The sequence below is a fragment of the Cavia porcellus genome, unplaced genomic scaffold, assembly GCF_034190915.1.
Source record: "Cavia porcellus strain 051 isolate PalLab524CR breed Dunkin Hartley unplaced genomic scaffold, mCavPor4.1 scaffold_2, whole genome shotgun sequence".
NCBI lineage: Eukaryota > Metazoa > Chordata > Mammalia > Rodentia > Caviidae > Cavia > Cavia porcellus.
The window spans coordinates 39,909,710-39,981,294 of record NW_026947485.1 but is presented as its reverse complement, the minus strand read 5'-3'; the positions used below and the strand labels follow the sequence as shown (position 1 = coordinate 39,981,294).

Here is a 71,585-nt window from a genome sequence, read left to right as displayed (position 1 = left end):
GGAGGACAGTTTGTCCAGAGGCAGCAGAGGAACTCAGAGCACGTGCTTCATCACTGCATTGCAGGCGGCCACTAAATTCTACAGGCACCAAAGATGACAATGGGGTATGACGAATTCTAGATGTGACAGCCCTTAAGTATGATGGACACTGAATGCCCTGGAACCTAAATACTGTGACTACTAAATACTACAAGTACTAAATATTACACACACCAAATACCACTGAAATTAAATAGTCTGGATATTAATATTATAGGCACTAAATACCACTGAAACTAGACAGATGAAATACTATAGATTAATGAAGTCTCTAATGAAATTTAGTAGACCACAGAGTACTAAGTCTGTAATGAAATACTATAGTCACTGAATTTAACAGCCACTAATACTATAGGAATTGAACCCTAAACCTCAGACATAAAATACTATTATTACTTCAATAGATGAAGCCTAAGGAAAATCAATATTTGTTAATAGGATAACAGTTTGGGGCTGCTGAATTTCATCTTTTGGGCACATTGTCTGGATAGCTAAACTAGAAAACCAGAAGCCTGGTGGGCAATAGGTGGTCAATATTGGGTGTGGAAAAGAGAAAATGTTTTGGAAAGAGATTTCTGGGCTGAGAACCCGTTGGAGAGAGGAAGAAGAAACTGGGCATTTTGAAGAGAAGGCAAGGAAGTGATTAATAGTATACAAGTGGCAAAAATTACACAGTTCCTGTGTTGGTGGGGCCTGATGTTTTGACATAGAGCAGCAGGCCAAGTTGGGTCAAGTAAGCGTGAGCCCAGTTAGGAAGAGCTCTCAGTATGTTGGAGGAAGCTGAGCCTTTACCCTGCAGTAGACTGTGAGCCATCATGAGGACACAAGCACAAGACAATGTGACAAGATTGTTAGGGTATGACACTGACTATAGGTGGAGTCTGAGATGGCCAGTGTGGACACCATTGTGCCTTTCCAAGGCAAGGAGGTCAAAGGTCTGTACAGATGGGTGGCGATAACAGGTGCATGGAGGACAGGCAGTCTCAGTATTCAGAAAGAAGAATTAGTGAGTGATATGGTATCAAGCAGGGGTCCACAATCCCTGGACCTGTACTGTATTTACAGAGGCTTCCCCAGCAGTCACACTAACACCTGCACTCTGCCTCTCATCAGGTCGGGGTTAGATTCTCATAGGGGCACAAATCCTACTGTGAACTGTGTGCAAGAGCTCTAGGTTGTGTGCTCTGTTCATCTTCCCACCTAGAAAACTGTCACTCTACCCCCACTCCAGTCCATAGATAAATTGTCTTCCATAAAAACTGGTGCCAGCAAGGTTGGGGACTGCTGAACCAGAAGTGAGAGTAAAGGAGAACCTCCTTCCAAACTTGTGGTATCTGGATTAGATGACCACATAGATTCTGGTGCCACAAACTGGGACCATGATCCAGGGAAAAGAATGAGCTGGAAAATGTTTTACTATTTCTACATTTAAACATTTTTTCCTAAAATGTGGTCTCATGATTCTGTGGGTCAAGAAATGGACAGGGCTCAGCTAGGTGGTTCTTCTCCACATGGCCTGGAGGGGAGGTGTCATTTACTCTGCTGCACCAAGTTATTAGCTGGGCTAGAAGGTTCATGTTTCATGTGCCTAACGTCTTGTGCTGCTTCTCGTGGGGCTAGCCCAGCCTCCCATGCAGCATGGTGATCTTAAAATTGCTGAACTTCTTCATTGTGATGGCCTGTGAGAATATGTATTCTTAGGATCAAAGGCAGATTCTGTATATATTTCAAGACCCAGTCTCAGCAATTACAACAAGTCACTTCTGCCACATTCTGTTAACTAAAAGTCATGGAACCAGCTCATATTTAAGAAAAGGTGAAACTAAAAAAACAAAAAGAAAAGGTAAAACTGATTCCATCTCTGCATGGAAAGAGTAGCAAAGAATTTGTGGCCACTGCTATTTGGAGAGCAGGTGTAATGAATACTGTGGTGTGGCTGCTACTGTCTGCATTAGGACAAAAGTATTTGTTTCTCACAGTGTGTGCTGGCTGCTCACACCTGGTTCCCGCTCCCAGAATTGTCTCCCTCTAAGTTAAAATCCCACTCTAAGGGCAGTCCATGTCTAAGGAGTGGTAGATATGAGGTTGTAGGGCCGTGACAGCTCTGGCACTCCCTGGGTTTGCTGAACTGCAGCAGTATCACAGTTCAGCTTCTTTAGCTTCTCCCACTGTTCTGTACAGACTGCCCCCAGGAGTCCTCACCAGTCACCATCTGCACTCAGATCTCTGCCTCTGAGCGTTGCCCAGCAACTGGTGCTCTGCCAAGGGACTGAGGTAGCATCAGAAAAGGAATCAGTCAGTTATGGAGATACATACCTATAATTCTAGCATTCTGGGAGGCAGGAGGATTGCAAGTTCCAGCCCAGCTGGGAAATTTAGCAACTGGGTCTCAAAATAAGAAATAAAAGTTTGGGGTATGTAGCACAGTGCAGAGGCCCCAAGTTCAATACCCAAAACCAAAAAGAAAAAGGAATCAGAGCTGTAGAGTTTGTGAGGCTGAAGTTCAAAGAAAGTGCCAGGAAGTGGAGGTAAAATCCAAGTGAACATTTACTTAACCAATCTGCCAATGTCAGTCATGTGGTTGTCTCCAATCTTCATCATTATAAATACAAGACATTGCAATCAAGCCTTGATAACTAAATTCTTTTAGCCACCATCCTGATCACTTATTCTAGGATAGAGTTTGAGCAGCAAAATTATGAATTAAAGAACATGACCACTCTTGAAGGTATCTGAATGTTCCAAGGCCCTGTTTTACACATTTACACAGGCTTCTCCATCAGCCAAATTCCCTCTATTTACAAGAGGCCTGATTTAGGTAAGGTCATTGATTCAGCAGGGGAGTTAATCATTCATTTGAATTGGTTTGTGCAAAAGGCTCCAGAGAGCCCACAAGAATAAATTGAAAAGCTATTAGAACTAACAGGCAAATTTAATAAAGTGGCTGGATACAAAATTCAATAGCTTCCTCATCAACTAGCAATAACCAATTAGAAAATGCAGTGGGGCCAAGTGGATGGAGGGGAAGAGATAGCAACAACAATGACAAAAGTACCTATTATTCACTGTCAACAAGTGAGAAACCAAAAATCTACATCTTAAGATTTGTAAACTTTTGAAAACCCATGAAATAATTAGGTAGAAAAGCATGAAGATGGAATGTGCTGCAGAGTTAACTGATAGATTGAACATGGTCCAATTATAAGAACAAGGTCTCTTTTGTTGCCATTAAGCTTGCCACTGTTATTCTAACATTTACTCAGGAAAAAAATACATCGGCAAAGGTAGCTAAGAAAGCAAATGGAAAGTGATGGGCATGTAACTAAGCGGCAGGGCACTTACCTAGAATGTAAATAAGGTTCTGGGGTCAATTCCCAGGAGCACCGAAAGAGAAAGGAGATATGGCATTATTTGATGAACAGTACAGAAAAGATGGGTTAACAATCGGGGGGAAATTGTATCTTCTCTCATATCACATATTCAAATAAATCTCAGGTGGGTAAAAAGAGTTAAATGTTGTTATGGGTTGGACTCTGCTCCCCACCCCCTCAAATATGTTAAAGTTCTAACCCAATGATTCAGACTGTGACCTTATTTGGAAATAGGTTTGTTGCAGATATAATTCACTGAACTAGGATGAGACCGTCCTAGAGCACTGTAGGCCCCTAACCCAAAATGACTAATGTCTTTGTAAGAAGATGGCATATAATTGTCCATTGCTAGAAGCCAGAAATGTCCTGGGCCACTAGAAGCTGAAAAAGGGAAGAAAGGATTCAGCCCCTACAAGCTTCAGAGGAAACTGACCCTAGGCTTTGGACCTTCAGAACTATGACACAGTAAATTACTGTTGTTCTTTTCTACCCTATCACTTAGCTAGAGCAGCCATGGCCTAATACAGATATACAGCTGTAGAACCATTTTAAAAATTCAAAGAAGATAAAGGTGAAAAATGCATATACTTTCAAAAGCAGTAAGGGTTTATAAGTATAAAAGTAATGGAAAAGTTCAACAGGAAAATCAATACTTTTATGTATAAAAATTGTTTAAATAGCTTTACTAAAACTAAAAAGAAACAGCAAACTTGGAAGTATAATTGCTTCAAATGACACAAGACCACTATTATTAATATATAAGCAGAAACCCAAAAAAATCAATAGAAACTGGGTAAAGAAAACATATATTCACAGAATATATATGACTATACATAAATATGAAAAGCATTCAACCTTGCCGGGCGTGGTGGCTCATGCCTGTAATCCCAGCACTCGGGAGACTGAGGCAGGAGGATCACTGTGAGTTCGAGACCAGCCTAGGCTACAAAGTGAGCTCAAGGCCAGCCTGAACTGTACAGCGAGACCCTGTCTCAAAAAGACCGAAAAAAAAAAAAAAAAGCATTCAGCCTCACTAATGATTTAACTTATATAAACAAAATATATATATATTTTTTACATAACAACATCTTTTTGTTTGTTTCTTGGTTTTTGAGACAGGGTCTTGCTTTGTAATTCAGGCTTCCCTTAAACTCACTTTGTAGGCCAGTTTGACATCAAACTCCTGGCAATTCTCCTGCCTTGGCCTCCTGAGTGTATATAACAATATTTTATATGATATTTCTAATTTGTGATAAAGGTACAGCAAAAATTGTACCTCCCCCACCCATGATACTGTTCAAAATGTAAACTTCTACATTTTTTAGGAATGCAGTATGGACAGTGCTCTGTATAAAAATATTTTAATAATCCATAGCCTTTATCTCAGGAGTTCTCCTTTTAAATATCTGTTTTTAAATATCTACCTTAAGGAAACAATTAGATATTTAGGCAAATGTTTATCTATAAAGATGTTTATTACTGCATTATTTATAATAATGAAAAATTGGAAACAACCTTAATATCCAATAATTGGGGACTGTCTATGATTAAAAGTAGTGAATGGCAAATATCTACAATAGAAATGTGAAATTAAAGAACGCTTGATTAGATGTATGTTATATATCAAATTTCATAAGACCTATATCTGCAGGGGAAGAAAGGGTTAAAATAAATAAAAATAATTTATCTTTTCCTTGGATACAGACAGTATTATTTTTTTCACTCTTATAAAGTACAATAACAAAATTTACCATTTTAAACATTTTAATTCAGTGGCATTGTACACATTCACATTATTTATAACCATAACCACAACTACTTTACATAATTATTTTAATCTGCCGGGTCTTTTTCATCTTCCTGTACTAAACTCTGTACCCATTAAATAGTAACTCCCCATTCCTGTTAACCTCAGTCCTGGTTACCTCTACTGTACTGTGGCTCTATGAATTTGCCTCTTGTAGGTGCTTGTATAAGTGGATTCATACAATATTTCCCTTTTGTCTCTGGCTTCTTTCGCTTAGCATAATGTTTTCAAGGTTCATCCATACTGTAGCACATATGAGAATTCATTCCATTTTGTGGCTGAATATTTCATTGCATGTAACTTCATAGCACATTTAACTAACTACTCATCTATTGATTAGGTTGTTTCTACCTTTTGGCAATTGCAAATGATGCTATGAACAGCAAACACCATATGTAAGTATATATTCCCTACTTTCAGTCCTTTGAGGGTAACATCAGGATATGCTGGATCATACAGTAATTCTAACTCTGTGTGTGTGTGTGTGTGTGTGTGTGTGTGTGTGTGTGCACTGAGGATTGAACACAGGGCTGCATGCGCATGAAGCAAGCACCCTGCCACTGAGACACAGCCAAGTCTTCCCCACCCCTTTTCTTTTGAGCCTGGGTCTCACTAAATTGCCCAGGCTAACCTCAAACTTGTGATCTTCCTGCCTTAGACTCCCAAGTAGCTGGGATTACAAGTATGAACCATCATGACCAGCTGTGTTGACATTTTGTAGAACAGTTGATTTTAAATTTTTCTTCTACATTTTTCAAATTTTCTCTATTCAGTGTATATTTTTATAATGGGGGAAAATGAACATATTTATTTTGAAATGCCTCCCATTGCTTTTCATTCTTCTTTCTACATATAAATGCACTGCTCCCTTAGAGCCAAGCAAACGGTCACTCATTATTTTCCCATTCACTGAGAGCAAGCAAGGCCACACATGCACAGGATAACTGTTTTAGCAAACTCTCAAAGGGCTAGGGATGTGGCTCAATGGTAGAGAACTTGCCTAGCTTGCACAAAGCTGGGCTCAATTCCCAGCACTGTGGAAAGAGAAGAAAGAAAGAAAAGAGAGAGGAAAAGAGAATTGAATGTCAAAACATATTCAGGGGACAGAGGATGTAGCTCAGCAGCATGGCACCTGCCTAGCAAACCCGAAGCCCTGAGTTCAACTTCCAAAACAGGAAAAACACCAAGGATTTGTTTTAATTAGTATGGTAAGAAGACAGATGCTGAGACAACCATGTCCCTTGAAAGAAGAGTTTATTACACACAGTCCTGAGAGGAGGGCAACAGGCCACACCACACAGTCACACAGGGAAGCATGAGGGTTGGCAGGGAGGCAGAAGGAGCAAGGGAACACAGGAGCCTGGCACTTTACTTCAGATTCCATCTGGAGGCAGGGCAAATCAGGGTCAGCGGACTGCAGATTGACAATTCCAGCAGGGTCTGGGCTAACTTGGGGGAGTCCCTGGTTGGCCAGTACCTAGCCCTGGGTGGTTCAGGGTGGGGAGAATATTGGTTTAGTGTGTGAGCATCAGATAAAGAAGGAAGTGAAAGTCTGGACTCTGCATTTATGAGGGTTTTTTAATCTGGAAAGATGTGCACACAGATAAGTTGCTTACTGGCTCTAGGAATTAGCTAGCCCTGGAAGGGCAGTCTCTCCAGGAGCAGCAAGGCCTCAAGATGTCAAAGTATCATAAATAAAACCAACCACACATGGTTAGTACAATGACATGTGTGCAAGGTTTTTCTTTACAATAGCTTGTAAAAGCAAAGATTGAAAATGGAAAAAAAGGGGCCGGGGATTTAGCTCAGCGGCATAAGCACCTGCCTTGCAAGCAGGCAGTTATGAGTTCAATCCCCGGTACCAATAAAAATGAAAAAGACCAAAAAAAAAAAAGATGGAATTTCTATCATATCAGGAGCTGACTAACTGATGGTTCATGGATAAAATGAAACATTATGTCACCACAGAAAAAAATGGCAGACTCAGAGCATCTCTATCACAGCTTCCTGCCAGTCGAGCCTGGGAAGGGAATTCAGTGGCTGAGGACCCAGGTGTGGAGGGAGATACTTAGTGTGTCCTCTCAATTTTGTACCATGTGAATATATTGCCTAGTACAGGAAGAATTATACTGCCACTGGACAGGGTCCAAGGAGATTAGGAACTCACCCAACCCAGCCATAGAACAGAATTGCAGGTTCTCCAACTCCTGTTGTAGAAAAAGAATTTCTAGGACAAGTAAGAGACTCAGGAAGAGTTTATTAGACAGAAATTTTAATACACACTCAAAGAAATAGAGCATGGGCCCTGGAGAAAGAGAGGCACACTATTTTCTCGAATGCTTCTTTTGAAGAGACAAAAACTCTGGGAAAAGGTGGTACTCGCCCATTGTTCAGGAATGGCCCAGTTTTGTTTTGTTTTTTCTAGATAGGTAGTGAATTTTTTGGATTCTTTCAACCTATCCCTTTATCTCAGGCCCAGGTCCCTGCTCTTTACTTTCTCACTTAAATCAATGTACGCACTTTCAGTATTCCTGAGGAATTCTGGGTATGATGGGTTTGGAAGGAAAGGAACCCAAATTTAATCAATGGAATCCTGATGTGGATCTCCTTGGATGACGTTCACTGGGTCACAGAAGTTTCTGGCTTCTTAAAAGTGTAACTTTTAGTTATGATATCCTTGTCTCTTTTCTACCTATCTTTTAATTCTTCTATCTTACCTCAACTTGAAAAGGAAAAATGTAAAGTACCAGAAATGCTATTATGAGTTGAATTGTGTTCCTCCAAAAGGATATGCTGAAGTCTTAACTTTTAGTAACTGTAAATGTGATCTTTACAGATGTAATCAATTTAAGAGGACATCATTACAATGTCCTTGATGACCTAAGAGGAACACCAGACATGGTGGGACATGCCTGGAAGATTGGTTTGGACCAGCATAGGCAACACAGGGGGACCTTATCAAAACCAAAACCAAAATTAGGCCCTGGGGGTATAGCTCAGTGGCCTAGTATACCATTTAGCACATGCAAGGCCCTAAGTCAATCCTCATCACTATTACAAAAACTTTTAAAGCTAACAAAACCCAGATATTAGAAGAAGCAAGGATTGTATGCTGCCTTACAACTCTTGGAAGGAACCAACCCTGCTGAAATCCTGACTGTGGATTTCTGACCTCCAGAATTGTGAGACAATAAGTCTTTTCAGCCACCTAATGATAGGATTATTTCCTAAAGATGAAAAGTATTTCCAAAAGATGAGAAGTATAAAACAAAAAGAGGCCTTTATTCTGAGAACATGGAGAGAGATGACCGGCACCCCCCACCGCTGGAGTCTGGCCATCTCTCTAGCAGACATGTGGTGTGGGGAGTATGTAAGTAGCCTCGGTTTGGGGTGGAACCTAAGGGGGCATCAGGGATGCACAGGTAGCCCATTGGTCCTAGCTTTCGTGCCATAGGCAAATTCCCAGGGGCAGGGAAGATGGCATCACAGGTAAATTCCTAGGTGTGGGGGAGATAGGGGCTTCCTGGTTCCAGTTACAGTGACCGGCCTGGGCCAAATATCCTGTCTTATGATTATTATTATGAAAAGGGGTGAAGATTTCTCCCTTTAACTACTTCCTGCTGGCAGAGGGTGCTGTACTGGAGCCTAGGGGAGTCAATGGGATGACGGTTGATGCCCAGGTAGACGCTGGTGCCAGGTGTTTTAGCCAGGACAACTTCACTGGTGAATGCACGTATGTTAGACTGGAAAAACAAAGAGACAAGATGTTATGAGGAGACATGGCATCGTCATATTTAAGGACCCAGGTGAGGTAGAAGGAAAGGTGCCTTTGATTTAGACATGTCATTATATCAGGATGACGTTGAGGTAGGAACATTTCCATGGTAAGGCAGAATTCTGGAAATTAAATGTGGGGTTAGGAGGAGTGAAGTTATGAGAGGTGATTACTCCCCCATCTGAAAGCATAAAAGTTAAGAGGTAGGTCGGTAAGGCTTGTCTCTGGTATGCATGACGTTGGAGTCTGTAGGCAATACTGTTAGAGTCCTGCTGTAAAAATGATCATTAATAGAATGTAAGGAATTAGGGACCAAAGTGGATAACAAAACATGACTTAGCCTGTTAACTGTGGCTGTGAGGCCTTTGTGAGACGGAGACGGGTGGGCGACAGAAGATGAGATGACCACTCAGAATGATCAGATTTAGGGCTGGAAGGGCACCTCTTAGCCTGAGTGATGTGAAGCCAGGATGGCAGTCCAGCAACTTTGACTGCTGTAGGGGTAGCCAAGTAGACCAGATGGGGGCCACTCCATCTTGGTTGTAGTCCTGTGGATTTAGAACATTTGAGATAAATTAGATCTCCTGGAGATATGGGAGGATCTGGTTTGTTTTCTCCAGAGGGTTGTGGAAGGCAGAGATCAGCATGTTGTCACAACAGGTGTCAGAGGAAGGAGAGGACTGGGACATAGTCAGCCAGGGGAGGGAGATTTTGGGGAGTTTAGGAAGATTGTGGAGTAAGAATGGCCTGCCATACATAAGTTCAAAAGGACTTAAGAAAGTAGGAGCCCGGGGAAGTGCCCTGAGCTTGGCTAAGGCTAAGGGCAACAGTGAGGCCAAGGTTGATGTAGTTCTAAAGTGAGTTTTTTAAGGTGTGTCTTTATGAGGCCATTTGCCTTTTCTACTTTTCCTGAGGATTGTGGATGGTATGGGATGTGTAGGTGCCAGGTGATGTGTAAGCTTGAGGATACCTGTTGAGTGATCTGAGAAATAAAGGCAGCACCGTTACCTGACTGAATATTCTGAGGTAGACCAAACCTTGGAATGATTTCTTGTAATATGACTTTGGTAACTACATCAACAGTTTCCCTGGTTGTGGGAAAGGCTTCTATCCATCCTGAAAAAGTACAAAGAAAGGTGAGAAGATATCTGAAAGTTTTGTGGTGGGGCATGTGTGTAACATCTATCTGCCAGTCCTGACCAGGAGTGTGTGTTGGGATTACTAGGAAGCTATGGGTAAAGGAACGAGTCTGGAATCTACATGGGATAGGCCCAGTCTGCAGAGGTTGACTCGGCTGGCTGTCAATGCCCACAACAGAAATCAAGGACTTACTACAAGGTCCTGAAAATTCAGGAAGTACACTATAAGTCACCCTCATATCCACAAGCAGAGGTATTATTTTGCCTGAGACCTCCAGTGAGACTCAGGGCTCCGACAAGGTTACCGGAGTGGGGGCTGTGAGCCCTGAACCCCATCAATCTTCCGCAGCAAGTCCGAGCAGGTCAGTCAGTGACAAATCTGGCATTGACGAAGTCTCCTGTGAGGGCAAGCGATTAGAGGATGGCCTAGCCACTCGCTGGTGGCTAGGACAATCGCTCTTCCAATGCCCTTTAATGTTGCAGTATGGGCAGGGCCCAAAAGGAATGCCAGAGTTAGGGCAGTCTTTTGCCCAGTGTCCTTGTTTGCTGCATTTGAAGCATGGTCCGGGCGGGACTCGGGCAGCCACACCTTGTTGTGGATGTTTTGTCTTGGGAGCTCCAAGTGCCACTGCTAAGAGGTCAGACTGATATTTAGCAAACTTTAATTTTTGAGCTTGCTTTTCTTCTTTTTGAATCTTATCTCTATTGTTGAAGATACAGAAGGCTAATTTAAGTAGATCCCCTTGTGGAGTTTGAGGGCCATGTTCAACCTTTTGTAATTTTGCACGAATATCAGGAGCGGACTGTGAAATAAAATAAGAGTTAACAACAATCATCCCTTCATGAGAGTCTGGGTTCACATTAGTGTACTTAATTAAGGTTTCCCAAAGCCGATTTAAGAATACAGCTGGGTTTTTAGTAGCCTCCTGGACCTGTTCTAGAAGCTTGTTGTAATTAGTGTGCTTGTGAGCAATAGTGTTAAGGCCCACAATCAGACATTCAATAATCTTATGTAATTTTGTTAAACCTTGTCCATTCTAATAGTCCAGTTAGGATCTTGGTCTGGCACGGCCACAGGCCCAGGGTCATTTTCAGTGGTGTTTGCTGTATGCCTGCAGTCAGCTTCGTCTCGAGCTGCTTGCCACAGCTGATTTCGCTCTTGTGAGCTAAGGGTGGTATTTAGAATCACATAAGCATCCTTAAAATGTAAATCATAACAATTAATAATAAATTCAAATTGCCTGATATAATTCTGTGGGTCAACAGAGAAGCTATCTAATTTATAGGTAATCTGGGATAGATCCGAAAGCGAAAAAGGTACATGAATATTGACCAGCCCCTTGGGGCCAGCTTGTTCTCGAAGCGGTAGCAGAGCCTGAGGAGAAGAATGTGGGGGAGAGAGCCATTGGGCAGCTATCCGCCCGGTAGATGCATGTGAGCAATTATCTATAGAGCGGCTATAGAATGGCTGCTGCTCACCCTGGGACGAGGAAACACAGGCAGATGGCGTCTCACTGTATGCCTTGCAGCGAGAGGCTTGCTGTCGGCAACCATCATGTGGACCGCAACAGGGCGGCTGTTGCTATTCACAAGAGGAGCCACGAGGGGGCGCCCATTGACCGTGAGACCCATCCGAACATGGCGGCGCCCATTGGCCATGTGACCTATCCGAACATGGTGGTGCCCTGTTACGTGGCAGAGGAACATGGCGACTGTTCCTGGCGCAAGCTGAAACAATCACGCGGCCTGCTGGAAGGACACAGCAACCAAGACCTAGTATGGTGGGCGGGCGGTGAGAATGCTATAGGGGATAGAGAATTCTCAGGAGAATAAGAAGTCAGAGACTTCGAGGAAGTGCTAACTGAGGGATTAGAGCTGCTGGGAGAGTGATGGGTCCCAGGAGACAAAGGGGAAGATGATCACACAGCGGGAGATAACTGTGACACAGAGGGATTAGAGCTTCTGGGAAAATTAGGGGTCCCGGGAGATGGAGGGGAAGACGATCGCACAGTGGGAGATAACGGCGAGGAACCATTTTGGGGGTAGAGAGACGGCTGCCGGGAAAACACCGGAGAACATTGTCAAGCGAATCCTGAGGGCAGGATGGAAAAGTTTGTGACGTGGTAGAGTTAGCTAAAAGTATCTGAGCGGGAGCATAAGACTTAATGAGAGATGGGCGTGTTCTCAGAATAAGAAAGGCCTGATTATAAGGGAGTTCTAATAACTTGTCACCGGTCTGACAGAAATCATACAAGTTTCTGAGAATGCAGGGGTCAAATGTTCCTTCCTTGGGTCAACGCTTGCCGCTAAGTAGGTAGGTTGGCCAGACCTCCCAGCAGTAAAAAGTTAATTGTTTAGTTTTTATGGTACTTTTAAGAGTATGTAAATTGGAAATTAGGCATTGTAAAGGCATCTTTTGGGAGTTAGAAAATACGTTTCCCATGACTGATTCAGGCAAGAAATAAGCCGTGGTCCAGAAAACAAGCCGTCACTTGTTTGTGGTACCACATGGTGGCTCAGGTTCCAAAAACTCATATATTCCAGTCGTCACTGAGAGATTTACGAGAGGAGCCCACGTGGGGTCAGTAACAGTTTTGCCTGTGAAAGCGTGAGGCTTTAAGGGAAGTGAGGGTCTTTCAGTGTGGGTGGTCCAAAAATCTCTGCTTTGGGCTATCTGAACCCAAAGAACGTGAAAGATTTTAGAGTGGGCACACAGGTTTTCCCAGAAAAAACCCTGCCCTGGGCTGTCCTAAGGACGTGAAAATGCACAGACCCACTCGAACGGGGAGAACAGTTGACAGTTGACTGGGGCTGCCCAGTGCAAGAGTTCCCTGGAGAGTGCTCATCTGAAATCAATCTGGCCGATGGTGAGTGCAGGTGGCTGGCAACAAGTCAAACGTCTCGGGAAAAGAAAAAGCACCGAATTAATCCAGGATGTTATCCGGTTTGTGAATCAGCTGGGAGACTCAACTGGGTGTGTCCCAGGAGTCAATCGCCTGCTGATCCAGTCATGGCACCAAATGATAGGATTATTTCCAAAAGATGAAAAGTATTTCCAAAAGATGAGAAGTATAAAACATAAATAGGCCTTTATTCTGAGAACACGGAGAGAGACAACTGGCATCCCCCACCACTAGAGTCCAGCGATCTCTCTAGCAGACACGTGGCGTGGGGGGTATGTAAGTAGCCTTGGTTTGGGGTGGAACCTAAGGAGGCATCAGGGATGCACAGGTAGCCCATTGGTTTCACGACATAGGCAAATTCCCAGGGGTGGGGAAGACGGCATCACAGGTAAATTCCTAGGGGCGGGGGAGATAGGTGCTTCCTGGTTCTGGTTACAGTGTCCGGCCTGGGCCAAAAGCCTTTCCCCTAATATGTGGAACTTTGTTACAGGGTATTAGGAAACAATGCAGGTGTTTTATTCTGCTTTCCTCAGAAACCCAGTTTTCCTTGTTAAATCGCTCCCAGAACCGTTTTTCACAATGAAGGTCTAGGTGGAGGCCCAGTTTTCGGAACACAAACCTTGAGGGCTCTGGGCAGAGCCAGATATTGGGGCAAGAAGCACCACAGACCCTGTGCTACAGCATAAGCACAGACCAAATATGCACGTGGTTGCTAGAACCTGCTCTGTAAGACCATGACAATTCTGTGCTCTCCGCAGCTCCTGGAGGAGCACTGTCCAAGTAAACAAAAGGCTCGCCTGCTTTGAACATTTTGAAAGTATCTTTTTTGGGGCTGAGGATTTAGCTCAGCAGCATAAGCACCTGCCTTGCAAGTGCAGCCATGAGTTTGATCCCTGGTACCGGTAAAAAAAAAAAAAAGAAAAAAAAAAGATATCTTTTTATTTTATAGTACTGGAGATGGAATCCAGGACCTCACACATGCAATGCAAATACTGTCCCACTAAGCCACAACCACAGCTGAGTCTGTCTTTTCTGATCATCCCGAGCACAGTAACAGCACCCACCTCCTGGTCTTGTAGTGAGGACTGTAAATGCTAACACCCTAAGATCCTCTCCACCACACCTGCAACCCAGCACAGCCTGCTGACAAGCAGTGGTTAATTCTGCATTCTCTTTTGCCAGAGAAGGCCGTTCCCTTACTGCAAATTGGCAAGTGGGCTTCATCTCACATGCCAACTCCGGCTGTGTTAAAAATCTGCCAAGGTCCAGGCTGGGAGTGTCGAGATCGATTAGCAAAGGTTGGAAGAAGGGCAGAGAGAGCCAGCTCCTCACAGCCCTTCACCTCAAGGGCCTGCTCACATGGCACAGCCAGCTCTTCACGGAGACAAGACATACTCTCCTCTCCCTGCATGGCTCTAGGCACAAAGCCTCACCCACTTGTGCTGTGTCCCTGCAGAGGCTGCAAGCAGGGCCAGCACAGCCGTGGACCATGCAGCCTTCCTAGGACCCTGGCTGTATGTCCCTAAGCAAGGGATCCCTCAGCATGGGGAAACGGGTGGAAATCAGCTTGATCCTGTAGGTGGAAAACCATCCTTTTCCTCTTTCCTGTGAAATCACTCAGGATATTGGGGCAAAAAGCACCAGAGACCCTTCTTCCCAAACTCCCCATTACTCTGCTCCCCAGCTATTTTTCAAGCTTTGTTACATTAGTTATTTCACTTAGTCCTTGCTACCAATTCTGCAAAGTGAGTTTTATCATCCCTCCCCAAGGTCGTCCCTGTAAAATGGGCAGAGGGTGAGGTTAGCTCCACAGGGAGCACAGCCAGCAGGCCTCTTCCCTGCTTGTCAGCACAGCTTTTCTTACAGTGCTGCTGAACTTAGGGCCCCCCTCCCCACCCCAGGGCCCCCCATGCCCCAACCCCACACCTCTGGTTTTGCCTGTTTGTCTGTCTCTCACCTTTCTGGAGCAGCTCAAAAATACTTACTGATCCCAAGGGAAAGGGTACAGATTCCTGTTAAGATCCATGCCACTAAGATGCTCAAAATCCAGAGGCTCCCTGGGATCCCATGTGAACCCTGCCCTGGCCAGATTATAAGCACTCCAGTGTCAAAATCCACACCTCCTAAAACAACCTTGGAGACCATTATTACTACTTTGATTTTAAGTACTAGCTCACTACCAAGTATGCACCCCCCACACACCAAAAAAAAGCTGAGCAGAGGGAAAGAAAGACCTCCTCCCCTCCTCCCCAAAAGGAGAAAGGTCAGGCTCAGTAACAGAGCCCTCCAAAGCTTTTGCTGAAGGTCTTTTTAGCCTATTGCCTGAATCCCTGTACATGTGTCGTGAAATGTAGAAAAATATGTGAGGTGCTCAGGCAGGGCAGGCAGTGAGTTTTCTATCATCAAAGGTCTGCAAACAGAAGGGAAGTGACCATCTGTCTTCCACACAGAGAATTCCTTTAGTGTTCTTCATCTAGCCTCTGGTCACAGGGCGACGGATGGGATAAGCATTTTGCTTAATGAGATAATCCTCGGCACATGCCAGCCACCCAGGAAGTAAGATAATTATTAGCTGATATTATTAATAATTATTTTAATTTAGTGTGCTCATTGCTGTGTGGTGAATGAAAGCAGAGAAAGCAAACGGTTCATCTAGGAACCTTCCCGGGGACTCGCGCCAGTGGCTGGTTGCCACAAGACCCCACAAAACCAGCCATGAGGCAAGAAAGTGGAGCTGCAACTGGCCAGTTCTGGGAGCTGATCCTGCAACTAGGACCAAGGATACGTGATTCCCTGAGTTAGCCACTCAATCCTAAAAGTCCCTTTAATAGCCCTTGTCACGTTGCCATGACTCTCCCCAGAGATTTTCATGACTATGAAAAACAGCCATTAGCTGACCCCCAGGGAATGGAGAGGTCTGCAGGGTTCCAGATTCTGGGGAAGGCAGTTATAGAGACAGCTTTTGTATATTAGCAGCTCAAAGTCAAGGTATGCAGCCAGGCTCTGGCCAAGAAAATCACAATGTAATCATATTCAGGGCTCAAACTCTTTTCGCCTATTGTACGTATATAAGTGTTTTTGGCTTTTGGTAACACAGGAGAAAAAAAAAATCTCAAAAATAAAAGTGACTGGTTATTTTTGTCCTGATGGTATTGGTGTGTTTGTGTGTGTGGGGGGGGGGTGTTAGACCAAGCAAAGGGCTTAATTTTTAAATCAGTAATTTGTCATAAAAACTGTGTTCTATAAATTACACCAAGCAAGTTTTAAAGGCATCATCATCCAAAATTATGAGAATGAAAATGCCCTTCCCTTTATTACCACTTATCTTGAAAAAAGAAAATTTTTTTAACCCTAAAAATATTTAGTAGCTAGGCATGGTGACACACTCCCGTAACCCCAGCACTTAGGAGGCTGAAACAGGAAGAGCACTGCAAGTTTGGAACCAGCCAGGGCTATAAAGTGAGCCCAAGTCCAGCCTGAACTGCATAGCAAGACCTTGTCTAAAAAAAGAGAAAAAATTTAGTGTACCAAAGCAAAGTGCTCTCAGATACCACAGATAATTACTTAAATTGCCCCTGAAGATGGCACTATGGGCCAGGTGGCAGCCATGCTCTGGTTCAATCTCAGACAGCAGAGGAACTCTGAAAAGGATCTGGATTTCCCAAATCCTTTCTCACTTGCCATAATGCAAGGAAGTCACACTTGCCCCCAGTGACATTTGTGAAGCTTGATAGGAAGCTCACCAAGACAGGACAAATGCAAAGGGTTTAAACCAGGCAGCTCTGACTGGGCAGTCTTCATTTAGCAGGAGCAATGTTCAAGCTCAGCATACATCACGATGACAACTCTGTAGAACTGGCTCTTTTCCTGCACCAGTTATAGCAGGCACCAACCTAAGATTGCACCAAGCCCCACTCACAAGCAGCTGTCCCAAGGTGTGGTTTGAAAGGGGCTCTAAACCCATTCTGGCTAAAAGTACCTTCCCACATCAAAGCCTATGTGGTCTGAACTTCCCACAACACTCATCACTTCAGAGGAACCTGTAAGAAAACACGACCAGGTCTCCACAGGTTATTATTTTACCTGGCAGAAGTAACTATCCTCTGAATACTCATGAAAATGCAGAGGCTAACTATGAAGGAAAGGCCAAGGCCTGATGCCAGGCTTCTAGGACTGACAAAGATTTATCCATAAGCAACCAAACACCTACTCCATTACAGTAACAGGGATGGAATCCAGGGCCTCATATATGCTAGCCAAGTACTGTAACCACCAAGCTATATCCCAAGTTCAACGAAACAGTCTTGAGGCAAAGGTTAAGAAAAAGTCAGCAGGCCAGGCATGATGGCACATGCTTGTAATCTGAGCATTCAAGAGGCTGAGGCAGAAGGATCACCAAGACAGCCAGGGTACGGTGGCGCATACCTATAATTTCAGTACTTGGGAGGCTGAAGCAGAAGGATTGTTGCAAGTTTGAGACTAGCCTGAGCTACAAAGTGAGCTCAAGGCCAGCCTGAACTGCACAATGAAACCCTGTCTCAAAACGACAAAAAAAAAAAAAAAAAAAAAAAAAGGGATCACCAAGAGTCTGAGGTCAAGCCTGGGCTACAGGAAGAGGGTGGGGCTTGAGTGGTCATAGTGCTTGCCTAATATACACAGACCTTGGGTCTGACTGTCAATACCACACAAAAGAAAAGAAAGGTGGAAGGTTAGAAACAACCATATTTGAGCAACTAAAACAGTAGAGATCCTTGCCAAGGTTATAGCTCAGCAGCGTAAGTGCCTGCCTGGCAAGTGTGAGGATCTGAGTTCAATTCCCAGCACCACAAAAAAAAAAAAGTGAGGATTCTCAATGCAGTGGACTTGGCACTCCCAGAGCCATGTGCACAGGAGACAAAAATGGTTTACGGCAGTGATGTGCTAGTAAATGCTGAAAATGAGAACTTGGAGGGAAAACAATGTCCGTGTATGTGTATATGTAAGTTTACTATAAGCCTTATCGACTAAAAAATGTGCAGCACATAATTCACAAATAAAATGTACAACAGTCTTTATAATTCCATATAATCCATTTTTCAGAATGCTTTTGTGGGTTAGTTTAGTTGCCAACTCATATCTGCAGGGAACCGGTCTGTAGTTGCAATCCAACCATGACTTAACACAATCAGACTATGAAGAAATGTCTGGTCACTCCTGGATTCAGCAGTCACTCAGGTGTTGAGTGGGTATGGGCGGCTGGCCAGTGCCGGATGGGTAAGATGGTTCAGGGCTAACTTGCCTTTTTTTTTTTTTTTTTTTTTATTGGTACCAGGGATCCAACTCATGACTGCGTACTTGCAAGGCAGGCGCTTATGGCGCTGAGCTAAATCCCCAGCCCCCTAACTTGTCTTCTGACAGGAAGCATCACAAGTTTCCATCCTGTTGGCAGGGTCAGGACTGAAGGCACCATCCAGGTTAAAGGATCTGATGCTCTAACTGTACCTCTCAGCTGCTACCCTGAGAAAGGTGGGATATGCATTTCCAGGAGTGCTGGCCAGCCCTGAGGGCTTTTCCTCTTGCTCATTTGGTGAGAGAGGCCATTTTTAGACTTTTAAGTGGGCAGTATTGGCATGGAAGGGGTCAAAACACTGTGCCCACAAGAGTTGTTCATTTTATTTGTGATACTACCCACCTCTGAAATAACATAAACCAACTTTTCTTCTCAAAGCCTGTTGCCAAGTGGTGCTACTCTTGATGGTTGGACAGCCTCATAATTAATGACTCTGATTATGCTGGAAGAGAAATGTTTGTCAGGTGCTTTTTTTGGTGGGGGAATGGGGATTGAATTCATGACTTCATGACCTCAGGCTTGCCAGGCAAGTACTTCTGCCAGTGAGCTAAATCCTCAGCCCAGATGCTTTTAAAAATATACTTTCCTAGGCCAGAGATATAGTGGCACAGCACCTGCCTCGCAAGCCTGACAGGTGCAAGGTCAATTCCTGGTACAAAAAAACCCCACAAAAAACATATATATTATCCTGCCAGGTGTGGTGGTAGATGCCTGTAATCCCAATACTCAGGAGGCTGAAGTAGAAAGACTGCTGTGAGTTCAAGGTCAGTCTGGGCTACAGAGCAAGACTCTGTCTCAAAAAAAAAAAAAAGATACACACACACACACACACACCTATAGATTCCTATTAGAAAGGTACACCTTAGCCAGGCATAGTGGTGCATACCTGTAATCCCAGCACTCAAAAGGCTGAGGCAGGAGAATCACTGCAAGTTCAAGAGTAGCCTGGGTTACAAAGTGAGTGCAAGGCCAGCCTGAACTACACTGCCAGACTCTTATCTCAAAAAAGACCAAAAAAAAAAAAAAAAGAAAAGAAAAAAGAAAAAAAAAAAAAGAAATAAAGAAAGGGATACCTTAATCTCACCCTCTATTAAAAATACCAATACCACAGGAGGCCAGGTATGGTGGCACACATCTGTAAACCCAGTACTCAAGAGGCTGAGGCAGGAGGATTGCTGCAAATTCGAGACCAGCCTGGACTACAAAGTGAGTTTAAGGCCAGCCTGCACTGCATAATGAAACCTTGTCTCAAAAAAAACAAAAACAAAAAACACATCCTGGACCTCTTCCTCCATCCCAGCTGCCAAGTACTATGATAAGGTCTTCCCCACCACAGGCCAGATTACAAAGACAGCATGTTTCCTGTAGTAGCATCCAAAGGAACAATGTCACCAAAGCATGGTGTCTGAGTCTCTTTTTGCTGAAAACTACATGCAATAGTGAAGCATCAGAGGAAAAGAAGGGATAGCTGGGAAGTAGGCTGAGAGGGGAATGTTGGAGTCAGTTTCTTACATCTGGAGTTTCCTGCATTCAACTTTTGCCGTCCAACTCTGTGCATAATGAATGGAATCCCTTGGGTGGCAGGGGGACAGTAATGGGAGGAACTTTGGCTATAAAACAGATTAAGCAACATCTGAGGAGAGTTGCTGGTAGATTGAGGCTTAGACAACAGTGCAGATGAGAAGAAAAATGGAGTAGAATCTGAGAGACACTGACATTGGTAAACCACTTAGTAAGAGGCATGAGCCTGAGAAAAAGAGAAAGTAGATACAATAAAATAAGGGCAGATTAGGGGAGAGATCACTGCAGCAGATGAGTGGGATGTCCTTCACCCTCCTCAGTAACTCATCATTAGCCAGGCATGGTGGCACACATCTGTTACTTCCAGCTACTCTGAAGGCTGAAGCAGGAAGATTAAAAGTTTGAGCCCAGCCTAGGTAACTTAGTTGAGACCTTGTTTCAAAATAAAAAAATACAAAGGATGGGGCATAGAGCTCAGGGCAGGCTCTGGGTTCAATCCCCAGTACTCATAAGAGAAAAAAATCACCAAGGCAAACAAACAGCTGCACACTATCTTAAATCTTTAGAAGTCTTATTGCTGAGTCAAGCGACTATTAAGCAAACAAAAATACAACTGAAACGTGATTATTTTGATGGATGGTCATCAGTCTTTGTCATTAACAAAAATGTTTCCTGTTGTTGTTAACTCAGTAGTCTGAAACTCAACTTTTATGTTAATTCAGAAAACCCCCATCTCCTGAAACATCAGGTTTTAAAGTACAATATGATAGAAGTGAGCACACTCTCATGGCAGTAATACTCCAAGGCAAGGGTTTAATGAGTTGCCCAATGAACCCATGGGAAGGTGTCCCAAAGGAGAATACCATATATGGAGTCTGGCTGTTGAGAAAGTAGTGGTTCATCTTCATATTACTCTTTTTAAAAACTGCAATAATAATTTTCCAAGTAACTGGCTGGTGTTTTAAGACACTGGGTTGCTACAGCTGTAAGAAGAAATATCTGGACCTAAGAGAATCTAGTAATAACTCTTTGAAAGAACACCAATTCTATTTTAAATATTAAGATATATTTTCAAATCTTATGGATTTGAATACTAGTGAAAAAGTAGTAAGCAGACATAGAGTTGGCCAAGTGCAAACAGATCAACTCATAAGCAAGTTGTAGCCATAGTGACACCCTTAACAAAGAACCTTCTTCCTCCCACAATGAGGAGAGATGAGTTGCTAGGCTCTTGTAAGAATATTTGAAACTTCTAGTCTCACCATCTCATGTCGACCTGAGTTGGGTAAGAAGTGTCTAGCAATTAGTAACACTCTGGGTGTTCTGCAGATAACTAACATGAGGGCTGTAAGTAAGGAAGGAGAGAGAGAGAGAGAGAGAGAGAGAAAGAGAGAGAGAGAGGGAGAGAGAGAGAGTGTGTAAGGAAGGAGAGAGAGAGAGAGAGAGAGAGAGAGAGAGAGAGAGAGAGAGTGTGTGTGTGTGTGTGTGTGTGTGTGTGTGTGTGTGTGTGTGACAGCCTGGGCAGAATGAAGAGAAACAAGCCTTCCCTTTTTTTCTTTTTTCTCCCGCCCTTTACTTGTTTAAAGGAGCTCTAGTCTTTACCACTACCTTTGGACATCATCTCCACTTCTTTTAGCCTTCCAACAGACCTGCGCTGACTCTGCAGTGAGCTCCAGGCCTTCACCTGACTGAAGTTTGGACTCTCCAACACACAGGTGGTCATCTGCATTCTTTCACTCCTGATACTGCAGGTGGCCATTGTATACCTACCTTGTAAATCCTTTACATAACCACACACGCATTTTTTACTGGGCATAGTGGTACTCTTATGTAATCCCAGCACTTGGGAGGCAGAGGCAGGAGGATCATGCAAGTTTGAGGCCAGCCTGGGTTATAAAGTGAGTGAGACCCTGTTTCAGATAAACAACAACAACAACAACAAAAGCCCCACATATACATTTTATATTAAATCTGTTCATCACTGGGCATAGTGGCAGATGCCAGTAATCCCAGTACTTGAGAGGCTGAGGCAAAAGGATTATCACAAATTCAATTCCAGCCTGGGCTACACAGTGAGTTCAAGGACAGCCTGAACTACAGTGAGTCCCTGACTTAAAAAAAAAAAAATCTGCTCCTCTAGTAAACCCTAAATAATATAATGATCCTAGAGATGGCACTTGTCCTTTGATCTCTCCAAAAGGTCTAAATATTTCCATGGCCTTTCCTTCATCCATTCCAAACCAATCAAGGGCATTTTGAAGAATCCACATTTCCCGAGACACTGCCATGAAACAGTCCCAATCTCTAATTCAGCAATGGCTCCATGTAGCACTGGGAGGAATTAAGCACTCTGGGCTATACTCCCAACATTTTCTCCTGTCTATTGAGTACTGGTTCTTGCTCTCCTATTTTTTTCAATCAATAAATATGTATTCCATACCTACTAGGTGACAGCTCAGTAGTAGGTCCTGTTTCCATAGAAGCAAACAAGGAAAAAACCTCTCTCCAAAGCAGGTATTTTACCTGGGGAGACAAATGATCTCAGACAGTGATTAGTGCTAGAAAGAAAACAAACAGTATTAAAATTCATAAGCAGTTGGACAGAAGGGAGGCAAAAGAAAAAGAAAAAAGCTCTGCTTCAAAAGTTAAGCATGTGCTCTAGAAGAAAGTGACAGCTCAGTGAAGACCTAAGATATACAAACATCCAGAGGAAAGCTCTCCAGAACCTCTATGTCCAGGAACAGACACAAAGGATCTGTGGTATCAGAGTCAAGAGAACTGAAGGCAGGCCTGTGAGCCCAAGAGTTAATGGAGAAGACAGTGGGTAAAGACAAGGTAGAAGAGATGCTTGTGCTGGAGACCAGCACAAGTGCTTTTGAGATTCTAGTCAAAGTGAGATAAGCAACTACTGGTGCTAACACTATCTCAAGAAGCACAGATAATGAGGATGGAGCGTATGAAGGATACTGCACAGATAAGGACAGCCATACAGTCTCCAGAAAGGGACCTCAAGAACTAAGGTGAAACATGAGGCATGTCTTCCGGTCATCTTGGGACCAAACATTAATGACCGAACCAAACCTGACCATCTCCTCTGGCATAATTCTGTGGCACTGGAGACCACCTACACCGGTATCATCACAGAAAAGGGCTTATACTTCTCTGACAACTACATTAAACAGCTTTTCCTCATTCTAAACCACACTGATTCCCTGTGGAATCTGTCTCCACACACCCTTCTGGACTCTCGAGTCCCCTTCTGGATTCTGCAGCCAATGAATTCCATTCCAAGGCAGGCCCATACGTTTTCCTTCAGCTACTCATCTAACTTTTTTAAAAAAATGTTTCTGATGGAAATTTTCAAACGCTCGTAGAAGCAGAGAGAACAGTGAAAATAACAAATTTTCACTTGCCTATGACCAGTTCACTGGTATTTTGGTCACTGCACTTGTCTTGCAGGTGCTGACCAGCAGAGAGTACAGCACCTCACTCAAGATTTCAAATGTCTACTGAGACAGCCTGAAAGCCCCATACACTAGAATGCTGCTTTGTAATGGGAATTCAATGACTCCAACTTTCCCTCCAAAGGTGTGCAGCTAGGTATTTGTGTTTGTCCCCAGTAATTTTCATCTTTCAAACTCTGCCCATTCTTCATGTCAGCAGGATCCTTGTGGACTTTGACTCCCTAATATTCACCTCCTACCCAGTTTTCTTCAGAAAAGATAAAGAATTTGAATATGGACAAGAATGAGCTTAGAAGATCTTAGAGCTAGGAAACAATGTTTATACTGCTTATTCTGTGGATAAGGAAACTAAGACCCAAGAGAATCCACAGAATGGCACCTAGACCAAAGCCTGGATTTCGTGTGCTCTGCTGTTTCCCATATCCATTACTTCTCAGGCCCCAGGAAGAAGTGCTGCATGAGAGAAATGCAGACATCACTGGGCAGGCAGGCATCTGTACCACTGCAAACCGATCTAGTCAACTACCAGCCACTCCCCTCTCATGTGGCAGATACTCAGGAAGTGCTGCTCTGCGCCAGGCCTATTATCCTCAACTGCTAACTCAGTGTGCCCCACCTGCAGACAGAGTAGGTCAGTACACATTTTTCTCTGTTCTTACTTAAGCAACTCCTAGAGTATACAGGACCAAATAACTGAATTAGTCAGGAATGTTCAAAACATCCCAAATAATAACAAATTTACATACATTAGAAATAAGATCCACTCTGTTATTCAAAAAGCCACACAGTATCTCATTTAGGCGGTACCTAACAAAATATACCTCTTAAAAATTCAGTACTCGAGAATGCTTTTTACAATTTTTTCCATTTGAGAATCAGAGATTTAAAAAATGGGGTAATAACCATAGACGCAACTTCACACAGTAATATAGACAATATGCAAGAAGCATCATGACTTTTCTAGGGTATTTGTGACTAACCACATTAGATGGGGACCACAGTTCAGAAGTGCAAAGCCAAGAAAGTCTTCCAACAGCAGGCTCTCCAGGAATCTTCCTTCCCTCAGGAAAGACATGAAAGGTGGACAAGTTCTGAGCTTCCCCAGAAAGTGCATACCCATCTTCTCACCCAGGCTACAGCTGCATCAACTATCAAACCATTTGCTCCTCTTTGCAAGAGGTGCACCTTTAGAAGGTCCCAACAGTTTTTGCTTATATTGTTCGACCAGCTGGTTGAAGTGAGCTTCTGTCTTGTTTCCCTTAGCCTTTTTCCTAAGAACCTAAAGAGGAAAAGAAAAGAGGTAGAAGATAATTATTTTCAAACCCTAAATAGCACCTTACCTTCAGGCCACCCAACACAGAAAATAAGTAAGTACAGATACCATGTCCATCAGAAGAGATGGGCTTTCACAGAGATCCTTGCAGAGAAGAGCTCAAACAGAATCACCCAATGGTTGGGATCAGACCAAGACTGCATGGCTGCAGGACTCAACCAAAGTGCTGGGTGGGTATTTCATGGCCTCTTCAACTCTAGCTCCCAAATGCTCACTTCAACCTCTTCATGACTCAGGATCTGGACATCCTCACCTGCCTCTACCCTCATGAAGAATACTACCATTTTATGGAATTTCAGAGATAGGTCCTAGAATATAGTATACAAAGTCACAAATTTCCAAGAGAGATTCTTGAATAGGATGCAAAGTTGATGCTTCTTTCACTCTTAAAGGAGAGAGACTAGAGAAGAAAAAATAAAGTTTGATCTCAAATTGTTAAGAACATAGGACTAAGTATTTTCCACTAAAAGGAATAAGACCCTAGAAAAATAGCTAATGCCTCCACTTTAGAAAAAGCACATAAGATCAGTCTGGGACATCCTGTACTAGAAAGCAAGAACACTGCCCAGAACAATAAGGTCACATCAGAACAGGAGCCAACCTAAAGAGGCTTGTGATAGCCTAAAACCAAAACAAAAATGACTACAATTGATTAAGACATATTGAGTATATAAAACTCAAGACTTCATAATACTAAAGAATTTCAGTCATTGGTAGGGCAATTACTTTGGAAACTTGATGCAGAAAGGAAAAAAGCAAGCATTTCCATATAAATGGTGGTAACCAAGATTCTTCTTTCTAGAATTCTATTAAAATATTTAAAAATAATTGCCTGAATTAGAAAATCATCATTCTGCAACCCATATGAAATAATGGTTTAAAATAACATTACTCAGGTTGGGGATTTAGCTCAGCGGCATAAGCACCTGCTTTGCAAGCTCAAGGTCGTGAATACAAAAAACAAATTACTCATTAGTTTTAAAAATTATATTACTCATTAGTTGTTAAAACTACTCAGGAAGCTGAGGTAGGAAGATCACTTTGAGTTTGAGGCCAACCTGAACTATAAAAAAGACTCTGTCTCAAAAAAAAAGGATACGGCTGGTCCGATGGCAGTGGGTTATTAGAACTTATTAACATTAGTGTCACTAAAGTTGGTATACCACCCCCCCACTGCTAAATTTGACTGGCTTTAAAAAAAAAAAAAAGGGTACAAGGAAATAAAAAGGTGTAAGAGTAGATAAGTACATAATAATAAAAATTTAAGAAAAATAAAGCACACGTTTAAGTGCAGACTTCAGAGACTTTTATAGGTAAATGGATGCAACTTGAGACTATACTTATTAGTGAAATAAATCAAGTCACATATGTGTAAATATCATATTATTTCATTAGTGTGAGAAGTTGAATGAAATGGCGTATGTATATATGTGTACATAAACTAATTAAGGTAGTTATACCTCTGATTTCTCTGAGTTCACTGAAGAGAAAGATTTGTGCTCATGTTGTTCAGAAAACTGAATGTAGATGTCTTGTGCTCTGGGTGAATGATTTGAGGATGACAATGAACGATGTATGTACCACTGTTGCCCTGACTGACATGTTTTGAACTTTTGTTTCAGTTTCTTTTTCTTTTGTTTTAGTTTGTTTTGTTTTTCTCCTTGAAATAAAATGGATTTTTAAAAAAAGTACTTCAGATTCTACCTGGTATTAACCAAGTATAAAAAAACATTTGGAGGCAACTAGGAGAATTTCAATGTGGGCTATGTGTTAGATGATATAAAGGGTTTTTACTCATTTCAGTAGATATGATAATGACACAATGTGCATGTGTGTGTGTCCTGACCAACTAGAGACACAATCTACAGTTTTTTTACACAGTCCATCTCTTGAGGCATATTTACATAGGAAGTGAGGTTTTCTTTCATTTACCCTAGTGAGGAAAAAGCAGGCATGGAAAATAGAACTACTGAAGCGAAGTGATAGATATAGAGGTTAATTTTACTTCCCTTTCCATTTTTATGACTTCCCTAACATCCCCTCAAAAGTACATAGCTGTAACCCAAGAAGCCTCACAGTTCTGTCAATTGCCACACAGCAAAGCCTCCACATACCATAGCCATGTGCCCTGCAGAACTCACCTGCTTGGATGAAGGCTGCTGTTTCTCTTGCTTCCACTGCTTTATCTGGGCCTTCGGCTTCTTAGGAGGGAGAGACTTCACTTTGCCTTTATCTCGCAACCTACAATAAGATGGCCAAATGTCATCCTAACTCCTTCTGAGTTCTCTCAGCCCAAGAGATAAATTCATTTTCTCTTTCTTTCTTTCTTTCTTTTTTTCATCGTTCTTTCTAAGCCCAGATAAGTTAAGTCACTCTAAAATGGGATCCTGCAACAGACTATTCTACATTGCGTACTTGCTGGGGTTTCTGTTTCTGCTTAAAACTTTACATAAATCATGAAAACTTTCATTACCGTAACAAATATTTCATAAAGATTCATTTTTGTACGCAACACTAAATTTGTTGTCTCAAACACAAATTACAGCTGAGCCTCAAGTTATGTGGTCTCAGCAGACAAAATTGGCCATCTGGACAGGAAGAAGCTTTTCAAAAGAGAAAAATGGCTTCAAAGCCTGCCCTAGATGGCTCCTCCGTGGCTCTCCACCATTTGATCCAAGAGTAACATCTCTGCTGGTGTAGAGTCTTATGTGTTAACACCTCCTCCCCAAGTGGGCCTGGCATATCACTAAGCATCTTATATCCAAAAGAATGCCACAAGATGAAAAGAGCTACATAAAAACAAAGAGCTTACAAGTCACCCGTTCTGTGCCGCCCTGCTGCATCTCACCTAATTTTGGGGCCTCGGTGAGAGGGAAGCGCCAGGACCTTTCTTCTTTTCTTTCCATCAGGCAGCTCCACCTGCTCTACTTCAGCCTTGGTCTGGAACCCTGCCCACGGGGTGGAGCCCACCTTCCCCTTCTGCGCTGGGGGGGTCTCACTTTGATCCTGTGTGTGATTTTGAGCTGCCTTCTGTTGCTTCTCCTTTACAGGCTCTTTCTTCTGCTTTTGAGGCTCACTGGTTCCAGGCTTCATTTTCATTTTTTGCTGCATAAAACAGAAATCGCTATTTGGCTTTTGGATGAGGTATGTTTGCTGTAAAAACTCACCAGAGGAGGAGCTTAATGTGAGTTTGGTGAAAAATTCTTCCCTCATATAGGTGGCGACTACAGAAAAGTAGAACTGGAACTGGAACTACACGCAGCCCAGAAGCCTTGCCGCTGTGACGGTTACTGGGCAGGGGACACAAATAACCATTCTCCTTTCCATAATTCACAAGTAGAGTACAGCATTCACCTAAGACTCAAAAGGCAGGAATGAGGGACAACAAAGATATAACACACATGGAAGGGAAATACCAGGAAAGGAAAGAAAGCAACCACCAGAAAAAATGAAGTAATAAAGGCTAAAAAGTCTAAAAAGTTTTTTTCAAACTCAATGATAATGCTAAACTATAGGACGAGGAGCTGAGACAAAAACAAAAAGATAAACACCAAAAAATCTACACATGGACATGTCAGAGTCAAATTATAGAATATCAAAAACAAATACCTTCAAAGAAGTCAGGGGAGTATCTTCCATATACAGAAACAAGGGTAAGATTATATTCATTTCTCTTCAGAAATCACAGAGCAAGAGGGACTGAGATATTTAAAGTTGTGGGGGGAAAAAATCAGCCCAGAATTCTGTATCCAAAAAAATTATCTTTCAAAAGTGAAGGAGAAATAAAGACCTTCTCAAATAATCAAGGGAACATGTTACCAGACGTACTTTGGAAAAAATGCTGAACTAATTTCTTCAGAGAGAAGGAAAATGATGTAAGTAAAAAACTCAGATAAGGCAAGGAAAAGCATTAGAGAAAGAATAAATGATAAGTACGAAAAGATGCTGTGATTTCAAACAAAAATGTATAAAAGAATTTTATATTTATCTGCACTAAAAGAGCAAGAAGGTTCAAAAGAAATTAATGTTAAATAAGTATCTATTACTTTACCCTCTCATCTTACAGATCTAGATAGGTACACTGACACAACCAACACTTACTATACACCTATTAAGTGCCAGACTGTTTCTAAGGAAACAGATATAAAATAAAGTGGCCTGGTGGAGAAAAGAGATGTATTCAGTAAAGTAAACTAAAGAAATAAAAATCCAAGAAATTACTTATCTGAGAGGTGGGAGAAGGCTACTTGTAAGAGACTCATCTGACCTGAATATGAAAAGTGAGAAGTATCTTTCTGAGTCAGGGAAAAGGGACATTTTTACACAGAAAGCATAGTACATGCAAGGATATAGGCAATAAATAATGCAGGTCACCTGAAGCAATAGCTAAAGGAAAGAGACAGGTGTTATTAGATGAGATAAAATGTTGATCTGAACAGGTTCTCTAACCCAGAGTCACTATATTAATCACCAAAATCACCCATTCATTGGTTATGTCCTCGGCTACAAAGACTACAAATGTTCAGTATATAGGCAAGTTAAGGTGTGAAACTGATGAGAGCTACAGCAGTTAGAGAATGCATAATAAACTGGTTCTATATGTTCTAGGGGAGGATGGGTAAGAGAATGAGTAATGACACTGTGCTGAACAGGTAGCAATGTAAGTGATAACAACTGTGTAATCCTCATCAGTTAAGTGAGGCAGATGTTGTTAAACTATTTTAGAAACGGGCTCAAGAAGTAATTTGCCAAGGAGCATGTAGCAAAAAAGATACAGAATCAGGGTTTGAACACAAGTATGCCTGTTTCTAAAGTCCCCACTATTCCCTCTCTACCACACAAGATTAGAAACAGTACTAAAACATAAAAATTTAAAAAAAAAAGAAAGAAAGAAAGAAAGAAACAGGACTAAAAGCACCAGGTATCACATTTCTAGATCTTTCAAAGAAGAAAAAAGAAACCTGGACAGCTAAAACCATTAGATGGCATAAAACCTTCACCTCAGCCATTAGGTTCACAACGGCTCACACAAAACACTGTATGGAAACTAATGTGCTTCTCCTCTGTCCTAACACACGATGGGCCAGCAAGGAGAAGATGGCCTGGAAAGTCCTAGTTTACCAGGAGTAAAGGGTGAAATAGCCTAAATGGACAGAGAACTATTCTAAGGGGGCAGCATCACAAACTAAACAAAATTAAAGTTTAATTATGCCCTTAAAAAAAATAAAAGACAAATTTAAGTTTTGTACCAGGCTGCGCTGGATCCTCATTTCCTTCATTTTAAGTTTCCTTCGATCTTCCAAAGAGAACTCCACTATTGGTCTCTGTGTCAGAGGAAGATAAAATATTATTTATTACTTCCCCACCCACTAGGGGGACTGAACCCAGGCCTCAGGAATTTAGACTTTAAGCACAAGAAGCTGATTGTCCCCCACTCCCAAACCTCCTTCTGCAAAACAGAGGCTGCTGCTCACTTCCTCTACTTTAAGGTAAAGTGCCAGTTCAACAAACAGCCTACCCAGTGAGGAGCTCCTTGTAACCAATCATCTTAGCACCTGCAACTGCCACTCATTCCCTCCCCGCTTGCCCACTTATTACTTGTTCCCACCACTCCCACATCAGAGGAAACAGGGTACAGACAAGACACGCCTTCTGCAGCTGCCCTCAGACCAGGTCATCCCAGGGGTAACACTAACCTTAAGAGGCCCAAAGATGTCTGGATTGTTGTTGATGTGGCGGAGGGCTCTCAGGGCATGCGCGTGCTCCTGGAACTCAGCAAAGGCGTAGCCCAGGGACTGCCCCTTCATGTTCCCATGAACTCCTTTAAGGTCTCGCATCACTCGACACTGTAAGTAGAATTAGAAAAAGACACAGTAATTACAAAATAAGCAGCCTTGCCTGACATGAAGAACTTTAACACAGTCAATAAGAAATTGTCTGATGGGCTGGGGGGTGTGGCTCAGTGGTACAGCACTTGCCTAGCATATATAAAGTACTAGATTTGATCTCCAATATCTTGGGACCAAAAAAAAGAAAGAAAGAAAAAGGAAAAAAGAAAAGGGATGGAGGAAAAGGAAATCAGTTTATATAAACAGAATCTTCACTTATGCCATCATAACAATCAAATATGCTGGAATAATTCCATCTAATTTAAATACACCTACTGAGAGCACAAACCAAATTAGATGCTTCTTAAGAATTCATAGACATCAACACAGACCTACACATAAGCACATAAATACAAGAAGACTTCCTGAGGAAAATTCCTGATAGCTAATTGTTCACAATACATACAAACTAAGAGGTACAGGGCTCTCAGTTACATAACAAATCCTCACTGAGTAGACAATTGTCCATAGCTCTCATTCCTGAAGAAAGCCCCCAGGAAGGAAACTAATAAAGAAGGGAAGAGGCCTCATGGTTGTAACTGAGAAAAACATTTCAAGCATAGGAAAAAGCTGCCCTAACATGCAGCCTCAAAAATACAAGAAATTTCAGCTTCCTTTCCTCGGTGTCAGGTGCTCTCTGAACAGATTTTTCCCTAAATCCTTAAGCAGGCTATAGCAGGCACTGGGGCAATGAGGTTTCATAAGCTATTTTGAGAAAACTGATTATTTACATAGGATTACCCCTGAGTTGCTGTTCTCGTGTAATGGAAAAGTCCAAGTACAGGGGAGACTTGGATGCTTCCCTTGGGTTATATCCAGGACCCACAACGAGCCTGCAATACTACTACTCTACACTGCAGGGGAATCAAGAAAAACACACAGTGAACGCCTGTTTTTAAGTCACTGTCTTGCTGAGAAACTATGCTATACCAAATGAAAGACTAAAGAGAAAATCAATATAATGTACACACAGAAATATCTCTAAATTACAATTAAATTTTAAATGTGCACATGCTATAACATGGTTATACTGTGGAAATCAGTGTGGAGGTTCCTCAAAAAACTAGGATTGGAGGTTCCATTCAACCCAGCTATTCCCCTTCTGGGTATCTTCCAAAAAGAATTAAATACATCATACTACAGCGATATAAGTGTACTCATATTTCCAGCAGCACAATTTGTAATGGCCAGATCTTGGAAAAATAACTTAAATGCCTACTGACTGAGGAATGAATGAACAAAAGATGTAGTATTTTAGTGCAGTAGAATACTACTCAGCCATAAAGGAGGATAAATTGGAGACTTTTATAGTAACTAGATAACAACTTGGAACCATACTCCTAAGTGAAATAAATAAGACACATGTATCATGTTGCCTCATTCCTGTGAAAAGCTGAAGGAAACAACATATATATATATGTGTATATGAATATAAAGAATAGTTAAGATAGTTATACTACAGATTTTTCTGAGTTCACTGAAGAGAAAGATTTGTGCTGGTATTATTTGGACAACTGAAGACAGATGCCTGGTGCCCTGGGTGAATGATCTGGGGATGAAAATGTGTCACATACAGTGCTGCTCCATGATGGATGTGTTTTGAAATTTAATTTTTTTTTCTTCTTTCTCTTGATTTGGAAAAAAATTAAAATAAAAAAAAATTTAAAAAAAGAAAGAATGACTATTATCAAGAAATCAAGCAATAACAAATGCTGGATGGGCTGTGGGGAAAAAAAACCCTTCTCCATTGTTGGTGGGAGTGTAGCCTGGTGCAACCACTGTGGAAATCAGCGTAGAGATTTCTAAAAAAACTAGGACTATAGTTCCCATTCAATCCAGCTAGTCCCCTTCTGGGTATCTTCCCAAGAATTAAACACATCATACCACAGTGATACATGTGCACCCATGTTTATAGCAGCACAATCTGTAATAGCTAGATCTTGGAAACAACCTAAATGTCTATCGACTGAGGAAGGGATGAAAAAAATATGGTAATTTTATACAATGGAGTACTACTCAGCCACAAAGGATAACCTGGAGATTTTTATAGGTAAATGGAAGCAAACTGAGACCATATTCATAAGTGAAACAAATCAGACATACATGTATAAATATTGTATTTTCTCATTAGTGTGAGAAGTTGAAAGAAACATATGTATATGGATATAGTTAGGATAGTTATACTACAGATTTCCCTGAGTTCACTGAAGAGAAAGATTTGTGCTAGTATTGTTCAGACCGTTGAATGCAGATGTCTTGTGCCCTGGGTAAATGATCTGGGGATGACAATGTGCCATGTATGTACCATTGTTGCCCCATGACTGATGTGTTTTGCAATTTTTTTTTTCTTTTTTCTCTTTGAAAGAAAATGGCCTTGGGAAAAAAATGCTCGTATGGTCTCTGCAATCACATTACAGCATCTACTGTAATACATGTTAGCTGGGTGTGGTGGCACAGGCTTGTGATCTCAATGCTCAGGAAGCTGAGGCAGGACGACTGCTGCAAATATAAGGCTGGTCTGAACTACATAGTAAGACCCTGTCTCAAAAAACCAAAACAGAGGCCAGGGATATAGCTCAGTGACAGAGTACCTGCCTGGCAAACACAAGATCCTGAGTTTGATTCTTGGTACCGAAAAAAGAAAAGAAAAGAAAAACCCCAAAATAAATACTTGTTAAATTAACTTTTTTATTATACTTTTTTTATTATACTTTTATCATACTTTCTCACATTCTGCTGTAATCTGGTCAGATGCAAAACAGTTCTAAGAAGAAAAAAACAAAACCAAGAAAACTGCCTAACTTAGCCTTGCATACAGACAACACATCCAGAAGAGAATCTGTTGACAAGCTGGCACCAAAGAAGTAAAACAAACACTCAGTCTAACCTAGGAGAACCAAAGTTCTGAATGGACAGGCAATGCTTACCTCTTTGATGCGCACTCCCTTCTCCCCTCTAGTGGCATTCAGCAGCAGCTTTCTGAGCTGTTTGTCATCCACAGCCTTTGGAAGATTATGCAGGCAAAGCCTGGTCTGGGAGACAAAGATATTCTGGTCCTTAAGTTTCTGATGCTTCAGTAGCTCAAACTGAAAAAATTTAAAACCAAAAAATTGTTAATAGTTTAATCCATCTTTAAAAAGACAGGTTCATAATCCTCTAAAAGGAAAGACCATTCCATCCATCCTATAAAACCACATACAGAAAAAGAGGGAGGTGCCCATCCCATAGCCTTATATTATCCAACATAGGAAAAGGAAGGTTCAAAAACAGGTGGTAAGATCATAGGCTCCAGCCTCAAATCTAAAATAGAAGGCCTTGCAAGGTTGAGACAGAAGGATCGTTATGAGTTTGCAATCAGCCTGGGCTACAAAGTGAGTACAATGCCAGCCCAAATTGCATAGCGTGACCCTGTCTCAAAAAGACATTAAAAAAAAAAAAACAAAGTAGAAGGCCAGGGGCTGGGGTTTAGCTCAGCAGCACAAGCACCTGCCTGACAAGCACAAGGTCATGAGTTCAAACCCCAGTACCAAATAAAATAAAATAAGATAAAATAAAGTAGAAGGCCATTGAACTGATGAAATCTTTTTGTTTTCATCTTTTCTAAGATGGGGTCTTACTACCTTGGCTTTAAACTTGCTATGTAGCCTAGGATGACCTCAAACTCACAATTCTCCTGCCTCAGCCTCTTGAGCGCTGAGATTAAGGTATATGCCACCACACCTAGCTGTCATATGAAATTTCAAAGATTTGATTTCTCATCTACAAAATGGAACTGCAGATCCAAATATATGAATCTCTCAGCACTGATGTGAGGCCAAAACAAGATTATAAAAGAAAAAAATTCCTAATTCAAAACATGATCCATAATAAATAATAAATAATACTGTAGTTAACATCTATTTCTGGTCCTCACCCATCCACTAACTTAAAATAATTATCTAGTGCCTCCTTCCAAAAGGAACTGGAATTTATTTGACAACACTTGACAGAATGGTGTCTTGTCTCAACTGTGCCACCTTGAGGCAAAGGCAGGTCCATAACCACAGAAGCATGTTCGTCCTTAATGCAGCTCCCTTCACACAGCTGCCACAAACACTAGCACCCTGCTGACCGAGCCACTCTGTGACAACTGCATGATCTGGCAGCACACTACTCAGCAAGAATTAGGGAAACTGGAATAAGGCCCAATTCATACAATGCCACGTAACACTGATTATTATATCTGGATATATATATATATACATGGCTAATGTATTTGCTACTTCACTGTGTTTTTTTCTAACAAGCTATAAATAAGGTAACTTACACTTGGCTCTTTGGTAAGCCAATACAACATTCAGTAATTGTTTTTGATTGACTTACAAACTATGGTGAGCCTAAAGGCTGGTGCCTAAGCCACTTACTCGTTCTCGTTTGGCCATATCAGCAGGACTCACACCCTCGGCAGCCTTCGTTCCAGCACGGATCACTGCAGAAAAAGGGAAAAAGGACAAGACATCACCAAGGAAATTTTCACTGAACAACAGGAGGAATGTGATTTGAATGATGCAAACTCTCTGGACAGGGCCCATAGGACTGTGTTGGCCAGGGCATAGTGGCATTTGGTTGGGTCCAAAAATAGGCTACAAGGCTAAGTTTTGAGTTTTCAGTACTCTGAAGGACTAAAATACTGAACATTTTGTGATTTTGTTGTTATTCTCCTTCTCTCCCTTCACATACATATGTGAAGATGAAATGGGCTGGAGGAAGTTCTGAAAATAAGTACAGTTAAGACATTTAGCATGCCAAATGCTCCACCTACAACCTGCCCCTGAAACTTAGCTGCTCTTCATGTACTTGAGGGCAAATCCCTCAGCAGTAAGATAAGCCAGCTTAGAGAACAGACCTACTGCCAGCGAGGCCTAAGACCAAAGGCTGATGCTCACATGACCAGTCACGATTGTGCAGCTGTGCAGGAGGAAGGCTGAGAAATACTATGTGACCTAGAAAAAGAGATTTTTTTTTAACTTCAAGCTAATTTCTGATTTTCCTGTGACATAAAGGAAGGGTGCTAGTTGCACATTTTAAATTTATGAATAATTCAAAAGAGAAATTTTAGTCACAATTTTCAATTCCTCCAGATGCAGCAAAGATAACCTGAGTTTTTCCTACATTTTGGCTTGCCAATCCTCTAATAAAAAGTCTAAATGCAACCAGGAAGAAAAGAGAACAAGACTGGTTAATCCTCAAAAATAGGTGAAAGCTGCCTAATAGAAAGCCATACTTACTAAAGTGGAATAACAATATAAGCCAGTAAAGGAAGAAATTTGGGTTCTTTAAAAATTTGAAACATGCCCCAAAACATGTAATTGCTAGCTTACTGTCACAGCACAAGGCCAGCTACTTAAAAGCCTGGTTCCCACCTTATTCCCCTACTCACAGCCTTCTCGGGCCAGATAGAGGTTTCGGGTTCCGGTAGGCTTCTTCACTTTTTTTGTCTGAAGTTTTGCAGCCTCATCACGGGTCACAGCCAAGTCAATCTTGAGCTGCCGGCCATCCAGTTTAAGCCCACCACCCTGTAACAGATTGTATTCCTCTCTTCAAATACATAGCAAGCAGAAACTAAACTCCTGACGAGGAACACTAACAAAAAGGACTCAGCAAACTACAGAACAATTATGCTATGAGTGCCACACCGTAGGATGTTTCAGCCTGGCTGGTTACAAGGGATCTCTGAGTCTCACAACACTTATTATAGCTGTGCAGAAGGCATACTGAGGGCAAGCTGGGCATGGTGCTACACACGCTATAATTCCAGCACTCAGGAGACTAGACAGGAGGACTGCTGCAAGTTCAAAGCCTGCCTGAAATATATATCAAGTGAGTTCAAGGTCATACTGAACCTTGAACCATATGGCAAGACTTTATTTAAAAAATAAAAAATAAAAAAGCGCTGGGTGTAGTGGTGCACACCTATAATCCCAGGGTTTGGAAGGTTGAGACAGGAGGGTCACCATGAGTTCAAAAGCTACATAGTGTGTTCAAGGCTGGTCTGAACTACATAGTGAGACTCTCTCAAAAAACAAACAACCAAACAAAAGACAAAGAAGACAATTTACTGAGGGTAACTGGGCACACACTTGTAACCCCAGCACTTGAGAAGCTGAAGCAGGAGGATGATTGTGAGTTCGAGATCAGCGTGGGCTACAAAGTAGGTTCAAGGCCAGCTCAAACTGCATAGTGAGACCCTGTCTTTAAAAGACGAAAAAGAAAATAGTACTAAGGGTAATCAGCAGTAAGGAATTTACTTTATGGAAGTTGATTAGAACTAAAGTAGACCTAAATTGAGAAAAATGATCTGTTAATAGATGATTTTTTAGTATTTTAAACAAAGTTAATGAAATGGTAGTATTAACTCTACTCAAGAAAACTTTAGAGATAAGACAATAAAGGATAACATCTCAAAACAATGTATATTTGGTTACAGAACACATAAAAAAATTTTAAATCATATATACTTTACCTCTTACACAATGTGCTCCACATCATTGCTTGGTTTTTTTGTTGATTTTTAAGACAGGGTCTTGCTATCAAGTTCAGACTGGCCTTGAACTCACAGCAATCCTCCTGCCTTAGCCTCCCGAGTGCTGGGACTATAGCCTTTATTGATTTCTTAATGCTTTCTTGTCCTAGTCTTTCATATTATCAGTCTAAAATAGAGGCTGACACCCACGCAGTAATCAATCTCAGACATTATTATATGTGTTTCCTAGCCTAAGAAATAGGGATTTTACCTACCTAATAGGACCAATACACTGATTAAATAAAGCAATGCATGTAAAGTTCAGTGCCTAACACACACCAAGTTCTCAGTATTAGCTTTATTATTAATAGAACTGTGTGAACACTGGATCTTACCTGTAGGAGCCACTGTCTCCTATCTTACAGGGCAGTAATATAAATCTTCTAGAGCTTCAACAATACAAACAGCCCACTGTGGCACACATGATATAGGTTCACCACCACTGTTATAGGGTAAAAGAAATACTTTTTTAAGCTGGGTATGGTGGGGCAAGCAAGGCTATAATCCCTATTCAAGAGGCTAAGGCAGGAGGATAACTGCAAGTTGAAGACCAGCCTAGCAAGACCCTCTTACATAGCAAGACCCTCTCTCAAAAAGAACTGAAAAGAAAAACAAAAGGCTTTCTCACCTCAGTCTCTGGAGAAGCAGCTGTGAGGCATTTCTGAGCAGCTTCTTGAGTCATGAACTGTGCAAATGCACAACCTACACAGAGGCACAAAATTAAGTTAATCTCAAAATCCAAGATCAACCAGGAAGCCAAAGACAGTACTATATATGACAAATAGCCACAACCTGACACAGAATCTAAAGGGTAAGAAACATCCTTTTATTAAGCACTATAAGACAGGCTCCATGTTAGGGAAAAAGGGTCAAAGGCAAATCTGATAGTATGCCTGTTCTCCATGAGAAATTTTATTATTTCTTTTATCGTCTCTAATGTATCATAGTACTGCAGCCTCTATGACTCTCTTCTTAATAAAACTCATACAAAGCAGTAGAAAAATACCAGCAGAACACTAAATTCAACATCATTTACTGAGTGCCTATTAAAGGACTAGTAGGTGAGGCAGGAACGACTTAACCCTAAAATTAATTACATTTCACTGTCTCAGAGTCACTTGGGAGGCATCAGATAATAGAAGATCTGCATCCTAGGGTAAAAAAGGCTGCTATCATATGAATACCATAGGAAATCAGAAAGCCATACACTCAATTCTTGGCTCATGCTTTAGAATCTTCACAAGGCCTTCATTGGTTAAATGTAGGGCCAAGCAGACCAACAAATTTCTGCTATTGACAATAAGCAGGTTTGTAAGCACAGGAAAAGAAAAATGTCTTACAAAAAAGAAATAAAAATTTCATATTATTTTGCTAGCAACCCTTTAAACTTTAAGTATGTTCTCATATATGAAAATACTACCATATCACCTAGAGCTAAGGGGGCATTATCTCCTGTAGGAATGAATGGCAGCCACCTAACTGAGAGACACATGTGGCAGACCAACCCCAGGATCACCATTTAGTGAGGCTATCTCTGCCTCCATCAGGTAGGGCTGAAGGCTCCTACTTCCATGTCTTTACCCCTTCCCATCTCTCACTCGCATATCTCTTATGTCACTGGGTAGGTTATATCTTCCCAAACAGAATGAATGCCTTAGAAATAAGAACCACTGACTCACAGCATATAGCGTTAACAGATATTCAACAGGAAGAGATGATTACAATTAACCTCCACTTCCATAGTTCTGCATTGGTGGATTCAACCAACCACAGAATGAAAAAAATGTGTCTATACTTACTATGTATAGACATTTTCTCTTAACACTACCTAAAATAATACAGTTGAACAGCTGTTCATATTTTATTAGGTACTTCAAGTAATCTAGAGATGACTTTTTAAAGTATGTGGAAGGATTTAAAGCATAGGTTATATGCAATTTTATAAAAGAAATCTTAACATTCACAGATTTTGGTGTCTGTTTTGGTCTTGGAACTAACGCCCCATTGGTACCGTAGGACAAGTATAATAAAAATATAGGGGAGCCAGGGATTTGGCTCAGCAGCATAAGTGCTCGCCTGGCAAATGCGAGGCTGTGTGTTCGATCCTCGGTACCAAAAAAAAAAAAAAAAAAAAAAAATTACAGGGGGAAATGTTTCTAATGGGTAGATTAGCCTACTTGTCTAATATGAAGAAAATGAGTGCTTTCTTGGTAGCTAAGAATTTATCACTGGAATGTCCAGGGTCAGTACTGAGTTCAATTCTAACATTTCCCTACAAGTCTACAGATAGTATTTAGCTGTTCTAGGTAGTGAAACAACATGCTCAGAGGGATATTATGAAAGGAAAACTGGGATGCATGAGTAGGCAGAAAAGATACCAGAAAAAAAATAAGCTAGGAAGACAATATATTAAGAAAAAAATTAAAATGTCTTTTTAAAATCATTAATTGTTCATACTAAACATAACACAAGTTGTTCACAAAAAGGACATCTAGCAAATCAATTAAGACTATATTCTGAAACTATCAACTCAATACACTACTGTACTCAAAAAGAGATAAAAGATACTAGATACCATCAAAGTAAAATAATATCATATCTGCACTGGGAACATTATAATGAGTTCTAGTTGCTCATTTTTAGAAAAACTGGATATGAAGAAGATCCAAGAAGTGTAACTATTAGAGCTTGAAGACATCTCAAGTCATTAGCGCTAGCTGAATCCATGCATTTTACATATAAGAAACTACAGTACGCAATAGTTAACTGCAAAAAATCAAGCAGCTAGACAGCGGCACAGCTGGGACTATGTACCTAATCTCTAGGAAGCTATTCAGTACTGCCTTATTTACATTTTTTTAGCTGAGAAAACACTGAAAAGCAAGTAATTTGAAGAAGGTTTAAGTTCAAACAAAGTGCGCGCATGCGCACACACACGCACACAAATAGGAGTATAGCCCAGTGGTACAGAGCACTTGCCCAGCATTCACAGGTCTTAGGTTTGATCCCTAGCACTGTGAGGAAAAGTTATTAACCCATGGATAAGCTCTAGAGAGCCCACAAACTCTCTGAAGTGGCATCTCCCTCCCCACAGAGGGAAGAGGCTTATAGCTCTTGGTAGACCTCAAAGGAACCAAGAATCAGAACTAAGAACTCAGTGCTTTAGAATGCACCAGCTCATAAAGTCAAAGATTATGAATGGGTTGAAAAGATGTTTCTGTAATAATAATGTAACTAGAATGTGGAGTAGTTAACTCTTCCAATACAAAATGCATAGCTTTATGGGGAAAAATTGATTCAAGTAGCATGCCTGCTACATAGTTTTTCTTCTGACTGTTGCCATGCAACAAAGTTCTCTGGCAGTTTCCATCTTTAACAAAAACAACAGAAAAAAAAAAAGATCCTAATAATTTCAAGCAATGCAGAATGATTAATACCCATGAGATGCTATCACATTTGAAATTCAAAGAACAGCAACAAACAGAATTCATTACCCAGAGTAAAAAAGCAAGAGCTTAAAATGCTTAGACAAAATGACAGCTGGCAACACCATTAAAGATGCTGAGTTTGACATTGTATTTCAGAAAGTCCTTGGGCTTCTATAGAAGCCAGTGGGCTGGAATGGACTGTAAGCCTTCTCAGAATAGCATCTTTTGCTCTCATGTAAGGTAGTCAGTGCCTCGAACAGTGACCAAAACACTTTCAGGTGAGGCTAACTGACAGCAATTACCTTTAGAATGCTCTGTGTCTGGATGCAAGACAATGCGGACATATTTAAGATCTCCAAACTGCTGGAGGAGCTCCCCAAGTTCTTCTTCCTCTGAGTCAAAGGACAGATTTCTATGGAATACAACCAAAAAGGTCATAAGGAAGGTCAGTGACAAAATGAGATCCTAATACCATCAAGTGTCCTTTCCTCATAACCACCCTCCTTTGCTCAAAAATAGGCCCAAAAGGCAGGGTGGCCCTCAGTCGCTAGGCTTCTGCTATATGACTCTGTCCCTTCATCCCAACTGGATGACCTCCAATATCTTCCCCAGGAATTTGAAACTTAAATAAACATATAGAAAGACAAGAAGTTGTAGGTGCAGAGTAAGTTCAAAGACGCACTAAGTTCAAAATAGCAGTGCTTCACCAGAAAGAGACTTCGGGGTACTATAAATATTGTGTATCATAACCTAGGTGGTGGCTACATGAATATATACATGTGAAAAATTTCACTAAGCTGTACACTTTGAGCAATTGACCTACACAGAATGTTACACCTTTAAAAAAAAAAAATAGTAGTGTCCTCAGAGAAAAGATCCATAGCCTCCTCCAGCAGTGGGGGTCCCAGATCTAGATTTTTATCCCCTTCTTGAGGTCTTCTCTTCAACAACTTTGCTTCTATGAGATATCCCAGTGTTCATCCAACAAATACTTTTTCACTTAATGTGGCCAAAATTAGTTACTCTTACTACAACCAAAAGATTCAGACACAACCTATGAAAATGCCAATCTATTGTAGCTGGAAGAGCAGAAAGAGCAGCTCGCAGTAAAATCTACTCCACCCCCAATCCCTGCCACCCCTTTTCCTGGACATAGGTGGCATACATCACTTTATTCTCAACTCTGCTTTAAAAATTCACCAAATCATTTGGGCAAAGTGGGTATCACCCCTGCACTCTCCCTAAATGTCCAGCACCAGAATTATTCAAACAGTTAAACACTTGATTTGCTCCAATAATGCCACTTCAAATATAAGAAATGACATCTCAGAGGATAAAACACCAAGACTGCTGCTACTACCCATCTTCTGTTTCACAGATCTGATTCTCCTAAATGTCTCATTGTTTGGTAAGTCTCATGGCATCTAACCTTCTGGATTAGGTAGAAAAACAGTGCCAAAGAAGGAACTGAGGAAGAGAGGCAGGGAGGGAGAGAAGGTAGGGAAAAAGGGAGAGAAGAGGGGAGAAAGGAGGAGAAAAGAGCAAAGATGCGGGGAGAAAGGAGGGGCGGGGGAAGGAGAAAGGAAGACAAAATAGAGAAGGGACTGGATGGGACAGGGCAGGACAAGATGGGGTGGGAGGAGAACTATGAAGACAATGCAAACCGGTTCTTGAGACAGGAGGCATACCTGATAAAAACAGTTTTCCCTTCATTCACATCAGAGGGTAATTTCCTCTTCTTTGTCTTTGAGATTTGCATACCTAAGGTAAGAAAAAAAATAAACTAACAAAGACTGGTGCAAATCATATGACACAGAGCTAACTTCTTAAATATGTAAAGATCTGCATAAATTAATTTTAAGAAAAATTTTAAATGGACAAAGGATAAACAACTAAACATGAAAACTCATCATTAAAGAAAAACAGCCAAGCTGGGTGTGGAAGCACTGGGTGAGTAATTCCAATACTCAAGAGGCTAAGAAGGCAGGAGGATCACTGCAAGTCTGAAGTCAGTTTTAACTATATAGTAAGACCCTGTCTGAAAAATATAGGAAAGAGAAACAGCCAAACACAGTGATGGTAATCACAGCTACTCATGAGGCTGAGGCTCAAGGATCTCAGATTCGAGGCCAGCCTCAGCAACTTAGTAAGTCCATCTCTAAATAAAAGGCTGAGGATTTGGCACAGTGATAGGACATTTGCCTGATATGCCGAGGCCCTGAGTTCAATCTCCAGTATGGCAGAAAAGAAAGAAAGAAAAGCAGCTAAGAAGCTGGAGGTATTGGGGGTAAAGCATATGCCATGCCCCAGGCTCAACCCTCAGCACGAAAAAAGAACGAAAAAAAGAAAAGGAAAAAAAAAAAGAATGAACGAAAGAAAAGGAAAATATAGTCCAAGAAAAGAGACACTATTTTTCACCTACAAATTAGCAAAACCAAAAAGACTAATGGAATACAATCTAGTGAAAAATGTGTAGTCACACAGAGTTGCACAAACCTGTAATTCCAGCCAGCATTCAAGAGGCTGAGACAAGAGGATTGCCAAGAGTTCAAGGCCACTATGAACTACATAGCAGGACCCAATCTCAAAAAACCAAAACAAAATTTATTTGTGAGAAAAAGATATTCTCATATACTGCTATGATAGGGTAAACTTTCTGAAAACATAATATGTAGAACTTTTGAGGACAAAATATACACATTCACATACATAAAAACATACATTTATATTGTGTGCATGTGTACATGTACGTGCTTTGCTTGTGATTGTGGTAAGACATTCTCTGGACACATAACAAACACTCACAGTGGTAGTCTCTCAGGATGTGTCCTATGAGCCTGAGGATCTGATTATTAAGGGATACTCACTGCATGTTCTGAAGAATAAGCATGTATGCTTACTTGCACACAGAACACTTCTGGAAGTTTACATGAGAAAAAAAAACAGCAGTTACTTGTGGGAATTGCTGGGCAGATTGGTGAGGAACTTTTAATTCCCTATTATAAGCTTCCTGCACTATGCCTTTTAACCTTCATTATTACAAACCAGTTCTTAAAAGTTTTTAGGAGAAAGAATAGTAAGAAACAGCTAATCTGGGGATCTCATAATGGTGTCATTGGAACAGCTTCCATTCTAAGGTAGCTACCATTATCTTCCCAGAAAAAGCATATTTCCTCAGATTTCTCATGTGATCAAGCCAACAAATCAGACTTACAGAAAAGGAAACAAAATAGCTGAACAAAAATATCTAATCAGACAAATCAAAAGATCACTAATTGGCCATTTCTCATTCTGTAATGTACTGCCTTCCTCACTAAATGAGTTTATTCTCAATAAAGGCAGCAGTGGGGATTGGTAATAGTTTTACAAAATGCTCCCACATGTCCTTGTTATGAACTGAACTGTGTTCCTCCAAAATTCATATACTGAAGTCCTAATACCCAAAGTGATTGTATCTGGAGACAGAGAACTAAGAGAGGTAATTAAGGTAAAGTAGGGTCATAAGTGTGGGGCTCTATCCAACAGGGGTGGTGTCCTTACAAGAGACCAGAGCTTGTTTTTATTTATTCTTTCTACCTCCGGAAGCACACAGGGAAAGCTATCTGAGGACACAGGCAGAAGGCAGCAGTTTGCAAGTCAGGAAGAAAGCTTCTCTAGGAACTGAATCAACCAGCACCTTGAGCTGAGACTTCCAGCTTCCAGAACTGTGGGAAGGTACATTTCTCTTGGTTAAGCTGCCAGTTTGTTGTGCTTTGTCATGGAAGCCTGAGTTCACTACCCAGTCCTTTATCCCTACCTCCACTCAAAAGAGTCATTTAAAATCTTTTTTGGTGTTAATATGTAATATATCCTATTTATCCAATATTCATTTAATATGGCCAGTCAAGAGAAAAAAAAGTAGTACCTCAGCAAAAAGTGAGGCTTTAAATTTCCTAAGAAAGACTCTTAATCCTCAAGCACCACTCCAAACTCATTTAAAAAACAAAACAATAAAACCAGCGTGCAAAATCATCTTAAAAGAAAAGAATATAAAAGCTTCTTTTTTAAGTATTTAAACAAAAGTTTGATAGAATTTAGGGTCCTACTTAAAAAGAGTCCTGAAGCCCAACACGGTGGTACATGCCCGAAATCTAAAAGCTCTGGAAGATACAAGCAGGAGGATCACAAGTTCAAACCCAGCATGCACTACGTAGCAACTTAGTGAGGTTCTGCCTCAAAATTAAAAATAACAGGCCAGGTATGGTGGCACACACCTGTAATTCCATCACTTAGGAGGCTGAGGCAGAAGTATCATTATAAGTTTGAGGCCAGCCTGGGCTACAAAGTGAGTTCAAGGCCAGCCTGAACTGCACAGTGAAATCCTGTCTCAAAAACACCAAAAAAATAAAAAATAAAATAAATTAAAAGAACAAGAGATGGGGATGTAGTCCAGTGTAAAGGCCCTCAGTTTGATCCAGAGTATGCCAAAAACAAAGAAGGGTGGGACTAGGCACAGAACCAATGTGCATTTCTCAGTAACACATTTAAAATGTAAGGCAAACCTTCATCCTCTTGTTCTTCAGCGCTGCTATCACTTGATACCAGTTCCTCGTCATCATCAGTGCTACCTCTTTCCTCCAGGTCACTGTCCTCGTGTGAATCATCTTCATCACTGCTTTCTACAGGGGCTGCTGTCTTGACTGCTCTGCAATGGCACAGTCTGAATTAAGGATGTGACACATCAGCCACTCACATTCACAACACATACTGACTCTGCAGAAGGGGGCCATGAAGACAGGAGGATTTCCTATCTCTGACAGGCTCAGCAGCTTACCTCTTCTCAACTTTCATACGCTTGGTCACCTCTGATTCTTTCTTCTCCTCCTCCTCTTCTTCATCCTCATCCTCCTCCTCATCATCAATATCAACCCCGACGTCTCCATCGTCATCTTCTTTCTCTTCCACTATGCCATTTTTTTTAATAGAACTCTGAGGCTTAGGTTCAAAGCACTTCTCCTTACCTATGGTACAAGATAATGAAAGTTGGCAAATTATTTAATATCCAAAACAAGGTTGTCTTAACAGAAGTAGTATTTCCAAGTTTCTACTTTCTTCAGTTTTGGAATTTCATGTATATTTTATTGTACAGTCAGCTGTCCATTATCTACCAGTTCTACATCCTCAAACTCAACTAAAGATCAAAATTATTTTTAAAAATCTGCACTAAACCAGCCTTTTTCTTTCTCAGCCTTTCTCTTTTTCTCTAACAAGAGAAAAACTTGTTATACCATTCATTATAACAAGTACACACTTATTACACTGTATTAGACACTACAAGTAATCTAGAGACACCATATGGAAGAAGGTACTCAGGTTCTACACAAACCTACATCATTTTATGTTAAGGAACTTGAGCACTCAAGGGTTTTGTATGTGAGGAGAGTCCGCAAACCAATCCCCAAATTTATATAAAAGAAAGTAGGAGAAAAAAAAAACCCTCATTGCCCAGATTCCTCTGAAATGTATTCCACTTATTAAAGGCCGGGGATTAACCTGCTCCACAATGAGAGAATTGAGCAATTGAGCCTCAGAAACAGCACACCACCTACATACCACAGCCAGCACAGTGCGCATCGTGGGGCCCTGCCACAAGCTCTGATCTCAGTGAGTTCTATTCTCCTTGTGGCTGAAAAGCCTATTGTTTTCTAAATAAAACTCAAGTTTTAAATTTCTCTATCTTACTGTTTCACCATCATGAATGGTGAAATAACTGGAAAAGCTGGAAGAGAGCAAGTAGAAGAAAAACGAACTCAGGCCTCTCCTCACTCACAGCCACATTTTAGGAGTAGGCTAGGACTCAAAAGATCGTATGTTTTGACACTACATTACTAGATGGTCCAGTGTACATTGACACGTAGCCCTGGGCCCATTCCTGAACCTGCATAAATTCAGTTTTTTCTTAATGCTCTATCTTGTTCTTTTGGCTAATTTTGTGATTTGGTATCTCTGGTCCAATACCTCCACTCTCTTACAAGCAAGTTCTCTTTTAACATAAATTCAAGTCTTGCTTCCATACTCTTACCTCTTACCCAACACTACCACACCTTACCTGAGGCAGAAACAGATTGTGTATCTTTGTATTTATCCTTTGCCACAGCCCAGTCCACTGCCACTATTCGCCCTGTCAAACAGAAAAGCAGCATCAGAAAGGCTTTCCATAGCAAGCGCAAGGTTTTAAGTTCGATCCCTGTATCAAAAAAAAATTTAAAAAAAGAAAAGAAAAGAAAGGCTTTCCTCCATTTACATTCCAACTTCCTGAGTGACTTCCTAACCATCAAAGACAGTAATGAAAGCAGCAGAGAAAAGAAATACCAATTCAGAGGTTGTTGGTCATTACACAAAGTTCTCAGTAGCCAACTTTTTTAAAATAGTACACAAGACTGCAGCCTTTCTACAAAGTCATATAAAATGAAGTAGGGGTACAAAGGGGGGTACAAGTGGCTTCTCAACCCAAGGTGAAGCCTCTCTCTCAGGAAGACCATCTGCCCCTGCAGGTACTCCAGTCCCACTGATGGCCAGATGCAACAGGAATCTTTCCAGCCACATCTGCCAGTTCTGAGGCTCTTAAATATACAAATATTTTTTCCACAAAAATATAAATAAACAAAAATAAAAATAAAAAGGGTTGAGGATGATGCTCAGCAGTACAGTGTTTGCCCATCATGCGCAAGGCCCTGGGTTCAATTCCCAGTACTAAAAATCAAAAAATAACAGACAAAAAAAAATCAAATTCTGGAATAATGAGAACCCTACTCAGAACTCAGAAAATCCCTAAGCTAATCCATTCTTTAGATACAATATCTGAAAATCAATACCACAAGTATTCTTTGTGTGTGTGTGTGTGTGTGTGTGTGTGTGTGCGCGTGTGTGGACCTGGGGATTGAACTCAGGACCTCGCACTTGCCAGGCAGATGCTTATGTCACTGACCTATATCCCCAGCCTACCACAAGTATTCTTAAACAGTTTATTAATAGCTCATAAGCACTAGGTATGTATCACAATCAAGAAAAAAGAACCTCAATACCAACCTCCATCTATCGTTGAGTATCTTCCAGACATTCATTATGAGGTTAAGCTGGGCGTGGTGGTGTACATCTGTACTCCCAGCACTCTGGGAGGCTAATGCAGGAAGACAGTAAGTCTAAGCCAAGTGTCACAGCTTGTGTTCAAGTGTCCCCTACAAAGCCTCATGCAGGGGACTGAGGATTTAGCTCACTGGCCTAAGTGCCTGCCTGGCAAGCATGAAGTTGTGAGTTTGATCCCTGGTACCAAAAAAAAAAATGGCTCACACAGTCATAGGCGGGCTTTTTCACAAGTGGCCAGATCTAGAGTGTGACTGATTCATGGTGCAAAGCTACGATTAAGGGCAATTACTAAATCATTCCAACGATTGGTTTGACATGGTCCTAATCATAGTAGCCTAAATATCATATAAAGAACATAAAGAGGCTTGTCTTGTTCCTTGTTGCTTTGTTACTTCTGTCTACCATGAACTGTTTTCCTCTGCAATCCCTATCTGTGGTGCCACCATGTACTGGAGCCAGCAGACTATGGACTGAAACCTCTACAAACTGTGATTAAATAAACCTTTTCCCATTTAACTCTGGGTGGGTGTCAGATATTTTGTTTCATCAGTGAGAGAAAAGTAACAAAGACACCCAGCCTGAGCAAGTTAGCAACTTAGCTAGACTCTTGTCTCAAAAAATAAAAAGGGCTGGAGATGTAGCTCAGTGCAAGGCCCTGGGTACAATCCCAGTATCTCTCTCTCTCTCTCTCTCTCTCTCTCTCTCTCTCTCTCTCTCTCTCACACACACACACACACACACAATTAAATAATAATAGTAAAAGTAAAAAAATTTAAAAGATATTCTCACCAAATAAAAGACCCTTGGCTTGGGTTCTCAAGTTTAGCCCTAAAACCAAGTACTAGAAATACAGTGGTACCTCGGTTCACAAACAATTCTTTCCACAATTTTGGTGGTAGAATTCCTTCCATGATTCTGGCTGCAACTAAATGGCAAGTTTGCAAAGGATTAAATTCATGAATGTGGTATCACTGTATTTCTAAATGCTCACATTTTAGCAGTGACCTCTCCACAGTGCAAATACCTTGAGAAAATATAAAAAATAGGTTACTGTGCTAATCCATCCAAACACCAGAAATATTTGGGTCAACAGTACAGATATAGAAAACTCACCTTTTATGTCTTTCATGTTCATGCCTTTCAGCGCTTTTCCAGCTTCTAGGAGATTTTTGAACTGAACAAAAGCAAAACCACGCATCTTTCCATCTGTTTATAAATGTACAAAGATGTTAGAAGCAGCAAGAGGGAGCTAACAGAACACTATAAAGAAAATTAAAGCAACTCAGGCTGGCAAGACAGCCTAAATGCTGCCAGCCAGTCATGAGGTCTATTCTCCAAAGCAATACCTTATACGCTAGTGATGGCGAACCTTTCAAAGACCAAGTACCCAAACTGCAACCCAAAACCCACTTACTTATCACAAAGTGCCAACACTGCAATTAAACCTGAATGCTAAGGTTTTACAAAAAAACAACTCATAAATGAACACGTTTGGTCTTAAAAGAAAAACAAATAATACCTATGCCATAAGTTTGGCACCACTATTATACAGTATGCTGTTGCTGAATGAACCCTGATTGAGGCTTAAGGAGAGGTAATATCAACAGTAACTAATCTTCTAAAATTAATTGTGATCTATCTAAAAATACCATCAAAGAAACAACACTATTATTTGAGCTATTTGTCACGCACTATGCCAGACATTTCCTAAACACCATATTATCAAGAGCTCGTGAAGAACATTACATAACTGCTGCACTTCTAATTCATGGCAATACAGGGAAAAAGACAAGTTAAATAGCCTTAAACTAATCCTAAAATGAAGGCATACTTGTTTGTACCTGGCTTCCTTGGAATGTTTACTTCCAAGACAGCTCCAAATTGAGTGAATACTGCTTTCAAGTCATCTTCTGAACACTGAAGCCAAAAGTGAAAAAAGAAAAATATCACAGCAAATAAACATGAAACAGTAGCTATTAAGTTCATTCTTTAGGAAGAGTTTGAACCTTTTTAGTCTTTTACTTTGGAGACCCAGACACCAAATGTTTCTAAATGGAGGACATCTTATTTTGTACCTCAGAGGGCAAAGAGCTTTTTTAACTCCTCTGTGCTAGCTTCCCGAAAAAGAGCCATCATCACACTTTGTGCCCTTACTAAATTCTTGTTTATATAAAGCTCTTTTCTTAACACAACAGGCTGAGGCTCACTCCATGATACCATTCTGGTGAAGGGTTTCAACTCTGAGCACGCCCTAAGATCTCTACAACATGCAGTGCTGCTTACTATTTACCTTAAAGCTCAGGTTTCGAATAATTAATCTGGCTTTTTTATCAGCTGTCTTGGCTTTCTTAGTCGTCAGCTTCTTCTTTGGAGACTCTGAATTTTCTTTAAAAAAAAAGAACATGGGATAAATGTGTGCTCTAAAACCAGTCACTTCTAGAACAGCCAGCAAAGAGAAAAGGCTGGTAACAAATGGTATTTACTACGGGGTTAAGCATAGCAGTATCCAGAAACACAACATTTTCCAGCCTGAGATGGAAGCAAAAGATTAAAATGAGCATTCGAATATGCCAGACGACTTGGACACTGAAAAGAAATGCAGGAAAGCTAAGTTCTAAATGCCACTCTGCCTAGCTCTTTCACTTTCACACCACTCTTCAACCTGCAGGAACACTCTCTTTACCTATTAGAAACTCACCATTTTTCCTCTTTTCTTTGGACTTGTTCCTCAGTTTTTTCTTGGCAATGGTGATGTTGATCTTACAACCTTCAAAAGTAGTGATCTCCTTACGGGCCCTCTGAACGTCTTCCAGCATGGAGAAAGTGACATAGCCAAACCCTCGACATGCCTTACTCCCTGGAACAAGGCAAGAAGGAAGGTAGTAGGGGTGAAAAAGAACAGAGAATCAGAAGCCAGGAGCACTAAACCAGGAAATCCTCAAAGCCTAAGCTAGCAGACATCCTGTGAAGTCATCCTGTGATCAGCTTACTACAAGTCCCAGGAGGGAAAGAAAAAGGCCGGCCGGTATCAGTGGCTCCTTCCCTACTTTGTTCAGAAACTGTTAGGTTTCCTCTCCTTTCCTAATTTAGTGTCTTGCTCCTAGTTCTTCTTCTTTCCTTCTCAAGAATATGGAAGACCCATACCCTAGTTAACACTAGGGTAACACTAGGCCCCAAAGAACTCAACATCAGATAGAAGGAAAGATCCCCAGGGAAAGTAAGAAAAGTAAGTATGATAGCTTCGAAAATCAGAATGCAATAATACAGACCTTCCTTAGAATAGATCATCAAAAAATGCCTGAAAATATGAAAAAAGAACCCCAAAAATTAAACACTGTTTCAGGAGTCTGCAGATATTCCTAAAGCCTTAGTGATTCAATATCAAATTAAACCTTTCCAAAGTAGCTGTAAGTGTCTCTATTTTTTTTTTTTTTTTAATCTTTTTGAGTCAGGGTCTCACTATGTAGTTAAGGTTGGCCTTAAACTCACTTTGTAGCCCAGGCTGGCCTTGAACTCACAGCAATCCTCCTGCCTCAGCCTACTGAGTGCTGGGATTACAGGCATGCTCCACCACACCCAGCTCCAAAAGCGGCTGTTTCTGACTTCATTTTATCTTCAGGGCAACCCAAGGTAGTTAAAGCAAATATTACCATTCTTTTTTTCCAAAGAACAATCTGAGATAGAGGAAAAATATGTGAATGTTGTAAAGGGTGTTAGTAGCTGAGCTAATTCACAACAACCCCAGGGTTCTCCCACATGACTCCACAAGAATATTAGAACCAGGGGCCAGGGATATAGCTCAGTGGTATAAGCACCTGCCTGGCAAGCACAAGGTCCTGAGTTCAACTGTTTGTACACCCCCACACACACAAAATATATTAAAACCAAACAAATAAATAATTACAAATATCAAATGTAATCCTCCAGGCTAAGGCAGTGGCACAATGCCTGCCTGGCAAACCCAAGGTCCTCAGTTTGATTCCTGATACCAAAAAATAAAAGTAATCCCCCTTTGCACTTTTTTTGTGTACTTTTTTGCTTTTTGTTTTTTGTTTTGATACCAGGAATCAAACTCAGGACTTTCTGCTTGCCAGGCAGGCACTGTGCCACTGAGCTATATCCCTGGTCCTCATATACTTTTTTTTAGTTAACATTTTTTGTACAGTAAAATTTTAAGTAACTTATTGTATCAAAAGCTGGCTGTGGTAGTGCACACACTTGAGAGGCTGAGGCAAAAGGACTGACTTGAGTTCAAGACAAGCCTGGGCTACATTGTGAGTTCAAGGACAGCCTGGCCTACTTAATGAGACCCTGTCTCAAAAAAATAAAAACAAAAAACTTAGTGTATCAAAAAGGGACAAGATCAAGAAGTCTGCCCCACCACCACAGAAGAAACACTGCTTGAGTGCTCGGCCTCTCTTTCAAAACTGCTTAAAGTTGACGCTCAGTACCAGGAAAACACACTGTGATGTGGAGATCCATTTCACTTGAACTCCCTCTCAAAAACCTGCCCACTCACCTTTCAGCAAACAAGAAAAATCAAGGCACTACCTAATCAGCACAGCCAAAACTAAAACAGCTCAAATGTGAAGTTCAGTGCCCAAATAAACCACATACTAGGGTTGGGGATTTAGTTCAGGGGCTCCAGTGACTGTGTGATAAGCATGAGGTCGTGAGTTCAATCCTCAGTACAAGAAAAAAAAAAAAAACCACATGCTAACAATAATTACATCTGCACAAAGCACTCTCCCTTACATCCAGAAACACTTACAACAATCCTATGAAACTATCGTGCCGCTACTATTAAGAAAAATCTCACCTCACCCACCCACCCCACTGAATCCATCATTCTTTTCAATACATCTCAGCTGTCTGGATAGGAAAGTACAGTTTTCTCAAAAGAGATCTGTTAACATTTTAGGCTAAGTCCACAAGGAAGGTAAGATTACACATACCCTATATTCTGAATACTCAAAAGGAAAATTCCCATTTCATGGTCTGTCCTTTCCTGGAACATAACCAGCTGGAGGGGTTTAGTAGTTGTTTTTCAAACTGTTTTGACAACCCATCATCAGGGTTCCTATACTGGAACTGGTAAAGATATGAATTCCTTATAGGAAACTGACAGAAAAGTTTTACAAATGAGTATTTGTATCTTATACCATATATGTATGGTATTCTACTTCATTTTTAAAAACTCTTAACCTTGCCAGGTGTAATGGTACACACCTTGTAATACCAGCACATGGGAGACTATACAGGAATCACAAGTTTGAGGCCAACATGGGCTACACAGAGTTCAAGGTCAACTTTGACTACATAGTGAGATCCTTTCTCAAAAAAGCAAAATAAATAAGCAAATTCTAGCTGCAACCCATTCAATACCTACTAATGGAGGCTGGGCATGGTGGTGCACACCTGTAATCCCAGCACCTGGGAAGCTGAGGCAAGAGGATCACTGTGAGTTTGAGGCCCGCCTGGGCTACAAAATGAGTTCAAGGCCAACCTGGACCTCATAGTGAAAGCCTGCTTCAAGGGAAAAAAATAAATAAATCAACTAATGGGTAATAATCTGCAGTTTAAGAAAAATTAATATATAACACTCTCCTCTCATTCACTTATATCTACATTTAGAATGCCAAAAACCAGGCAGGTGGCATGGCTTGTACAGCCAGAACCACACTGATAATCAGTTCTGTCACTAGCACATAGAAGCCAAATGGGCTGATCATTAATACACATCATACTGCCTACTCACATACTCTGATACCACATGGGGGGGAGGGGGCAATCCCTGCGACACCAGTTCTAATCAACTGTTCTGCTGAAAGGCAAAGAAGCTTCCTGGTGACTTGGAAGAGAGCTAAATATATGTTCTGGGTAACATCAGGTACCTATCTTGGCAGTTTAGGTAGGAGGAAAGAATGCTTCTACGACCGTTACCATTCTTTCACCTTAATACATACCAACTGGCCGTCCTGGGTGATATGATACATATCGAAAAGAATGTGAAGCATTAAGCAGTATTCCACAGGTCAGTCAATCTCTCCAGTTGCTCAAGCCAAAAACCTTGCAATCAGAATGGACTCCCCGTCTCCTTTTTTTCCTTATACTCCACAACTGACCAATCAGTGAATCTTCTTTCAAAAAAAGTCCATTATCCAACCACTTTCACTTTTCCCACCTCCCCAGCACTGTCCTAGTCCAACACCATGATCTCTCACTACATTATTACAAAAGCCTACTAACTGGTCTCCCTGTTTCTGTCTTATTCTCCAATAGTCAATTTGCAAGGACCCAGAGAGAATCTTTCAGAACGTAAACCAGATCACAGTTACTGGTCTCTGATCAAAACCAGTAGTTTCTGATAAACATAGTAAAAGTCAAAGTCCTTACGATGGCCTACATGCTCTCATGTGATTTGCTACTCTAGAGTTCATTTCCCATTTATCTTCCCTTCAGTCACTTCACTCCAGTCACTCTGGCCTCCTTGCCACTCCTCCCATATACCAGGTACATGCCTGCTTTAAATCTTTTTTTAGTACTGGGGATTGAATCCATAGCCTCATACAAACTAAGCTCCCTTTTTAAAATCTTTACTTTGAGATGAGGTCTCACAAAGTTGTCCAGACTGGCCTCAAACTTTTGATCCTCCTGCCTTAGCTCCCTGAGAATCAAGAATTACAGGTGGCGCATACCATAGGGCCCAGCATGCTTCAGTATCCTTGACCTCGCTGTGTCCATTTAGACTGTTCTCTCTGAAAGACATTAAGTTCTCTCACTTTAGTCTGGGCTTCTCTGGTCAACCTATCTATACTTCCACTCCTATCCCTGCAGTTCTCTTACATATAAACTCCCCGTCCCCTTTCTCTGATTTTTCTCCTTAGTATTTATTACCACTGTCATTATGTAGTTGGCTTCTTTATTGACTGTAGATCTCCATTTTGTTGTGCATTGCTGCATCCCCAGCACAACATACTGGCTAGGATAGAAGAATGCATAGTATATTGCTACTTCCTAGCTGTACAAACTTAAGAGTTACAAAATTGCCCTGAGTCCTAGATTCTTGTATAGAAAACGGCCTTAAGGCTTCAGAATAATACTGTCAAATTCAGCACCTCATCTTGCTCTCAACTGGCTCTCAGTAAATCTTACTGATGCTTTACTAACTTAACAATTTTCCTTACTACAAATAAGACACATATGTGAACGTGTATAAGAAACGGAAAGCGCTACAGAAACTAGAGGATAAAAAAGAAAGAAAGAAAAAGAAACTAGAGGATGCTTTGCCTTTCTTCAACCAACCAACCCTACGCGACTGTCGAAAGTAGTCAGCTTGGAAAAGAAACTCCGGTCCCTTTTCTGAGGGAAGGTGACGAAGCGCTTCCTAAAGGCTGGAACGCTGTCCCGGCTCCACCTCGTCCCCAGGAACCCCAGCCTCTTCGACCGCCCCGCCCCCTACCTTTCTCGGTCACCACGAAGCACTGCTTCACCGGCCCCACCTGACTGAACAGCTCTTCCAGCTGCTCACTTCGGGCAGAAGGCGGGAGGTTGCTCACAAACAGTGTCAGACCGGCCATGAGACCGGGAAACCTAGGTGCTTGACGCTACAGGCGACCAGGCCGGTGCACGCAACTCGTGAAGCTGGCTTTAACAAGACCTGCACGCCGAAGAACTAGGAGATCCCGGAAGTGCGCGTCGCTCAAAAGACTCCGAAGGAAACCGTGAAAACAAACAGAAGAAACGTTCCGGAGTTTACAAAGGTAGTGGCTCGCCCAGAGGCGGAGCCTCTTGAATGAGGTTCCACCTCCTGTCCCAGCACGGCCCCCACAATAGGGAAATTTGGCATCTACGGTTTATTCTCTCTTGAAATCTGAGTTCCTGGAGGTCGACTCAAAATTCACCAGAATAGGCAAAAGTCATTTTGGCGCCAGACCTTGATCTGACATATAACAAATGCTTAATACATATTTTCTGAAGTGTCTTCTCAGATTTCCAGATTACATGCAGACACTGCAGCCAGAATGCACAGACACAAGCATGTCACATACATTCTCATTTCTCTGAGATAAATACCACCTCGGCTTCACCGATCAATTGTAGCTTCTGAAGTACACATAGACACAGATGATAAACAATTATTCTCTCAATAAATATTTACTGAGCCCCAACTATGTGTCAAGCATTAGAGATAAAATTGATGCGCTATAAAAAGACAAAGCCCCTGCCCTCTTATAGAATATCAGCTAGTGAGTGAGATATACATTTCTTTAAATTTTACAAATATATTGATGGACATGGTGGCTGATGCCTGTAATAGCAGCACGTGGGAGGCTGAGGCAGAAGGATGGGCCACAAGTTTGGCAGTTTGGGTTACATAGTAAATTAAAGCCAAGTTTGAATTACAGATTGAGACCCCTGTCTCAAAACAAATGCATAGATAGATAGACAGATAGATATTTTACAGCATGCACACTTCAAGATCACATCAGAACATATCCAAAGCAAACATAATACCCAGAACCAGCACCACCCAGGGATAAAAGATCTTCTTGAGGTAAGCTTATCAGGCAGACCCAAGATTGAAAGGTCTCATTGACAAAACGGATATCTGGGTGCTTCTGGGCTCTGAAACATACAGAATGTTTGCCACCCACAGGGCTAAGGAACAGACATGTGCAAAACCATTGTACTGGAAGACTGCCCAGCTGAAAAAGTACCCAAAGGTATTTTTTTTAAACATTACTTTTTTGTTTGTTTGTTTGTTTTTGAAATAGGGTCTCATATGCAATTCAGGATGGATTTGTGCTCACTTTGTAGCCCAGGTTGGTCTTGAATTTGCAATGATCCGCCTGCCTCAGCCTCCCAAGTGCTGGGATTACAGGAGTGTACCACAATGCCTGGCCTAAATCATTACTTTTAAATGTCCTGTGTCTATGTTTACTTTTGATTTTTTTTTTTCAGTTCTGGGCATTGACTCTAGGGCCTTATGCAATGGTAAGCAAGTGCTCTATCTCTGAGCTGTATCTGCTGCCCAAAATCATTATTTTTATTTGTGTTGTGGTTGGTATTCAATCCAGGCCCTTCTCAATGAACTATATCCTCAGTCTGTTTTTTTAAACACAGAGTTTTTGCTTACTTACCCAAGTTGGGTTTGAACTTGCAATCCTAAGACTCCAGGGCCAACCCAGCCAAAATCTTTGCTTTTAAAGGGTAGTAGCATAGTAGGCAGAAAACTTAAAAAGGGATGAAAGATATAGTGAAAAAAGCAAGGTGCACTTATTCCTCAAGCCCCATTCATTTTCAATTCCTTTGTGATGGATGGACGACCAGTTGTAGTAATACAGGTAAAAGAGGAAACACTAAGCATCAGATTTATTTATTTTTATTTCTTAATTTTTGAGACAAGGTTTCACTATGCAGTTCAGGCTGCTCTCAAGTTCACTTTGCAGCCCAGGCTGGTCTCCAGCTTGCAGCAACACTCCTGCCTCATCCTCCCGAGTGCTGGGATTACAGGCATGAGCCACCATACTCAGCTAAGCATCAAGATTTATGAAGCCTTGCCTCCGAGCACACAATATATGCTTCAAAAACACACCTTTTTTCCACTAAATTTTCCTACTATTACAATACCCACATGCACACATAGTTTTTGTTTGTTTGTTTGTTTGTTTGTTTGTTTGTTGAACCAGGGTTTCACTGTGAAGTTCAGGCTGGCCTTGAACTCATGGTGATCCTTGTGCCTTAGCCTCCTGAGTGCTAGGATTACAGGCATACACCACTACACCCAGCACCATGGTTATTTTTAAACACAGAATTTAAGAAAGGAAACATTTAAATACAAAACAGATTGTTAAGGCTACAAGGTAAATCTTATGTAGTATAGTCACACAGACAAAGGAAATGAATTAGGTCATTTGAACAAAGTTGATTTGAGATTCAACAACCCTTTCTAGTCTTTCTCTTTCCCCCCTATTCCATTCCCCATCTTAGGAATCGACATTTCATTCTCAAAGAGCAAACTACAAGGTTCTGTGACCCCAGATATGTGGGGGCCTTCCCAGTCCTGGATGTAAAATGTACAGAGAAAAGACCCTGAGAATGTTGTTCCAACTTCCAGTACTCCCTATGAATGCTGTATACTGTAGACACAAATTTTCCTTAAAGGACAAAACCATCAGGGGGCAGCAGCTACCCACAATGCAGGGTTTTTACCCCTCAGGAAGGACAACAGTGTAACTACTCCTTTCTACTCTCCCCACAGCTCACATGTGGGTCCCCATTTCTTTCCTGCTCCACCCTCTCCTATCCATTTATATCAGGAAGGGCACATGGTTCTTCTATCAGGAATATTTGCTCATCCATCTACACAGGACACATGCAGTGCTCTTTATTAAATAGCATGAGCCATGAAACCCTGCAATGTGGCTTCCAAGGGAAATAAACCGCCAGCCTACCCCTCATCCATCACTGTGCAGGAGACTGGAGAGGAAGTAAGAGAGGCCTGGCCTGTTTTCAGCAAGCCTCTGCCAGGCCTCATCTCTCTGGTTTCAATCTCCCTCGCAAGCTAAATCTTCTATAATACCAAACAGTTCTTAGTCTCCACATTCTCACAGCTGTAATTAATTACTTGTGCTATTGTGATTATTTATGTCATTAGTTGTTTAATGTGTGCCCTTCCCCAAAAGATCCGCAACTTCATACATCCATCGCTGGTATCTTTCTCCTTTACCTTTCTATCCCCAAAACCTACCATATTGTAAGCCCTCAAGAATATTTTTATGGGAATGAATGAATATAGATGAGCTTGTCCCTCAGTCCCCCACAGTACCAAAATTTGGAATTGCAGGACATCTGGATTAGGATCTACCTGGACTCCCTCCTGGGAAACATGTAGGATAAGACATGGAACAAAAGGGAAGGAAAGAAAGGTTTTCTAATCCAACTCCTGGCCTCTTCAGGGTATCATAGGGCTGCAGTAATTCTTTTTTTTTTTTTTAAAGAAAAAAGAAATAGGGCTGGAGGTTTAGCTCAGCGGCATAAGCAGCTGCCTTGCAAGCCGGCAATCGTGAGTTCGATCCCCGGTACCGATAAAAAGGCAAAAGACAAAAAAAAAAAAAAAAATAACAGAAAAATCAAGAAGCAAACAAATAAAAAAAAAGCAACAATGACAAAAGCCAAACAACAACAACAAAGAACAACAACAGTGGTTATTATATTGCATATTATCATATTCAAAGTAGTAGTGTTGCAGTAATTCTTACTGAGGAAAATCAATGAAATGTTAGAGTTGTATTCCCATGTCTTTTTCTTTCCATTTAAAAACAAAGTGTGTGTGTACCTGAGAAAGAGACAGACAGATACATTGACTGGGGGTCTTTGGAGTGTGTGTGGAACCCAGAGGCCCGTGATGTGGAGAGCGAGTGAGCAGCTGGCCATTAGAGTGAGAAAGGGATGCCCGAAGGAGTCAAGTGTGAACACAAGCAGATGAGCACAGATGGAAGGGAACACGGGGAAGAAAGCAGGCACTTTCTCAGAGCAGCCATAAGCCCTCCTTGCCTGACACAGTGCTGCACAGATGCTGGGCTGCTACAGCTGCTGTGACACTGAGAAATGCCCACAATTAAGAGGCTGGCAGTTCTCCGGGCTTCAGCCCAGAGCGACAATGCAGAAGGAATTTTCAAGCCAAGCTGAGCCAGGTGATGAAGAAAACATGGTCAAAACGACTCCAGGTGCATCCCTCGGCCTCACCCGCACCACCACCTCCCATTTCTCTCCCCATTTTGACTCTGACTCTCATGAAGACACTGCTGGCTTCCCTCCTTCCTCTGAGACCTGAGGCCTGTGGGCTCCTCTCAGCCTAGCCAGACCTTCATTTGCAAGGAGAGTTGCACTTGAATTCATCTACTAGCTGCGCAGGCCCAAGCCCCTCCTAAACTTCTTGCCTGCTTCCCCCTTGGTTCCCAGCCTCCCTTCTCCAGTCCCCACCAGCTGATGGTCAGTTTGAAGAAAATTCTCAAGTTCCTGTTTTTCTACTGTAAACCTAGTGTGCATGTCCCTGTGATGTGTAGGACATCTGCCAAAACACTGTCAGGTTTTTTATTTTCAAACCTAATGCAAGTCCTGATTTTGTGCCACACTGAACCACTGCATTTTAGCCACGTGACAAATACAGAGCTCCAAGCCAACTGCTCCAGGCAAGGAAGGGATTATAGAGTGCCTGGTGGCCGGATGTGTTTATGGATCTCTGCATTGTGAGCTCTGCTTTGATTGTTAGGATTCACCAGGAGACTGCTCTGAAGACAGGCTTACTCCAGGAAGGATCTGTACACATGGGAGAGGAGAGTTGTACAGAGGAAGAAGATGGGGTGGCTATAAGCCCCAGCCTCAAAGAGGACCTGTTAGTGGGTGAAGAAGGTAGCCTCTTTGTGAATTCCAAACTGTGGGAATGTGGCTAGGGGACTGGTGGAGATTCCAGCCTCAGGCAACCAGGTGCTTTTACATCTGTACCAGTATTTCCATGAAGCACTATAATCCTAATTAGCTGTCTATCAGGACCAGAGATCACAGGGATTTCCACTGAGGACTCCCCCATCTCTCAGGAACCTATGACACGCCTATGAAAAGCCATTTCCCAGGGAGTCAGAGAAGGATCTTCAAGGGACTACTCTCAGGACACTCACTTAACTCAGCTACAGGACAAAATTATTGGTCTTGTGTGAGGAACAGTAGAATTAGAGACAGACTCACCCACTCTCACTTCTGATAGAACCACAGCTACTGTTACTCCATTTAAGTTTTTCTAATAAAGTCAGAACTTCCTCCTCTGAAAATATTTTATTGATAAATTAACTCTGAAAGCATTCACCTCCCACCCACCTGCTGTAAAGTAAGCTTTCTGTGGAGAAGGGTCCTGTAGAGGACAGGGAGTCTCACTCATCACAGGAGTGGGATTCCCGGGCATGGCAAAGGTGGGTATGGGACCAACGCAGGGCCCCAGGTCTTCTGAGGAAGCCTCTCACTCTTCAGAGTGGAGCACCTTGGAGCTTTATTGCTGGTGAAGGCCAAGGAAAGTGGGACCCCTGCCAGCCTAAAATTGCAGCTGAGGGCATCAGTGCCCAGGGCTCCAGAGAAGATGGCACTAATTCCCAATCAACAGAGCCTGGCTGCTGACCCACCCACCCAGGAGCCCCTGGATGGGGGAGGAAGTGGGGAGAGGTATCTGAGCCAGGCAGGATTGGGGGAAGGTTACAGTGTGCAGGTCTCAAACAGAGCAGGTGCCAGAGAAGGGCCTATGGCAGCAAGGCATTGAGGTGCCTGACTTATCACAGGTCAATGGTGTCACTGCCCACGCTCAGCTCATCGATTTGTCGACAAGCATCCAGGAATTGCTCCTGTAGCGAGGCCTCCTCTACCTGCAGCTCAGTAGCAGGCTCTGGGGAGTCATGGGAGGGTGGGGACAGTGCCTGGTAAGATCCTGAGACCTGGAGGCTAAGGCTGCTTTCAGAGGGTCGCGGGGGACTGAGGACACAGACCAGGGGACAGCGTACAGGCCTGTCCGGGCTGGAACATAACAGCATGGACGAGCTGTCCCTCGATAGTCCACACAGAGAGCCAGATGAGGCGCTACTGCCTGCAGGCCAAGCCCCAGGAGAGGGGAGCTCCGGAGGTGCCGGAGAACTGGGGGCTTCCTCCGACCTTCCACTGAGCCCAGTCCTGGTCTTGGTCCCCAGCGAGGACCTGTGGTGGAGGCCAAGCCCCGGCAAGGTTTCCCCGAAGGCAGGACCCTGGAAGAGGCCAGGAGCCAGCAGCGCCTCGCTACAGAGCGCCTCCTCAATGCTGCGCCGAAGGTTAATTGGGGAGGGCGGACGGAAGTCCACAGTGCAATCGCTACCTGGGGAGGAGGCCGGAGACTGCACCTGGTTGTCCGCGGCGCCTTCGAAGCCGGGGCAGCCACTGCCCTGGAGTAGCAAGTCGGGGCCCGGCCCTGCCAGTGCGCACAGCTGCAGCAGCTCCGCGTCGCCACGATTGATAGCGCTACCGAGGGGCTCCTTGTCCTGGGGCCCGGTGACCCAGCCTCCGGGCAGTAGCGGGGCCGCATGGCCCGGGGACAAGCGGAAGATCTTGGCCCAGCAGCGCGGAGGCACGCGAGGGCTGCAGAGCGCGGGGTAGAGGCCCAGCAGCGCCAAGGGGAGCGCAACGCCCACCTCTCCCAGGCGCAGGCCCAGCTGGAAGGCCCACCAAGGCCAGGGCCCCTCCAGGCCAGGCTGCCCGCCGTAGCCCAGGGCGTGTAGGACCTCGTAGCCCTGCAGAACTCCGCTCAGCAGCCCGAAAGTGCCAGCCACCGGGGCAGTGCGCGCCGCGCGCCGCCAGGACTCCCGCGGGGCAAAAGGGCTGCGCGCCTGCGGGACGGGGGTCGCTCCCTTGAAGACAGACCCGCCCAGGGGCGCCCCGGCCCGCCGCCGCCGCCCCTTGAAGCACGAGAGCGCCAGCAGGAGCCCCGACAGGAGGGCAGCGAGGAAGGCGTGCAGCCCGCGCGAGGCGAGCCGCAGGGGCCGCAGCGGGCGGTGCGCGGCGCTCCCCAGGGCGGCGGCGGCCGCCAGCCCCAGCCCCAGGAGCAGCAGCGCGGCCAGGCCAGCGGGGCAGCGCGGTGGGCGCGGCCGGGCCAGCAGCAGGCAGGCCAGCCCCAGACCGGCGGCCAGGCAGGGCAGTGGAAGGTCCTGCAGCAGCAGCCAGGCGAGCGTCGGCAGCCTGTCGCGGTGCCCGTACGCGTCGTAGAAGAGTGGGAAGGCGCGCGTGGTCCCGGCCGAGAGCAGTAGCAGATCCAGCAGCGCCAGGCAGGGGGCGCCGGGTGGGCAGCGCCAAGGCAAGAGGGCCAGAGCCAGCAGCGCCAGCAAGGCCACCAGGCCGAAGAGCGCACCTGCCCCGTACACATGGGCCTCCCAGGCCAGCCCCCAGCGAGCCCGGGCCTCTTCCCAGTCTGCCTCCAGGGTCAGGAAGAAGAGGGGTCGCGGGGAGGACGGAGGCTGCACCTCCCGATCAGGCAGCTGGCCCACGTCCACGCTGCAAGTCTCTGGCCCGCACTCCGGCTGTGCTGAAGGGTTCCCAAGGCTGGCCGGAGGGAGGTCATCTGGGCCAGAGGTAGGGACGATGTGATCTATGGGCAGAGAATGTTTGGCTGAAGTAAGTGTGCAGTCTTGCCCCCCATCCCTGGCCCTTAGCCAGTAGCCAGTGGGGCATGGGGGTCAATCCAATCACCCAGGGGGTCTTACACAGAAGACTCCCTACCTCTTGGTCTCTCATTTTCTCCTCCCATACCTTCAGACCAAAGCTTCAGTTCACACCCTCTCCTCTCCCTCCTTTGTCCATTTCTCTCCATCACTTGGTGATTATACTACTGGAAAAGGTTTTCTTCAGAAGTCACAGAACCCAGTCACCCTTCCCCCAGTCCTACCCAATCCCCTCACCAGGAAGGCAGTTTTACTAGAACAAGGATTGTCATTCTCTTTGCTCATCTCTGAATCTCCATGTTTAAAAGATTTGTGGCACATACTTCACACTGAGCAGATACTTATTGAGTAAATGAATCTTATTTGCCAAATGAAGATACTAAGGCTCTGCAGAGAGGCAAAGTGACTTGTGACAAGGTCATGAATCTGCAGAGTTCAGCTAAAATCTAGATCCAAGCACCAATCAGAAACCCCTTTCCACTCTGAAATGTCTTTATAATATTAGTCTGCTTATCTCCTGTTCTGCACCCCTGACTCCTAACTGCCACTTTGCTGCTAGGAGATGCTTCTCTTGGCTTTTTAAACTCCTCCCCCTTCCTGTTTTAAGGAATATACTTGCCTTGCACACATGCATGAACACACACAAATCAGAGGGAGAAATGACTCTCCTGTCCACAACACTCAAAGAACAGTATTTTCTCTTATTCACTGCCCTTCCTACCAGCTCTACTTCAATCCTCAGCTTACCCCTGGCTGTAGCACCAATTCACCCACAAGCCAAATCTAAGACTCTCAATACAGATGCCCTTTTAATCTCCCATGCATACATTTTACAGAAGGTTACATTGAGATGGACTCACCTGAGTCTTGGAGGCTCCCCTTAAACTCCCAGAAGGTAGTAACTGAGGAGATCATAGGATTGATAAATGCCATCTGAGTGTGTGATGCCCTCAGGTACCCTTGGGTTTGTTAGGTCAGGCCCCCTCCTATGTGTTAACATCTTCCCACATCCCTTGGGGGAAAGGAAAATCTACAAAGTGGGGAGAGGTGGAGTAAGACCCTGGTTCTCTCCTGGAGCTAGAAAGGAGTTCCAAAGAGACCCAGGAGTTCGGTCTATGGCTAAGCAATGGGGGACTGTTGGAACCTGACCCCTCCTTCCTCTCCCCTCACAGGCTCAACAGGACTGCAGAAATGGAGGAAGAAAGAGTGGCAGTGGGAGACAAAGACAGCCAGATAGGGAAGGGAAGGAGACAGAGACAGATGTAGAATGGAGAGGAAGGTCCTAATGATCACATGCCTGCCCCAATAGCTGGACATGTCCCAGCCATATTCATCTGGACAGGAAGACCCCAGGAACATCCTTACCCCAGGCAGTGCCAACTCCTGCTAGCACAGGCAAAATATAGCAGTTCTGAGAACATGAAAAAGGAGCGAGGGGCCAGAAGGCAACTCTGGGGAGAGGTGGAATTGGAGAACCAGGGAGGACTGAGAAGGAGCAGCCAAAAATTGAATATTCACAGCCTCCTGCCAACTGCAAACAGCAGCATGCACCCTGGTTTCCATTCCATCACGTTCGCAAACCCAAACTGGGTAAGAGTGCCTACTGCATAGGGCAGCTGTGAGGATAAATGAGAAAATGCATGTTAACTCTTTGGAGTGCCTGGTACGTAATGATCATTCAACATAAGATTATGGTCAGTATGCTCATCAGCTAATGATCATCACTGGCTGACCATCAGTTTGTGTTTATATGAGTGTGAGCAGTTCTGTCCTTAGACTAATTCTTGATTTACTTACCAAAGCTGCCATTTGGATGAAAATCCCTTAGCACATTCCAAGTTTGTTTATACACTTTTGTGACTGACAATAGTTAAATAAGAGAACATCAACATATGGTTTCACTTTATGAACTCTGTTTGAAGAGTACCATGCTGATGACATAAAGAACCCTGAATGGTCAAAAAAGAGAGTGGCCATCATTTGTATGAGAAGCCATTCATCTACAAACAAATAGCCTGCTAAGCAGAGGAAGGCATTGTCTAGCTTTGGCAGGATCAGATAAACACACTTCCCCTCATCCTCTGTTTCCCTCTGGTCCTTGTCAAAATCATTGCTTCTGCACAGTGACTGAATTGGCTTGGTCTTTCGTTGGCCTTTGGGCCCTACAGAGTGGCCAAGAGGGCCTACCTAGAAGCCCACAGAGAGTATCAGCCTGTTACTTGTCCTCCTCGCTCCCTGTACAGATGTGTCCAGCTCTCTGAGGTCAACTCTACTTCACTGTCCTCCATCTTTACCTCTCACCCATGTGGCACAGAAAACCTCATCTCTCATCTCTATCCCCAAGTCCTGTGGCAACCAGGGCCAATTTCAACATTCATAAGAATTCAGAAAAGAAATAAAATACAGAAAACGGGCAGTGTGTAAGTGCAGCTCAAGTGTCAGAGAGGGAGTTCTGAATTAGCAGCTTTGTTTCCAAGGGTTGTCATGTGCCTGGTGTGCTTGCATGGGCCAGGCGAGGGTAGAAACAGGTAGACACCTCGCTTCTGCCTTCAAAGGCTCCACTTGACCTCATCTCTCATCTTTGCATTTGTGATTTCCCCAGAAAGAGCCTTCATTTTTCCCCCAGAAAATAGAGACCTTCAATCTATCCCTCCATGGATCCCTCCCTGAGCAGGCCACCTCTTCAGGGAGGTCCCATTTTGGCCCTGTGACCCTTCTTGACCTCATGGGTAAAGGAGGAGACAGGATGTCAATGTGTCAACGGGTGAGGCTGGAACTGGCTGAGAAAGCGCAGGGGGAGGAGCTGTCTCATTCATGGAAAGCCAGGCCTGATTATCCCCCAACTGCCCACATCAGACGCCTGGGAATGGCATTCCCACTCTGGATTCTGGAAGCTGCAGCCCGTTAGTGGCCTGCTCCATCCCTCTCCCACCCCACCCCCACCCCCAGGATCCCAGAACACTGATATTCTTCATGACGGTGACACTCAACATATTTAACAACAGTGTAGTACAGGTGCCAGCCAGTCAGAACAGGGCCCTGCCAGGGTGGTGAGGGAGTGGACAAGAGCACTCACAGGGACTCAGGACAGAGTGGCCTGAGTCTTCCAGTGTGTTATGACTTGTGCAACTGTTGGAGTATTTAGGGTTCCCATACAAGGTCTGTTTAAGATGAAAGGGATCCATGATTAGGAACATCTAGGAAGCCAAAGTCAATGGCAACTTTGGATTGCTATTGGTGAGAAAGATCCTAGAAAAAACACAGTGAGCCTCGTCATTTTCCCACCTACTGTATACACACACACACACACATACACACATGCGCATATGTGCACATGCACATGTGCCCAGTCCAATTGAGCAAAGCCAATTGATCTTATCTCCAGGAGGCCTGTGGACCTTCTGGGTTTATCTACAGGAGCATCCAGGAAGAGGCTGGCGTCATGCAGCCACCAGTGAGTGCGGGGGAAGGAAGGCAGGGTTGCCAGCCTGCCAGGCTCAGCTGCCTCTGATACTGTCCAGACTCATTAAACCTGCCTGGCCAGCACTGTCACCCAGGCTGACAGACTGCCAGCCAGTATCCTTCCCCTGAGGCAAAAGTTCCCCGCCCCCCGTGGATCCTTCTGCCATACACAGGATGCACAGGGGAGTGGCTGGAGCCTTACCCAGTGCTGAGGGAGCACAGTAACAGAGGCTGGAGCCAGAAGGTGGGATGTGGTGTCAGGTGTGGGGCTGGAAGAAGGTAGAAAACAGTGGAGGCCATGGCTGAGCCTAGTAAGAGAGGGCTGAGGGGCTTCACAGCTACAGCACATGCTTGGAAGAGCAAAACTTAGCTTAGCAATCACTTTCCATGGCCTGGTGGCCTCATCTGCCAGACCCCATTCCCAATCACCACTGCCTTTGTCTGGTGTTACACGTTGGTCATGTGTTGTCCTACCATCACCTGCGGTCAAAGCCAGGGTGGCTATGAAGTAGGATCTGGACGTCTATTTGGCATGGAGTCAGAGAGAAGAGCAAGGTTAATAGCTGCTACTTTAAATAAACTTCTACTTTGTGACTGGCATCATTGGGTCAAGAGTTTCTGTTATCTAGAAGCTTTACAGTATCTCTGAAAAATGAGTACTATCATTAAACCCTAGATAAGTGAGAGAATTTAGACTCAGAGACAGTAAGTGCCTTGCCCAAGGTTACCCAGCTAGCAAGGAAGCAAAGGAATTCAAAACCAGTCTCAACAGGCCACCCACTTGTCTAGTAGCATGTTGTAAATGGCTCCTGTGAATGAAGTTGTCGTCTCTCTGCCTGTGGTCTCCTCTTCAATGTCTTCCCAATGAGGGTCCAACTCTGCCCATATTTGACAGTGTGTCATATCAGATCAGAAGGCAGAGAAGAGTTGCAAATTGGACTGGGATGGAGGTGGGTGCAGAGGTAGGCCAGGCTACCAACAGTGGAGGATGTCTCCAAGCTGCTCTGCCTGTAACTGCAAACCTCTCAGAGGACCACTCCTTAATTTCTTGTGGGACCTTTTCCTGCAACTCCGGTTCTCAGACCATTAATGTGTATTTCTCCACAGCGATGATGAACAGAATGGTGATTATCATTATAAGAACAATGGAATAAAAGTCTCAGAACACTGATAAGTGACTCGTGTGTAGCAAGCGCTCAAGAAATAGTTGTCAGGTTCAACTGAGTTGATACTTACCATGTTGTACTGGAGTTGTCCCAGTTGAGACAGTGCTTAGGAAAGAAGCTGGGTCCAGTAGGCTTGGGCTTGAGAGTTTCCTCTCCAGAGAGGGTAGGGACTGGGACAGAGTGGTACCAAAGAACCCTGCAACAGGAGCATACAGGGCTCAAGTGCCACCCACTCTACCAGCCAACTGTGGCTTCTAGAACTTGGAACAAAATCCTGTACTTCCCAGAGTTTCTACTGAGGAAGTGTACCCCACACCCTAAGGTCATGAGTGTATGCACATTTTGCTAAGCTACAGACACCAAGTCAGAGTCAATGTTGCAGAGAGAATACTTCCCCTAGGGTCTAGAGAAGCATCTCCCTACCATAGCACCTAGCATGCAGAGGGCCCCACCAGTTTTTGCTACAATAAAATGAACACTCACCTGGAGAGTCTGACACTCTGGAGGCAGAGGTTGGGGATGTTGTTATGCCTGGGGGTCTCAGGCCTGAGAAGTTCCGGAGCGGGGACAGAGTAGTACCAAAGAACCCTGTAAAAGGAGTCCAGGCTGAAACTGTCTCCTGTGTGCCAGGGATGCCCAGCAGGGGTTGTTCTCCAACAGGGTGGGTACTCACCAAAGGGTCCCAGGCGCCCAGCAATCTCTGCCAGGCTGGCCCGCAAGCTGGGCAGGAGGGGCAGTGTTCGATGCCCCAGTGTGGGGGCTGCACCTGCTCTCAATGCCATATCAAACTTCAGCTCCAGCTCACTATGCTGGGGCCTGGGAACACTGGATGATGGTGCTGTTGCAGTCAGAGCACTGGCCCAGGTCACAGTGGCCATCCTGGGCTGATAGGGAGTAGTTGGACGGTGGGTGGGCCCAGAGAGGGAGGATGTGGACTCAGGAGACAGGGAGGAGGCCCAGGATGTAGAGCTGCCTTCGGCAGAGCCCCACTCTGAGAGAGAGTTCCCAGGGGGGCCTACTAGCAGTTCCCAAAGGGAGTCCGTCCTTAGCCCATTGGCCACCTCATCCTCTGGCTCTTGGGCTGGGCCAGGAGAAAGAGCCTGGGTCTCTGTGACAGAGTTTCCCCAGACAGCAGCAGGTCCCCGAAGATGGAATTTGAAGTTTAGCCCCAGGTTGAGAGACAGCATGGAGGCCTCACTCTGAGGTGGTGGGGTCAGAGTGGTAAGGGCACCTGGGACAGAAGAGGCAGGCTGGGGGCCCACAGGAAGAGCAAGCAGGACCCAGCAGAACAGCTCCAGCCAGAGGCAGCCACGCCCTGCCATGGCCACCTGGCCTCAGCAGTCAAGTGGGCCAGGGGCTCCCTTCTTCAGCACCTTTTGAGCTTCAAGGTCCTGCAGGGAAGAGAGGACTTGTGAGCCCTGGCTGCCACCACCCTCTTCCCTGTCCCAGGATCGGATGCCCCAAATGGAGATTTCTGATCACAGAAAAGCAAGGGGGTGGGGGAGGCAAATTCTTCTGCCTGAGGAGAGAGACAGGATGGCTCCTCTGGCCAGCTTCTTCTTGTACCTTTAGGCCCTGCAGCTTCCCCAGCGCTGCCTAATCCCACCCCTGCACAGGGGGGACTGGAGTCCACCACTGCAGCCAGAGAATCAGCACCCTTAACCACAGCAGAGGTCCAACTTGACTCCCAGATGCAGACTGTCTTCCTCCCTTCCCCCCTTCTTCCCAGACTCCTTTCCTCCCGTGAATACCCACGGAGGCCTGTGATGCCAAGCACCCTTCTGGGAATACAGCTTCGATCAAGCAAACCCTCCCAGATGTGTCCAAATCCCCACTTCTAGCCCCATCTGAGATACCACTGAGGGCCCCCAGAGGGGCAAAGCACAGTCTGAGAGATCTGCAGAGCCAGAGACTGCCAGGCTGTGCCCAGAGCAGCAGGGTCTCCCTCTCCTGAATCCCTCCCCTCTTTTGGGGTTAGGTCTGCCCCTCTCCTAGGGACCCTACAAGTATTTGAGGGAGGGGAAGTTTAGTCGTTTCTGGTTCACAGGGGGAGAAAACAAGCCGGAGAGCTGGGCCAGGGGCAGCTGCAGGGACTCCCGCCCTCTCCCCAGAACTCTCCTCTCCATGCGCACACATCTGGTGGGGGAAGGGAGGGTGAGCCAGGGACACACGTGCACCCGGCACCCTTACATCACACACACGGCCACACCTAGCACCCCTGACACACCCACTCACCCGTCACATACCCCTGCACACATCAGCACGCACACACATACACTCCGTCCTGATGAGCCCCCTCCCTCTACATGGTTCAGACCCAAGGTCCACCTCCTCGCTCTCTCCTCTCAGCACACACAGTCAAAGAGGCACTCCCGCCCCCGACACACATGCACACTGCCAGACACACATCACACACCAGCACCCCCCCCCATTCCCCTACACGCCCACCCCTGGCAGGAACACATGCATGCTCATGTACACACACACGCACACACACACACACACACACACTCCTTCAGGCTGGACCGGCCGACCTGCTCCTCTTGGCTCCCTTCCTCACGCTGGGCTCCTCGGCCAAGTCCCCCAGGAGGGGCGGTCGCGATGGCCCCCAGCTGGGCAGCGCTCCGCGGAGTCTCACCCGTCCTCTCAGTTGCTCCGGGTGCCGGGACCGGAGATCCGCACCCGGTCCCCGCTGTCGCTCAGCTCGTCCGGGCAGCTGCAGCCTCACCGACCCACTGGCCCCCGGCAGCCCCGGCCCGGCCGCGGCCCGCAGCGCGCTCGCAGGCGGGAGGCCCGCTCCGCTCCGCTCGGCTCGGCTCGCACTCCGCGCTCCTCCCCGCGGCGCCGCCTCCTGGCTGCGCGCCCGGCTCTCCGGCCCCGCGCCCGCGCCGGGGCTCCGCGGCAGCCGCGCTCTCACGGCCCTCCCTCCTGCTCCGCGCCCTCCTCCTCGCTCTCTCCCCCACCCAGCCCACCGCCCGCGAGCTGCCCCCTACCCGGGCGGGCAGGCGGGCACACACAGCAGCGCCCAGCCGCGGCCGCCTCGGTGCCCCACTCTACACGCGCTCATTCACCCAGCGCTGCCAATCAGCCTCGGCGAGCTCGGGCGCCTCGTTCTCAGCCTGCTGCCGGCAATCAGACTCCCAGAGCCGCCACCGCGCATATCGACAGGCACGCCAACCCCAGGAAACACACCCGCGGGCCAGGGCACCGCGCGTGCACACACAGGCTCACGTGCACACACAGCAGCCTGCCTCAATGGTGCCCCAGGTTATAAAAGCCACTCTGTTAAACTCTTACTATAATTAGTATAACCTTACCTTGTGAGTCCTTGCCACAACCCGATGAATGTCCCCATTTTCCAGATAGGTAAATTCAGACCCCGAAAATGGCCCAGGATGACGTAGTTCGCCAGACTTGAACTCAATCTCTCTGCCTGCCCTCTCCACCACCTGGTGGTTTGCAAACAGTTGTACTGCTGCAGGGGAGTACCTCCAATATTTCACAGTCCAACTGCCAAGTGTCATTCCCTGCTGTACCATTTCTTTTTGCCAAAGACATCTTTGAAAAACAGTTTTAGAAATGTCTGCTGGAAAGCAGGGCATGGTGGCATATGCCTGTTATACTCAGCACTCAGGAGGCTGAGGCAGGAAGATTGTTGTGAATTCAAGGCCAGCCTGGGTTACATAGTGAATGCCAGGCCAGCCTGAACTACATAGCAAGACTGTGTCTCAAAAAAAAAAAAAGCATAAGAGAAGTTGAGTTTCCCTGCACCAGATTGAGACATCCGTCCTACTGCATGCAGAGCACTATGCTAGATGCTACATGAGTCTCTTCTCTTTTTGTGAATTATGACCCAGAGAGAAAAATTACCATTACTGTGTTACATTCACCACTTACTTTCCTCCTTTCCAGTTATTACTGCACTTCTGCTCTGTAAGGTGGTGCTGGGGGTGGTGCTTAAAGAATTATCTAGGCAGCTGAGAGCAGTATGTGCCTGTAATGCCAGCTACTCAGGATGCTGAGGCAGGAGGATGCAGAGTTCA

General features: G+C 43.7%; 2 protein-coding genes across 3 annotated transcripts; both read right to left on the bottom strand.

Annotated features, from left to right (window-relative positions):
* Positions 1–24,091: 24,091 nt before the first annotated feature.
* Rbm28 (RNA binding motif protein 28) lies at positions 24,092–55,387 on the bottom strand. Its single transcript, XM_003475167.5, has 19 exons — positions 55,147–55,387; positions 50,383–50,541; positions 49,975–50,069; positions 49,526–49,601; positions 48,798–48,890; positions 46,648–46,719; positions 45,373–45,559; positions 45,101–45,243; positions 42,248–42,320; positions 40,862–40,971; positions 37,760–37,833; positions 35,989–36,124; positions 34,973–35,037; positions 33,497–33,655; positions 30,378–30,527; positions 29,931–30,005; positions 27,530–27,786; positions 26,823–26,922; positions 24,092–24,627 (listed from the first exon to the last, which is right to left on the bottom strand). The coding sequence occupies exons 1-19, from the start codon at positions 55,262–55,264 to the stop codon at positions 24,493–24,495; spliced, it is 2,277 nt and encodes a 758-aa protein (XP_003475215.1). The 5' UTR covers positions 55,265–55,387; the 3' UTR covers positions 24,092–24,492.
* Positions 55,388–60,506: 5,119 nt separating this feature from the next.
* Positions 60,507–70,390, bottom strand: Prrt4 (proline rich transmembrane protein 4). 2 transcript variants are annotated; one of them, XM_003475170.5, is made up of 5 exons: positions 70,077–70,390; positions 68,216–68,933; positions 68,026–68,130; positions 67,613–67,738; positions 60,507–62,841 (listed from the first exon to the last, which is right to left on the bottom strand). In XM_003475170.5, exons 2-5 carry the CDS (start codon positions 68,862–68,864, stop codon positions 61,010–61,012), a joined length of 2,712 nt encoding a protein of 903 aa, XP_003475218.2. In that variant the 5' UTR covers positions 68,865–68,933; positions 70,077–70,390; the 3' UTR covers positions 60,507–61,009. The 2 variants fall into 2 exon arrangements, with proteins under 2 accessions (XP_003475218.2, XP_063097247.1); XM_063241177.1 differs by having other exon boundaries at positions 70,181–70,390.
* Between the last annotated feature and the right edge of the window lie 1,195 nt (positions 70,391–71,585).

Coding starts and splice junctions, on each gene's coding strand:
- Rbm28 (XM_003475167.5), bottom strand. CDS start 55,264: ATGGCCGGTCTGACACTGTTTGTGAGCAACCTCCCGCCTTCTGCCCGA. Junction 50,542..55,146: donor CTTCGTGGTGACCGAGAAAG/GTAGGGGGCGGG, acceptor GCCTTGTTCCAG/GGAGTAAGGCATGTCGAGGG. Junction 50,070..50,382: donor CAAAGAAAAGAGGAAAAATG/GTGAGTTTCTAA, acceptor TTTTTTTTAAAG/AAAATTCAGAGTCTCCAAAG.
- Prrt4 (XM_003475170.5), bottom strand. CDS start 68,864: ATGGCAGGGCGTGGCTGCCTCTGGCTGGAGCTGTTCTGCTGGGTCCTG. Junction 68,131..68,215: donor TGGGCGCCTGGGACCCTTTG/GTGAGTACCCAC, acceptor CTCCTTTTACAG/GGTTCTTTGGTACTACTCTG. Junction 67,739..68,025: donor CAGAGTGTCAGACTCTCCAG/GTGAGTGTTCAT, acceptor CTCCTGTTGCAG/GGTTCTTTGGTACCACTCTG.